At 35.8% G+C, this 72,089-nt stretch overlaps 2 protein-coding genes across 3 annotated transcripts in view; both read left to right on the top strand.

Moving 5' to 3' along the window:
* Positions 1–13,912, top strand: part of LOC122045564 (zinc finger protein VAR3, chloroplastic-like) — a 23,865-nt gene extending 9,953 nt beyond the window's left edge. Inside the window, exons 4-8 of one of the 2 annotated variants that reach the window (XM_042605841.1) lie at positions 7,374–7,493; positions 7,583–7,681; positions 12,993–13,112; positions 13,202–13,300; positions 13,392–13,912. In XM_042605841.1, the coding sequence (XP_042461775.1) occupies positions 7,374–7,493; positions 7,583–7,681; positions 12,993–13,112; positions 13,202–13,300; positions 13,392–13,629 (676 nt within the window). In that variant the 3' untranslated portion in view covers positions 13,630–13,912. The remainder of the gene's footprint in view (positions 1–7,373; positions 7,494–7,582; positions 7,682–12,992; positions 13,113–13,201; positions 13,301–13,391) is intronic. The other variant, XM_042605843.1, reaches the window with a different exon arrangement.
* A 21,509-nt stretch (positions 13,913–35,421) lies between these two features.
* Positions 35,422–67,128, top strand: LOC122045563 (zinc finger protein VAR3, chloroplastic-like). The gene is made up of 6 exons (XM_042605840.1): positions 35,422–35,966; positions 59,090–59,207; positions 59,419–59,765; positions 66,303–66,422; positions 66,509–66,607; positions 66,703–67,128. The coding sequence occupies exons 1-6, from the start codon at positions 35,530–35,532 to the stop codon at positions 66,848–66,850; spliced, it is 1,269 nt and encodes a 422-aa protein (XP_042461774.1). The 5' UTR covers positions 35,422–35,529; the 3' UTR covers positions 66,851–67,128.
* Positions 67,129–72,089: the final 4,961 nt, after the last annotated feature.

Here is a 72,089-nt window from a genome sequence, read left to right as displayed (position 1 = left end):
AAATTAATATGTACAACCAATGTTGTATTAGTGATCAAATGGTTGGGTTGTTAGGAAGCAATATAGTTTGAACCGTGGATATGAGGATAATGTGTGAGATTACTAAAAAATATGAACTAAAATTTATTAGTATTTAGGATCAAACAAGTAAAATCAGAGCAATTTGATTTGACGTGTATTAAGAAGACAATCTATAAGTCTGTACTTAGTTAAATTTAGTAAATTATAATTCAGGCATAGGAAAAGAAAAGCAATGAAGTCTGGGATAACATTATTAAATCTTATTTAAAAAATCTAAACATATCAGTGATACAACTTAGAGTTCTGTGATAATCTATGCTGCTGTTCCTACTCAATGATGTAATAAGATCCATGTATTCAATCCTGAATAATCAAGAATAACTTATTCCTAGTGTTGGCCTAACTTCCATAAATTTTTAGGTGCTTTACCTTTTCTTTTAATTCTACACGTACTTTCATAATGACCAAATGCACTAATGTTATATTAAGATGCCTAAGTGCTTGCTTATCTCCTCAGGCATGCTGAGGCGTGGTAATCCTTGATTACCTAATGAGGCTAGGTAGTCACTTTTAAGAAGGCACAACTTAAATGAGCACCTTCTAATGCTTTGTGTGGCTGAATGAGTTTCTTTATAATCCTTTGGAAACTGCACTGCAAGTAATTTTTCATCTTATATAGTAAATGTAATCTAGGGAAAATACAAATTTTTGTTTAGACTAATATATATATGCTTCGACTTTTAGGCAAATTCTATTTAGTGTTTGCAAATTTATCACCCATGAATTTACAAGTTTATTGGTAGTTATTGCATTTGATTGGATTAAACAATCAAAGAAATTGCAATTTATGTTAGATTTAAGAAAATTGCTAGCTTTACATTTTTTAGATATTTGACTATGCATTTTATCTTGAATGTCTAATGTGTTAGCAATGAATGAACTTATGTTCATTAGTAAGATCAGATAGTTAAAGAATAGTAATGATTGTATTGGATTAGTAGGATCTATAAATCACAATCAATAAGAAAAATAAGCAATAGGGAAATGATGAAATAAAATTATTAAAAATGTTTTAACAAATATTTAATAAGGCATATTCATCATCGCCATCATTAATGAATTGTTATATGAATATTATTTCTCCATTAAGGTCTAATAATATTATATCGTTAGTAATAATTAAATTGATTAATTTTTTTTTTTTTGTTATATTGCCTATTTTTTTTCCTTGATCCCACTCTTATGGAGGATCATGATGGGGTAGGGTAATTTTTAACTTACCACCCCCACCTCATATAGGAAGTGGGGCGGGGCAGGTTATCGTGGGAAGATGAGGTTTTCTTCCCTTTTCCCATCTCGACCCATTTCTCATGCACGCTTTAGGTTTGGTGGGGCATTAAAATGTACTTGATACTCTATAGCATATATATTATAGACTAAATTCTACATGGAGCAAAAAAATCTTATCCCATCTTTATTTACATATTGAAGTGAGGAGGGGTGACCTTAGTTAGGCTAGCTCGAGTTGGGTTGTAATTGAGGTGGATCAAATTATCATCCCTACTCTTTGTCTACCCCTTCAATCTAATATATTTAAGTCTTCTAAGTATAACATCTACTAGTATGTTTATTATCATCAACCATCTTTGAATATGTCTATATCATATGAATCAACTCTCTCATTTAAGCATCCGCTAGTTACACCTAATTGTTCTCAGATAATAGCATGAACTGTTTGAATACTATGGTACTAAAGCCCATAGATTATGATTAGCATCTTTTTAATCACTATCAAAGCGTCCTTTTGTTTATGCATAACTTTAATCCTAATACACAATTCTCTACTCCCTCCCTTTGACACTATGTAGATCATCATCCATAACTCTATTAATTTGTCTATAATAGATTATCAAACATTACGTCGTTTTGTTTCTATTTGGTAGCTACACAAAACTAAAACACTCTTGTATTCTCTCCTTGCTAGGATAAAATCCTCTTTCTGTCTCTCTTTAGTTTAAAGAACGAACTCAAGCATGAAACCTCCATTAGTATGTCTCTTAGGATTCACTATTGTAATATAGCAACAATAATAATTCAACTCGCCAAAAGGGGAAAATAACTAAAAGATATGATTCAATACAAGGGATCCTAACCCTTTTAAAGACTGACAATGAGACTCGTTCTTTATAAGAATGACTTGTTAACCAAAAAACTCTAACAAGCTCCTAAATAAGTCTAACCAACTTTATTTTTTTTTAAAAAATAGCAGTATCTACTTTATTGTTTCTTGCCAAAAACAGCTCAAACTCACTTTGTTGAGTATGAGAGTAAAATTATTAGAATATAACTTTGAAGTTTCCTGTCCAAATTTAGCAATTAAGTTGTACCCATGTATTCTAGTTCAGTGATTCATACATCTTCTATATTTAATAGTTCATTCTATTACATTAAGTATCTCTTAGTGCTTCGATGAGGAGTTAGCATTGGTTGAATCTCAATGATCCTCTCAATCATATATACTAGTTATAATGAGGGAGGAAGAGCTAGTGTCAAAGTGGTTGAAGTACAACCTATGGGCAAGTCAACAAGCAAAGAAGGAGCTTGAATGCCACTTAATACCCTCTATAGTGATTGACTAATGTTAATAAGTCAGCTATTTTTCTCATAATGTGAAAAGGTCTAGTGGAGCGAATATGAAATTTTTTGTGGGAGTTTTTAGAAAATTGCTCAAGGCAGATGCAAATAAGAACATGGCTTCCAAAATTATATTTCTTTTGCCTACAATTTGTATCTATATGAACTTTGTTATTCAGTGGTTTTCTCTTTACATTAATATGTATCTCCCGAATATGCTAGGCAAAGCTCTCCGTTAGAAAGGTAGAAGCTAGTAGGTAAGAAAATGGTCTTGAGTGACAAGCTCTAACCCACAGATGATCTCAAATGAACTTTTAACCGCAAAACGATTTATTGAATTAACATAAGCAAACTCAACAATGGATGACCAAATCCTAAATCCTCGATTTTTCCCTATAGGTCTTGTAAGAACATTTCCTAATATATTATCGACTATCTCAATTTAACCATTTGTTTGTGGGTGAAATGCAAATAAAATGTGAATTGTGTCCCACATTATTTCCATATTGGCTTCTTAAATAGCTAATGAATGTAACATCCTTATGTGCAATTAGTGTTGGTAACCCATGCAATTTAACAATTTTCTTATAAAATAAGTTATATAAGATGCATCAATTGTCTTATTGCAGAAAATGAAATGTGCCATTTAGAAAATCAGTTTCAACTTCAATTGGTCCAAGGTGGCCCTAAAACAAAATTCATACTTTCCATGACTTATAAAGAATTCGTATTATATATAAAGGCCTATGTTTTGTTTATTTGCATTAGCTATCTGTAACATATGATACTATAATACAACCCTATGCTTTCTCAAGTATGATTAATAAAACTTATCTAAAGGAAGGTCTGATCTTGTGTTTTCCAAAATGTCCTATCGAGTACTTTACGTAATTCCAATATTAAAAAAAATCTCTTAGTGGTGTTTGGAGACATGTGCTCTTAATTAGGTAATCATCTTAGTCACAAAATTGACCAAATTATGACAATCCTCTCTTGGATGTCTTAGAAAACCACCCTAAATTAGAGCATATCACGTACTCATCCTTAAGGCATAAATTCTTATTACAATGGTTTCCATCCTACATAGGGTAGCTACGATTCAACTCAATATGTTTACAAGTTTGTTATTACCTCCTAGGCTGGTATTATTTAACAATATTATACTTTGGGAGGAATTTAACTCAATGAGAGTGTTTAGTTTATGACTTCAATTGTATTTAGATGTACATAAGTGTCTCATGGTCAAAGTACAAAATGAATTTATTTGGTAATAGCATTACGAATGCCTTAGAGATTTGACGATAATGTAAAACTTATTAAAGTAACACTGCTGAGTTACATTGAGTTTCTTGCTAAAGAATGCAATAGGGTGCCCTTCTTATCTTAGGGTACCCCTAGTTCCTACATTTACCTCAAATGGTAGAATGCCCAAGAAGGTTGTCCAAGGATATGGGCCTTAGTTATCTTTTATTTAGTTTTTTGAAAGGCTAAGACACTGAACTTAGTCAAGCTCCCTATTTTTAAGGCATTTGTGAAGATAGCCATAATGATACTAAAGTTCCTAATAAAACATCTATAAAAACTCACAAAATCATGAAAGCTTTGAACTTTCTTAAAGGTACGGGGTTTAGGCTAATCCTTGATTGCCCGAATTTTGTCAAGTTTGCCAAATTTTTTCTAATATGAGAACAAACCCACCTATGAAGTGAATCTACGATTGTAAAGAATATTATTTCTTTAGGTTGATAATTAACTTTCCAATCTAAAGGGTTTCATGGAATACGAATATATTCAAGGTGGTTGTCATGCTCGATGTTGTACATTAGGATGCCATTAACATAAACCATTATAAACTTTCCTATATAAGCTTTTGGGATTTGAGTCATTACGGTTATGAATGTGCTTAGGGTATTTGAAAGATTAAAGCGCATAATTGACTATTATAGTACATCTTGGCGTTAAAGTGATTTTCCATGTTCCTCATTTACTCGAATCCGAATGATACCACTATGTTGGGTCATTTTAGAGAAGTATTAGTCTCTTGCCATTAAGTCGAGAATGTTGTTAGGTGTATGTATGGGAAACCTATATTTGATAATGATTTTATTGATTGACACAATTGTGAACGCATATTAAGTCATTTCTTTTGGTGCCAGTAATGTAGGGATGACAATTTGTGCTTTCTCTAATACAGTTTTTCTTTAGAGTTTTTTTTTAATATAATTTCTCTATTTGGTCATGTAATCATATGGAAGGATAGACACTTATGATTTAGGAATAAGGTGTATTATGTGTTAAATTGTGTGCGTGCAAAGGCTACAATTTGTCAATTAACTATTAATTAGCTATGCCCACATATTCATCCAAGATCTTCTTGATCTAAGGGATGATCTCTTGGTGAGGCATTAGAGAGAACCTTAAGGTCTTGGGCTACTAAGGTGCTTGAGTTTTTCCTTTCTTTTCCAAATTGAGTCTATGTAAGCAGGTGGGAATGCCTCAAAGATTGCACCCTGCTTGAGTCTTGGTTTGATTGTGTTAGGTTTAGACAATGCCCAATATGTTGGAAGACACAAGTGTTTTCTGTCTTATAATGAGTTACAAAAAGGTTGTAATGTCCTTATCTACCAAGGATGATATGGACAATGTTCATAGGACATCGTGCTAAATTTTATCATCTTCTCCCTAAGGACCAAATATCTCTATGGAATTGATCGGAAGTTTGATCTATGCATGCTACTTTGTAGAAATTTTGATAGATTCTAGTGTATTTTTTTTTCTTTCTAAAAAGCCATGCAATTGTGCTTCCTTGTTCTGTCATATGCCTCTTGTACTTCCATTCATGATTTTGTGAGAGCTTTCTCCAATTTCGATATTTTATCAAAGTGGATAAAAGATGACCTAGGACTCCCAAACCACATTGAATCGCCTGTGTTGTATGTGCTCACGCTTTTATTTATGTTTTTCCACTACTGTGTTGTAACCTTACTAGGATCGTAGCAAAGAAGAAATTTTACTTGCACACACGCTATCCATCCCCTCCCCCTCTGGCGCTCATGTTCACCTCATTATCACCACGATCCAACAACAACCACAAAAAAAAGGTGCAACATCCAATGGTTGATCTCCTGTTAACCATTGACATTGCATAATCAACATTCATATATGCTTTTAGCCCCAAACCTCTATTTCTTTTAAATAAAATATATTTTCTTGGTGTTCCTTTGAGATACTATAATATTGGTGAGCTGCTTACAAATGAGGTTCTTTTGGGTTATGCATGAATTGGTTAAACACACTTAGTATGCATGCAATATTTTGTTAAATAAGCTTTTCTACTAGACGATACATTTTCTTATCTATTACATCTTTATCTATCATTTAAATTTGAGTATATTAGAGATCTGAAATATATTTATGGTGGGAGAAAAAAATACCTTACTTAGAGTGAGGCACCTCAATCCCAAGAAAGTATTTCAACCTTTCTAATACTTAGATTTCAAACTCTGCTAAATACTGACTTAAAGTTACATCTCTAATTCAGTATCTGATGCCAAATCATCCTATGAGTGTAAATCTGTGTCAAATCCTGTCTTAACTTGTCAATTTGTGCATGAAAATCCCAACACTATCATTAAGAATGTGAGATTTGACACCCCGTACTTGGGGGAAGATGGATGCCCTTGAACTAATGCAAGTCCAAGAATCTAACCCTAATCATGAGAATGACATAACAATTTCTAATTAGTTGATATTGAATCTTATATAAGCGATGAGAACCTAAACCTTCCTAATGCTCTTAGGAAAGGCACTAGAGAGGGGCCAAAATGCCTTAATATCCTCTTGTGAAGTTCCTATCTTTTACACATTTCTACCATCACATAAAACTTACTTGGTTAACCTAAACACCATTGTCGTTCCTATCACTTTATCCGAGGTATTATCTAATGAGATGTGGAAACAAGTAATGAATGTAGAAATGAAAGCATGGGAGAAGAATAAAATGTGGGAATTGGTGAAGTTGCCAATATGAAAGAAAATTGTAGGGTGTAAATGAGTCTATACAATGAAATATAGAGCAGATGTATTAATAGAGATGTATAAGCAAGACGGGTGGCCAAGAGCTATACTTGAACCTATAGGTTTATCTAGAGACTTTTGCTCTAGTAGCAAAAAATAAAAGCTGTTAGAATACTACTGAATGTCAACTAATTATAGTTGGGAGTTAAATGTTTAATGTCAAGAATGCATTTTTGCACGGAGAACTAGAGGAAAAAATTTATATGGAGGTTCCGCAATATCAAAATAATTTGGATGTTCATAATGTATGTAAATTGAAGAAAGTCTTATACGGATTGAAGCAATTACCACAGGTATGGTATAGCAAGTTGCGAGAGTTATGATTGTTATAGGGTATAGACAATTAACAAGATCACACATTATTTATTAAACACTCTTCTTCAAGAGGAGTCACAGTGCTCGTATGAGGAGAGACAACTTCTAGGTCATATTTGGTGAAGAGTTTGAAATCAAAGTATTTGGAAGATTGAAATGGTATTTTGTGATTGAGGTGGTTTGCTTTAAGTAAAATATTTTCTCCCAAAAGATATACGTTACATATCTCTTTAAAGACATAGACCACATGCAAATTGAGTTCTTTCAAGAAATTTGTTGGAAACCAATTTTACACTGAAGATATGCATTTTACCTTTAATATGCAGTTGCAATTTTCTCAATTTTGCTCAAAATCTTCGCTGTTTGGAGTGCAAAGAAGATGGGCCAAAGAGAGTTAACAGGGACTCTGGTAATGAGATGAAGAAGGGAGATTGGACTTGCCCTAAGTAATGTTTCTTAAAACTTTCCTCTCACTTTTAACTGAAATCAACTAACTTTACACTCAAATTAATTAACAACTCTTATGTGGTGGCAGGTGTGACTTTATGAATTTTGCGCGCAATAGGAAGTGCCTTCGTTGTGAGGAACAACGCCCCAAAAGAGAGTTAAATAATGGCGAGTGGGAGTGTCCCTCGTGAGTCTCTTGCATGTTTATCTTTGTTAAGAATTTTTCTTTTAATGCTTGGGAATGATCCTCTGTCACAATGCTGATGCAAATTTCATGTTTAGATGCTATTACCTCAATTTCCATGGAAATGAGCTCTGCAGGAAGTGTAACCACCATTATCCTGAAGATGAAGGAAATCTGTTTATGATAACCTTTGGAGGTCACAAATGAAGACTAAAGGATTAAGTCTCCATTTGGTGGGCTATTACGAGATTAACAACACACAACAATTGCCATTATGGAATTAAATCCCAATTAAGTGATCTAATACTAGATGCAAGAAGTGGAGTTTATGCTATTGGATGTTGATTCAATGTGTAGATTCAATAATATGATATTTTAACATTAATGGGCCATTAATTGGTAATGGGTTTCTTGGTGGATGATCCTTCCAAGATGGGCCATAATATACAAGGAAGACGGTCAAACTTGATTTAGGCATCTTGACTTTGGCTTCTTCTTCCTTTTCTCTTCCACATTGAGAAGGAACTTTGGTTGTTGTCCAATCCTTGCAGAAAGATTTTCGTTGTGCTTGTAGGAATTCGTACGGGGACAAGTAAGGATTAATGACTCTTGCGACGGATTTAGGTCAACCCATTGTTAGCCATTGCTTCGGTTTTTAGTTTTGCCTTATTGCATATCCGTCGAGTGTAATATGGATATGTTAGGATTTAACCTAGATATGGAGTTTTTCACATTATCCGTGAAGAATGTGAATAACAACGCGATTTTAGAGTTTTTTCTAGACAATGGAAAGAACATATTACGGTTTTATTAGGCTGCATGGATTTAGATTTTACATTTAGGCATGATTGTCCTGCACCTTTAATTAGATTCCACGGATCAAAAAGTGATATTTGACAAGTGGGAGCAATCGAATTGCCTGAGTCTTATGATCGTGAAGATGTCTATTCCGGAATCCATTAAGGTTCAATAAATGAGAATGAGTATGCTAAGACCTTCATTAAGGAATTAGTGGACTGATTCGCCTCAAACGAAAATGTAGAGACTACTACACTTCTTACAAAGTTGGTGTCCATGCAGTATAACAGGAAGGATATCATAAGAGAGTACATCTTGAAGATGTCGAACTTGATTACAAATATGAGACACTAAAGTTCAAAATGTTCGAAAGCGTACTTATGAATCTCATCCTAATATATTTGCATACACAGTTCACTTCTTTCAAAATTAGCTATAATACTCAAAATGAGAAATGAATACTAAATAAGCTCATAGCTCAGTGTGTACAGAAAAAAGAGATTGAGGCGACACATCTCTTAGTGCGCACTTTGCAATCTCATCTCAGTATTCGAACAAAAAGAAGAAAAATGATAAGAGTAAGAGTAAAGGTAAATAATTTACAGTGACAGAGCATAAGGTGCAAAAACAACAAGATCGGAATCAAATTTTTTTACTTTTGTAAAAAGAAAGGTAAGAAAGATTGCCCCAAATATGTCAATTATATGTCAAGAAAGGTATATTTTTCACCTCTCAGTTCAGAAATTAACCTAGCTACTATACCCAATAACACTTAGTGGATAGATACATGCTCAATTACTCACATAAGTGTAACTATGTAGGTTGCCTCAGGAGCTGAATACCAATTGATGTTGAAAGATTCATTTATACGGGAACTAACAAGAAGATAAATGTAGAGAGATATGTTTAGGGAACAATGTACTTTTGAATTTGGAAAATACATTTATAGTGCCATCATTTAGACGGAACATAATTTCTTTTTCATATTTGGACAAATTTTGATACATTTGTTCATTTAGAAATGGAAAGTTTAATATTTTCAAAATTCTATATTGTGTGATATTGGTTCCTTGATTAATAAACTATACATGTTAGACATTGAAACTTATACAGATAACATCGTAATGCATAGTATAAGTGTGAAGTGTGGTTTGATGAGTGAGAATTCATCCATGTTATGACATAGGTATTTATGACATATCTCTAAACGCGGGACACTTGACATGTCAGATTTTGGAATATCCATTGAGTGTATCAAGGGAAAAACAACTAACAAAAGTAATAAAAGTTTAAGACGTGTACTAGTGTCTTAGAGCTAATACATACAAATATATGTGGATCGTTCCCTAAAATTTCTTGGAACGGTCAAGTATACTTTATTAGCTTTATAAATGATTATTCTCGATACGGATACTTGTACCTAATTTACACGAAGTTGCAATATCTGAACATGTTCAAAGCCTCGAAGTTGAAAATCAATTTGGTAAGAAGATTAAGACCGTCAGATCATACCATGGTGGTGAATATTATGGTAGATTTGACGGATCAAGTGAACAATGTCCTGGGCCATTTGCGGATTACATTGTAGAGTGCGACATTGTGGCATAATACATCATGCCCGATACCCCTCAACGAATGGTGTGGCAGAGTGATGAAACTAGACCGTAAGACATGATGAGTATGATTGTATTTTCTTCTCTACTAGAGTTTTTATAGGGTAAGACACTCAAAATTACGATTACTTGCTCAATAGAGTTCCTAGTAAGGTGGTAATGAAAATCTTATTCGAGTTGTGGATATATAGAACACCTAACATTAAACATCTATATGTCTGGGGTTGTCTAGAGGCTAGCCCTATAGGCCTAACTAGGGTTGTAAACGAGCTGAGCCGAGTTGAGTTTTAGAGTGTTCAAGATTTTTTGATAAGGTAATTGAGCCAAGTCAAGTCGAACTTAAAATGAAGTAAGCCTTTGAAATGATTGTTCAAGGTTGGCTTAGTTTATTTTTTTAAGCTTGAGCTTGTTTGAAGCTTAGCTTGAGTTTGGTTCGTTTAGATGTTGGCTCGTTTAGATGTTATCGTGCTCTCAATTCAAGCTTGTTTGATTGTTTTAAACTTTTAGTTGTTTGATTGGTTATTGAGCTTGATAATTCAAACTTATTTGTTTATTTTATTTTATTGTTTATTTAGTATATTGATAAGAGTTTTATTAATGAATATGGTTTATGAATATTATTCACGAACGTTGTTCACGAACATTGTTCATGAACGTTAATGAGCTGAACACATATGTGTTTAAGCTTGTTTGTTTAGTTTAACGAGCTGTTCAAGCTTATCTGTTTAATTGATCTTGTGTATATTGAACGAATATAAACAAGCTCTTACCAAGTCGAACGCTTGTTCACGAACGCTTGGTTCATTTACAACCTTAGGCCTAACGAAAAAAAATTGGACTCAAGAACCGTTAACTGTTATTTTGTAGAATACTCTGAAAACTCAAGAAGTTTCAAGTTTTACAACCCCTTGAGTCCTTTTTCGAGATGGGTAATGTCAAATTCATTTAGAATGGTGGGAATGATCAAGTTAGGAAAATATCATTTGAGGAAAACATTGTTGATTCTAATATGGTAACTACTAATGTAGATAGTGAAATGATTATCATTCCACTTATAGTTGAAGTTGTACAACCGAAAGGGGTAGTGGTCCATGATATTTTCGTATCACCTCAAATTCAAATAGAGGGGACTTAGCTCAAATAGAGGTATTTCCTTCTACGATTGTGCATGCTTCCCAACCATCTCAAGATTAAGTGCCACTAAGGAGATTCATTAGGGAAAGGAGATCTACTATGATGTGATTATGTATATCTCCAAGAGCATGAGTTTGACATTGGGTTGGAAGATGATCCCACATCTTTTCAAGAAGTTAAACAATATTCTCATCCGAAAATATAAATAAAGAGATAAAGTCTATGACGGATAATGACATTTAAGAACTTGTCGAATTACTTGAAAGTGTGAGACCTGTTGTTATAAATAGATATTTAAAATAAAAAAGGATTCACATGACAATGTCGAAAAGTATAAGACATGCCTAGTCGCCAAAAGATTTATCAGAAAGAGGACATTGATTATAAAAAGGCTTTTACGTCTGTTTCGATGAAAGACTCTTTTAGGATAATCACGACATTTATAGTTCATTATAACCTAGAGCTACACTAATTGGACATTTAAGACTATTTCTCAATGAAAATATTGAGAAAATTATATACTTGTTGCAACAGGAGAACTTTGAGTCGGGAGATTCCAAGAACCTAATATGTAAACTAAGGAATTCTATTTTGAGTCATAAGTTGAATCATGATTTACCATTGCGATTTAACATAAGGTATTGGTAAATATCATTTTGGGTCATAAGGACTTATTGAGATTACATTTTGTGTCATTCTTCTATTACATATGTATATTTAATCTATGTCATTAATGAACTTAGTATTTGGATTTTATTACAATTATAGTAACTCTAACTTATTTAGTCTGTACTAATTGAATTAATGGATCAGATTGTTTAAAGGGATATTTAACCCATAAAGTTTTGGTATGTTGAGCTCAATTAAAGTGTTGTGGTGTATACGATATCATGTATAATTCAAATGGGAGATTGAAGGATTAAGTCTTCATTTGATGAGCTATACAACAATTGCCATTAAGAAATTTAACTTCAATTAAATGATCTAATGCTTGATGCATGAAGGGGGTTTATTCTATTAGATGTGGATTTAATGTGTAGATCTAATAATCCGGTTTGTTAACATTAATGGGCTGTTAATGGGTAAAGAGCTTCATGGTGGATGGTCTCCTACAGGATAAGCCATGATATACAAGGCAAAAGGTGAAACTTGATTTGTGCATCTTGACTTTGGATTTTTTTTCCCTCTTTTCCCCATTGAGAAGGAACTCCGGTTGACTATCATTGTGCTAGCAGGAATTCGTAGGGCGACAAGGACGGATCAATGGCTCTTACGATGGATTCACGTCAGCCCATTGTTAGCCATTGTTTTAATTTTCAGTTTTGCCTTAATAATGTTATTGCTTTCAATTGGTATTAGGGTTTAGGATTAGCTTATGGTCGTTTTTAAGGCAAATATTTTAGTAAATATGCATCCTTGTTGCATTCAATTCCATTGTAGAGGTTCCATAATATCAAAATAATTTAGATGTTCATAATGTATGTAAATTGAAGAAAGTCACGGATTTAAGCAATTACCACAGGCAAGGTATAGCAAGTTGCAGGAGTTATGATTGTTATAGGGGGTATAGACAACTAACAAGACCACAGGCGGCTTGCTAAAATACTTTCTCCCAAAAGATATATGTAACATATCTCTTTAAAGAAACAGGAAAGACATGTAAATTGAGTTCTTTCAAGAAATTTGTTGGGAACCAATTTCCGTTAGACACTGAAGATATGTATTTTACCTATTTCCGTGAAGATATGTATTTTACCTTTAACATGCAGTTGCAATTTTCTCAATTTTGCTCAAAATCTTCGCTGTTTGGAGTGCAAAGAAGATGGGCCAGAGAGAGTGAACAGGGACTCTAGTAATGAGATGAAGAAGGGAGATTGGAATTGCCCTAAGTAATGTTTCTTAAAACTTTCCCCTCACTTTTAACTGAAATCAGCTAACTTTACACTCAAATTAATTAACAACTCTCATGTGGTGGCAGGTGTGACTTTATGAATTTTGCTCGCAATAAGAAGTGCTTTCGTTGTGAGGAACAACGCCCCAAAAGAGAGTTAAATAATGGCGAGTGGGAGTGCCCCTCGTGAGTCTCTTGCAAACATCTTTGTTAAGAATTTTTCTGTTAATGCTCGGGAACGATCCCGTCACAATGCTGATGCAAATTTTATCTTTAGATGTTATTACCTCAACTTCCGTCGAAATGAGCTCTGCAAGAGGTGTAACCATGATCGTCCTGAAGATGAAGGATATCTGTTTGATGATAACCTCTGGAGGTCACAGATGAAGACAACTGAGGATACCATAAAATTTGGAGACGATGATGATGGTATCCTGCCTCTAGTGGAAGAAAGCAACATTGGAGTGAGAAGGGCAACGACAGCCCAGAGAAGATTGACCTCTTCAAGGAACTAGAGTTACGAATGGATTGTCATTCTAGATGCCAAAGCCATTATATCTTCCTGATATATTTGGTAGTTTAATCTGAAACCCAAACTAAGAGCTTTTATCTGGTAATCGCGTTCTTTTAATAAAATTCATCGATGAAATGATTTATATCAAGTAGAATTAAAAAGGGTAAAAATTAAATTTTAGTCCATTTATGTTTTTGTTAGATGGACATTTCATTTTTGATTAAAGTCAAATGGGCACTTCATTTAAAATGACCTTTATAAAATATTCTTACATTATCTGATAATTTGACCATGTAAAAGTTATTCTTCTATAATTGTAGAAATTAATATTTAGTTTTTACTTGTATAAGTTAATGAATTTCTATAATACATTATCTGATCATTTGGTAGAAGTAGGTATGTAGAAGTTTGTTGCTAGCTTTTAGATGTAGAAGCTAGTTGAACAACAGTGATTTTATATCATTTTGATTTTGTTTATTTGAATGATAATTTAGTTAAAATAATATTTTAACGAGTAAAATAATGGATTGTGTAGAAGTTAGCATGCAATTTTTATAACATGTAGAAGCGAGTTATTAGTTTTTACTTGTTGATTTTATATTATTTTGATTTTATTTTTTATTGATAATTTGATTAAAATGGGCACTCATTATATTTTAAAATGAATATAATTTAATTATGATTGAATATGTTTCTACGACTAGCTTTTATGTAAAAGTTAGTTGGTAGTTACACGTAGAACTTATACACTAGCTTCTATAATGTTGAATAATAGAGGTATTTTATCCTTCTATAATGTTGAATAATAGAGGTATTTTTGGGATAAAATGTTCATTCAAGTTTTTTTTAAAGGATGCTAATATGATATTTCTGATAATTTGGTGCGTCATTTGTTTTTTTGCCCGATTTAAAATATCCTAATACAGATTAGTGTTAGTCGCAAATCAAATTATAGTTTTAGCTCCACTAGTTAAAAAATAAGCATATATCATTTGCTGATGAACAGTTGTCTTTTATAACAATAGCAATGCGCTTCCAACATTGATGATGTTGAAGTCACGAAGGAGATTCTTCCATCATGTGACAATATCAAACTTCACTATCCTTACGATGGTAGTGTTGGTGTTTCTTTTCACTTGAGATCCTCTAAGAAGCGAAGCATAAGGATTAGTGAGCATCAGTCGGGAGCCGGCGTCGCCCATCTAATGATCAAGTTAGTGAAGAGACAGAAGGAGCGGAAGGTGCTCAAATTAGAGAGATTGAAAGAAGTAGCCCTTGCAAGTGTTTAGAAAAATTAAACTTTCACCTATCTTCGTGATGATTTATAAAGCCTCAGTCGAAAAGGATCCATGTCGCTTGCCATGCTAGCCCTGGATGGGCCGCGTGGGCAATCGCACGAGCGAAGTGTCGCCTCTTGATTGATCACATGAGTGAACCCTCATATTGGTAGTGACAACCATTACTATGTACCATCGGTTCTGTGTGGTTGTCAGTTTGATGTCACTTTCTTAAGGGGACCAACTTATGGATATTGATCCTGCATCAAAGGTGGTTAAAGGGTAAACAACTGAAAGAGCAAACTCAGCTAGACTCCTTTATAGCAGGCCTTGATGGGCCATTGGCGAGCTCCCATGGTCGGGAAAGGGAATTTGTTGAGTGTATTTGGTCCTAAAAGGTTGGTGACTTGATTTAGTTTACTAGGGTGACATCATTTGCCCCCTCCAAGTCTGATAAGTTGTAAAGTGAGAGAAGCGATTTGTCTTTAGTATGCTATACGCAATTCAACCTGACCATGCGAACTATCCAAGGGGCACTTGAATTATAAGAAATCTCATCTTGTTAGTAACCAAGCACAATACTATCGGATATCCCACAAATGCCCTTCTGTCAAAATTAGCATGCTGGTCATAATAATCAAGCGAATCCCGAAGAATGTCAAGACTGCCAAGTGCAATAAGAGTTCTGTTATACCCACTATAAATAAACATCCTAACCAATTACACTATATAGATATTAATATTTTAACATGTTAATCAATTGTTTAATAACTAATTTCTTTTGTTATATTTTCCTTTAATAATTTAAAAATAGATATATATTTATTAATTAAGTAATTTATAATTATTTATTATATATTAATTAATTAATTAATAAATGATTAATTAATATTTTTTACTATATAATTATTCTTAATAAGTCTAACCATATCAAATAATTTTATAATTATATATGTATTTTAAAAATAATATAATAATCTTGAACTGTGGTGAATCATGGTGAATCATGCACGAACCGTGAATCGACAGTTCTAAACCATGAACTATAATCATCTTAGATAGTTAAGGTTAAGGGTCGACCCTCAGGAATCGTCGAACTAACAGTTTGGTGGTTCTGAACTGTTGTCAGGTTTAGGGAGAGGAGCTTGATCCTGCAACCAAGAATAGGAATGACCTTTGTATATGGACTAGGAAGAGGAGCTCAATCCTAGTTATGGGATCGAGCTCTTCTCCCCGGTCTAGATGCATAGGTCATTATTATTCCTAGTTGCGGGATTGAGCTCCTCTCTCTTATCAAGATGCAAGGGTCATTCTTATTTCTGGCTATGACATTGAGCTCCTCTCTCCGATTTAGATGCAAAGCTCATTCTTATTCTTGGTTGCGAGATCGAACTCATCTCCTTAGTCCAAATGCATTCTTGGCATTCTTCAGGATTCTTAGCTTGATTATTATGACCAACATGCTAGTCTTGACAGGACGATATTCATGGGATATCGGTAGTGTTGTGCTTGGTTATTAACAGGATGATATTTCTTCTACTTTCAAATGCCCCTTGGACAGTCCGCATAGTCAGGCCAAATTGAGTATGACATACTAAAGATAAATCCCTTCCCTCACTTTACAACTTATCAGACTTTATTCGAACTCACTCTTAACTCCAACTTGGAGGAGGGACATGTGATGTCGTCTAGGTAAACCCAGTCAAGCTACCAACCTTTCAGGATCAAATAAACTCAACCAATCCCCTTTCCTGATCATGTAAGCCTGGTCATTTTTGGGCCGACCATCAGGGGCTTGCTATAGAGGAGCCTAGCTGAGCTTGCTCTTTCGGATGTTTACGCTTTAATGACCTCTGATGCAGGATCAATATCTATCAATTAACGACATCGGGCTAACAACTAGACAAAATTGATGGTACAAAATAATGGTTGTCACTACCGATGCGAGGGTTCACTCATGTGGTTAGTCAAAAGCGGCACTTCACTCGTGCGATCGTCCATGTGGCCCGTTGTGGCAGCCAACGTGAATCCTCTTTGGCCAAGGATTTATAAACCTTCATGAAGGAAGGTAAAAGTATGGTCTTTCTGGATACTTGCAAGGCTGTATTTTTTTTGTCTTTTTCTTTTGAGCCCCTTACACTCCTTTCTATCCCTTCACTGACTTGACCATCATAGGGGTAATGTCGGCCCCCGATTGACTCTCATTGATCCTTAGGCTTTGCTTCTAGAAGGATTATTTGTAACCTCGACTCTAAGAGAAGGAAGGAAGAGAGGAGCCTAAGTGGGTGAAAAGAGACACCATCAAATTGGCACAGTGGAAGAGATACAAAAAGTTACGATAAGAAATATTAGAGGAATCCCGGTGGTGAACACCAAGAAAATCACAATGCAACAACAACCAAAGGAACTAGTGGAATAACATTAGCTTCCACGACCAACCATTGTGGAAACTCCAAGGGGCCTAGTTTTGTAGGAGTTCTCGCGAATGGTAGCCACGAGAGTTAGAAACAACCTTAAGACAAGTCTCGTTCCCCATCTTGAAAGGGAAGCCAACCATAAAGGACAACAGTCGAAGAGGAGTGCCTGAACCTGTCGCTCATAGCTCGTGAGGAGCCACTTCAGTTTACTGCCCTAACAAGTGGCCAGTTAATGATGAACTAAGAGATTGCAACCAACTAGGAGGATGACTATGTGACAAATATCGTTTGTTGAGAGTATTTTGAAGGAAGAGTTACCCTAACACTTCCAACCACTTCACATTCACGAATAAAATGGCATCGCCAATCCAGAGAAGCACCTCTACCATTTTGAGAATGCAGTCTTACTACATCAGTGCTCTGAGGGAGTTAAGTGGCAGATCTTTCTTACTACTTTTGGACCCACCTTACAATGGTTCAACACCTTTAAGATGAGATCCATATAATCCTTCGATGACTTCACCACAGTATTCCTATGTCACTTTTTTAGCTCAAAGAGGTACTCACCTACCCCCCTTAGCCTCTTTAATTTTAAACAAAAATTGCAGGAATCCTCATGGGCTTACATATATAGATTCACCACCCGAGCCACCCTGGACATTCCCTCAGCTGTACCAGAGATTTTGATGGGTGCTTGATAATTAGTATTTTTACACATTATTTTTACTCTTATACTTAACATTTTAATCCTCTCGTATGATTAAATGTTGATCCACACAATGTTTTACGAGCAAAGGGTACAAATAAAGCACGACCGTGTGGTGGGGTGATGATTCATCACTTAAGTAATCAATTTTTCCTTGGAAGATTCATTCACTCAGATTAAGGGAATCCATTGGAGTCATCTTCTTCCTCCTTCATCTCCACCTTCTTTGCCTTCCTCCATTTGAGCCCTCATCCCGGTTGGGAGAGGTGCTACCATCTCCACCTCCGGCGGCCACCTTCATCCACAAGCTCTCATCCTTGTTGGGAGAGGCATGAACACATCACTTGAAGAGGAGAAGAGGTTGTCTAGGTTTTCCACCCTGTTAGCTTTCAAGAGTCCATCTTCGACAAAGAAGTAGGCATGGAGGTCTCTCGCTCTTTCTGTCTGCATCAAGCCCTTGTGCTAGTTGGGAGAGGCGCTTTCGTCTTCATCGTTGAAATCTACCACCGACAAGCACTCATCTTGGTTAGGAGAGGCGCTTCCACTCCATCCATAAGTTTAGAGTCCTGAGTGCGTTCTGTATCCACCATTATCCAATCAGAGGGATAGATCTCCACTTTTCTTAGTCTTAGCTTAGTTAGTGTTTATGCTTGCTATGTGCTTGTTTTTATGCCCCTTATATTTTACATTACTTTTAATTTTGTTAAAGCATTTTATTTTTTTTTAAAAAAATTACAATGCTTTATTTCATTTGAATGTTAGTGTTAGATATGTTAGGTTGTTCATATTAGGTTTCATTGAATACTTTATGCCTCCTTAAATTTAATTACAATTGTAGATTTACTATTTTTAATTACTCGTATTATTCTTCAATTGGTATTCTTAGAATCAAAACCCAAACCCCTTGTTACAATATCAAAAACCCCAAAACTAATAATATCTTAATCCCAAGACTATCATCCTACCGCTGCATTCCTTGTGAGAGACCATCTGAGTCATCCCTATGCTATATTAGTGTAGAGGGTTTCGGTAAGTTTGAATTGTCACTCGTAGTATGACATACGAGTGTTATCAATTTTGTCGTCATTGTTGGGGAATGTAGAAGTGTTTATATGCTTAGGATCACCATTTTTGCTTTATTTTTTTTATTGATGATTTTTTTAGCATCTTCAATTACCCTTAATTTTGTAGGTTTGATGTAAAAAGGTTTGGAAATCAATACCCATAGTGTTGCCATAACTAACAACCTATTTTGGCCAAATTCTATTCTTTAGGCCATCTTTTCAATTTTTCAATCTTTTTTTATTTTATTTTTTAGTTTAGTTTTCACTTTTACATTTGTGGTGGTGCAAAAATTCTGAAAAGTGTTTGGTGCCTTAATTCTATTGTGTGCATTTGTTTTGTCTAGTGTGTTTCTTGTGTCTTCTCATCTTATTTCTCGAATGTTTCAGTATATGATCAGGACCTTTTGTAGTGACTTATTTTCTTAGATCTTGTAAGCAATATGACAAATAATAACAACAACAACAACACTCTCAAAGAACCTTAGCCATCAGATGTGACTTATCAACCCTTTTGTATCTAGTATCTTAAGTTAGATGCAGACTTCGAATTATGGAGAATCATGCAATCATTATTGAAATTTCATGGTCTTGATAGTGAGGATCCTAATAAACATCTGTAGGAATTTCATATAGTGTGCTCAACCATGAAGCTGGATGACATATTAGTGGAAGACATCAAACTCCAAGCATTTCCATTTTCGTTGGGGGATCCAACAAAGGATTGGTTATACAATCTTCTCTTTGGTTCTATCACTAGCTCAATCAAAATGGAAAAATATTTTTAGTGAGATTCTTTCTTGCTTCTAGGACCACAACTATCTAGAAGAGTATTTACTATGTTTAATAGCTTATAGTAGTGACATTACATGAACATTGAGAGAGATTCAAGAAACTTTGTTCTAGTTGCTCTCAACATCATATCAGTAACCAGTTGCTTATCAAGTATTTTTATTAAGGATTGTTGCCAATGGATAGATACATTTGTAGGATCAGAGAAAGTGCTAGAGAGGGAGGGGGTGCATAACACGTATCACTTTTTCCTGCTTTAAAACTATTTTTTTTCCTTTTTCAAAGTAAGCAGTCAAAATAGTAAAACACAAGCAAAAAAGATGTTTTTAATTTTTACTTGGTTCATAGCTTTTAACTACTACTTCAAGTACTGTGATTGTTGCTCACTTTCGATAGACAATCTTCATTATTAGTCTCTTTCTCAACAGAGAAATAGACTTGTTTTTACAAAAATGAGGAACAGTATACACTTATCGTTCCTTTACAAGTTAAACTACAAAAGATGATTAAAAACAAAAGTACGGATATCAAGAAATAAGGATCTAGAGATGTGCAAGTTGTTGGAGCAGCAATTTGTGTAGCGTTGGTGTTTTCAGAGCAAGGCGGGAGTAGAGGAACTTGAGAATTGGTGAAGAAGCCTTGGCTCAAGGTCTTCTTTTATAGACCCCGATCGGTCTATCGATCCACCTGATCGATATACCAATCGCCTTGGAAATCAGATACATATCCGATCATTTGGTCTGTCGATTCGACCTTCATCCAATCCCCTTCCAGCATGTCAACATCGTGGTCCTTATCCTTGACTGCGTCCTCTGCCACATTATCTTATTGAAGTCTATCCTCACGCCACATTAGCCTAGTGGTCCTTATCTTGTGCCATGTTAGTCATCCTAGACTTATCTTGTCCACGTCGGATGCCACATCGGTGATGAGTGAAAATCGCAAGTGCACGACTACCATCAAATAATAAAATATCAATCCCACAAGGATTGTAAAATTGAGTACCAGTCAGAATTGCGAAGTAGACTATTTAGACAATAAAAAATTATAAGAGTTGAGAAAAAGGAAATGAATCGAGAAAACACAAGGAGTCTTAGGAGAAATTCGGTCTTGGAGAGAAATTCTAGGATTTTAATTTCACCACAATGGCTGTTGACATCTTAAATACAATTCAATCTCTTACTTTAATGTTTATATGCATGATGGTGGATATATCGAGGTAATTGGTATAGACTTTTGGAATTATATTGGCGTGTTTACCCAATCACGACACTTACTTTTAAGATAACTTTACTTAACTGACCGCTTTCTCAAGGAGTCCCTTATCATGATGCTCCATGATCCTTTAAGTGTTATCTCCTAATTCATGATGTCGAAATAGGGTAAACCCATTAGGCATTGTGATAGCCAATGGTTCCATCGTGAGATTTTGGACTACTTTTGTGAACAACCCCTTATGTCTCGGTCTTTATGGATTAAAGAGTTGGATTCATATTTTGGTATTCCCCGTTTCTTGTGGGATATGAAGATGTCTAGTCAAAATCATTCATGCACAATAAAGCCGGATCATAGATAAAAACGTCATGTAGTGAAAAAGATGAATAAATTTATAAAATAGTGTTAACAAGTCAATCGAGGAATAAAAGAAAATTAGCAAATGTGTAGAGGAATAAAAGAAAATAAAACATGAGAAAAACTAAAACACGGTTGGTTATTTGATTCGGAACCTTCGGCGACTCCTACTCCAAGACCCATACCTTTTGGACCTATTGATGGGAAATCCACTAAATTCTCTACTAATAAACTCCTGGTAGAATAATCGAGTACAAATAGTAAAGAAGAAAAGTGTAACAACCCTATACTTTCTTTTGCAAGTATAAAAGATGCACAATAAAAGAAATCGTTACCAACACATAGAAGAATGGAATTTGATCGAGCTTGTGTGTTGGTGTCATTTTGCAGACAACAATCGAGCATAGTAGAGTTGCAACAGTTGGAGAATGAAGTGGTAGAATGATCAAAATAGTTTGTTTATGAGTTATATCCAACTAACTCCTGTAAGATATGTTAGTCTAAATAACAACAAATAACTATAAAATAGAGTTAGCACAATAAGATAAATTTATTATTAATTAGATTCTATCTTCCCAAGACCAGGATCTAATCATGATCTTAACTTAGACATCTGAAATAGCCCTAAGCTGGACCGTGCCTATAGACCCACCGGTACTCATCTTTACTAGATCACTCTCCTCTAGTGACTTACCTTCACTTACCATTTGTAGTCACTTGACTTGCCTCTTGACCCACCATATTTTCTTGCCAGTTATCAGGTCTGTAAACCCAACTGAACTTTAACCAGTTGTCAAGTCCCACAAACCCAATTAAATTTTCTGTCATATATCAAGTCACACCTTGACCTATCTGAACTTCATGTCAGTTATCAAGTCCTCAAACTTAACTGGACTTCATCCTAGTGTCAGTTCCTCTAGACCTGTCAATTCTCATACACTCGGTAAAAGTATCAGATCACATATAATCTAACTTTAATCATTTGTCATTCATCAAAACTAAAGTTCAATTATTAGTGTCAATTGCACTAATAGTTCCCTCATCCTAGAATTATGAATATGACTCTATGGAGATGGATTTTCAACTAAAAGACAAAGAAGAAAGCATTCTACAACTCAAATCAAGGAGAAAAGGAAAGAGAAAGCTTAATTGTGGGTTAATCGTCATCTTCGGAAGAACTCCAAGCTCTACAATGGAAGGAAACTCTGACGACTCCTTGGAAACGACTCTCATAGGGTTCCCTGTCACGGGTAACATTTCCTGGCATGTTCAAGAGCCTCTTGAGGCCTTTTATAACCCTCTAAATGTGTCCACATCTGTTAGAATCTTCTAAAAATACTGGGATGCTGCCCATGAAGCTGGAGGCCAGGAGAGAAAGTCAACAAAATGTTGACTTTCCCCCTTCCGGGCACCCGAAACCCAAGTTTTAGCCATTTCGACGTGATCTTTGACCGTTACATCGGGGATAAATTTTTATCCCACTCTAAGCGCTTGGAACCTTTCCAGGCGCCCCGACCAACGCTATAAATACAACCTTGGTCCCAGAAGCTATTAACAATAAGCATTCTTGCAACAAAACTTGTACACATCTCAGTTTTTGTTTAGTTTCTTATTTTCTATGCTTTCACTGCTGTAAAGAGGCTTCTCCGCCCAAAGGAGAAACTAGTGCTACTATATTCCTTGGATTAACAACCTTCCCGGTTGCAATCAAGTAAAACCTCTGAGCCTCTGCTTTTCAGTTTATTTATTATTTAATGCAAGTGTTCTTTAATTAAGTTATTTGTCCAAAAAAGGTATTTTTATTTTTATTTGTGTAGGGGCTATTCACCCCCCCCCTCTAGCTAGCTGCCAAGGGTCCTAACAAGTGGTATCAGAGCCAGGATGCTTTAGGACATTACAAGAATTTTTGGATTTAACCACACCTAATAGACAATAATTTTTCAAGAAATTGTTGTCTTTTTTCCATTTAACAACAGTTTTATTGAAAACTGTTGTTGTTCACCATAATATTTTTTAAATAACAACAGTTTTTCAAAACACTGTTGTCTAATGTGTGTCAAAGACAACAGTTTTAAAAAACTATTGTCTTTTAGTGTTGCTTATATGATAATATACAACAGTTTTATTAAACTGTTGTCTATTGAATGTTGTTGAATCCTAAAAACACAACAATTTTTTTAACTTCATGAAAAAAACCTAAAACCCACTTCTCTGTGACTCTTCAAACGAACAAAAACCTATCTCCGACTCCTCCTTCGCGACTCCTCCGCGAAAGACGCTCCTCGTCGCTCTCGCTGCTTTGCCTTTAAAGTGTTAGCGCGTCGACTTTTCAGCGCTTCCTTGGGAGGTAGAATTTTCTAAAAAATTTTAGAAATTTTTTAAAATATAAACGGAGTCAGTATGACACATTTAATAGGATAAATCGATTAAGCTTAGAGAAAGCCTATTTTGAGTACCAATAAAGTGGGAGTTTATTTATTTAATAACCTACCTATATAAATCTAAACAATCTCATTTTTTTCCCATTCCTACTCTTCTCCTACCAATCTCACCATCACCGTGATCTCCTCTACATTGCTGACCTCCGACGCAGCCGCCGCTGCCCTCACATTCCCGAAGCCACAGCCATCGCCAGCCGTCAAGGGTGTTGCCTGTTACTCCCAATCACCGCTGCCCTTTCCCCTCTCCCATGCCCTAGTTTCCTATTGCAGTCGCACCGCCGCCATCGCAGATCACACTAGCACCACTCGACTACCGCCGCCTCCTCGCGCTAGGGCATCGCCATCTGTTCACGGTGTTGAGCCCAGCCTGGTAGTGTCGCCGCATTCCTCTCCAAGCCAACGCCGAGTTCCTCTCCTGATCTTGCCGACGTCGAGCTCCTCTCTTTCGATCCAGCTGCTGTCCGTGGGAGAGCAAGCTTCACCTCTCCCTAGCTGATCGATCCATGGCCAGCCCCTGTCGATTTTTCTCCCAGAGCCGCCGCCACCAGTAGGTAGATTGTTACGATCGTTGCCATCTAAGAGCTCCCACCTCCCTGCACCAGCCAGTGGGGATGCCACCTAAGACCAAGCAATCAAAGTCAACCCCTGGCCACCGTGCCACTGCTAGTGACCTTTGGACGTCATCACATTGTCAAAGAAGAAGAGTTAGGTAATGAATTTCCTTACTCTTATACTATTGACCTATTCTCTCAGATTTGGAGATGTAATCTATGTGTGATTGATTATGTTAATCAAATGAAATGCATCATTCATCTGTGAGATCAAGTACTAGTATCAGTGACAGGCATTGTGTTCAACAGATTTCATCAGATTACTTGTATACAGATGTACTTCCAAAAAGAGAATGACCTTTGTCTAGACTTGAATGTGGTAATGCATTGATCCCGTAGACCTGTCTACTTTGATGTTCATAACTTGATCTATACCTTACCATCTATAAATCATTGTATATGATGGCTGCATTTCAGTCGGTTGTTAAATATAACTATGTTTTTTCTCTTTAGTTTAGATGTTAATTATCTTGCATTTGATTGAATGAGTTTCTAAAATAAACTCTTAAAGCAAAACTGTTGTTTCTTTCCATAATCTCAGTTTATCATTGCTTACAAACTATAATTTTTGTTGGAACCAATGTAAACTTGGATAAATGATGAATATATGCTAGCATCTTATATCATGGAAGAATGATATAAGATGCTAGTATATATTAATTATGATGAATATGTTTTCCTGTGTTTCTTTCTTTGATTGCTTCTTTTTGATTTAGTCCTCAGTGATCTTGTACTATCAATTATGCTTGGTTTTGTATTTGGTTCTTGTAAAAAACCCTAAATATGAATGCTGATCTATCCACTAGTATCAAACACCAGTACAAATCTAGGTCTTCACCTTGTTTCTATTATGTTTCACACATTAGCAATGGAGGTGTTTGTGTCCAACTTGAGAGTAGCTATTATAGTGTCAGGTGTTTGATTTGTGTTGGTAGTGGTAGATGATGCATCCGAGTGTCAGTCTTTATGCTGCCTATGCTAGAACTGATAACTTCCATTAAAATCAAATGATTTCTCCCTTTTGCAGTAACATCCATTTAGTTCTTCGCTTCTGACTGATTAATATCTTTCTAGTTCCTTTGCTTTTTGAATTTTGGTGTATATGCAAGATCCAATGATTTTAAATCACATTTTCAGATTTGACTTAATGTGTAGTGTCCATCTCCATTCAGTCCCTTAGTAGATCTAGAATGTACCTCTTTTTTATTAGAGAAGATGATTCTGTTTCCATTTTGATATCAGGTTCATAAGAAGGGTGTTGCACTTGGAAGATCTGTTGACTTGACGAAGTTTGATGGTTATGACCAATTGATCAAGGAGTTAGATCAGCTATTTGAATTCAAAGGAGAATTGATGGCTCCAAATAAAAATTGGATGATTGTATTTACTGATAATGAGGATGATATGATGCTTGTTGGAGATGACCCTTGGCAGTAAGCATGCTTCTACATTCCTAATGTTCTTCTCTTATGTATATATATCTTCCATTTTCTATGTATAAAGTGGATATGTTGACAACTGGTGTTGTATAATTTTCTGCGGGGAATTTTGTGCTATGGTCCGTAAGATTTTTATATACACAAAAGAGGAGGTCCAGAAGATGGATTCAAGTACCTTGAACCCAAAAAATGAAGATTGTCCTGATATGAAAGAGAATGTCAAGGAAACAAAAGGCAGTCAATCTGCATCATCATCTAATTCAAAAAACTCATAGGCTTATCCTGCAATGTAAGTAGGAATCTCTTTTTGTTTAATATAAATTGCCGTGATAATCATTTTATCCCATCATTTCCCAGGTTATTGAGATGTTTTATTTGGAAACTATGATAGGTTAGGTCCTTCTCCATTAATTCGACATTTGAAAGATAACTCCAACAGCTAATCCCCGAGTACTTCATACTCATATTACAGCTAGTCAAGTATTTATGCAACATGTTATCTGTCAATGAAAATTAAATTGCATCCTTTGCAAGAAAGACTGACAACTAGAAAAATAGTTCAATATCGCTGCTAGTATTTCATGTTTGGAAATTGATTTAAGCGAGAAGTTTGGAGGCTGACGACATCTTTGCCATGTGCAATTCAATCTTTGTAGGATCTTGAAGCACAAATAAAGTGATTGTTTGTGCTTTATCTAAGTGATTGTTTGAATCGTTTTATAGCATGCATCTTGACAATTAATATAATTTTGAAGATCACTATCAAGGAAGAATGTTCAAAGGAAAGTAAAGGCTAAGGAGAAGAAACCATATACTCCATTCCCTCCTCAACCACCAAGCAAGGTGAAGTTATTGTTGCAATCTGTGAACATTAAATCTCATATTAGACCTTCACACTTATAGATCATTAGTCCTTTTATTTTCCTTTACTAGTTTGAGAAAAAAGAATTTACTTTTTGTTGTATTGCAATATCTGCAGTGCTGCCTCTTCATCGGCATCTAAGTAGAAAATCTCATTCATTTCCTCCATTCATTTCCTTCCTCATTTTCTTAATTAAAAATGGTTATAGTCTACCTTTGATGTAATCACCCACACATATTCTATGCTTGCAGTTAATGTATTTGTTCTTTGGTCTTATTTCTAAAGTCCATTTCTTTCTCTTAGGAACATCATGTGTTGACAAGTAATGACCCTATTAATATTTCAGTTTCTGTACATGGTGATCTAGAAAAGCTTACACTTCTTACTTCTCCAAATCTAGAATTAAATCACAAGTTAGATTAAATTACAGTTACTTTATCATTTCTTAGTTTTTTTTCTTAACTTACATTTGCAATATTTGCATCTCGATTCATTCGATTATGTTCACTTTGTATTCAACATGAAGCTAAAAGGTGTTTTGTACATATTAAAGACTCTTTGGTGGTTTTTTTAGTTTCAATCTACTGCTCTTTTTAGCATCTTTATCCTACTATAATATTATTCTTTAAGATTATGTTGCATTGATTTCTAAAAGTTGCATGACATCTCTCTACTCTGCCTTCAAAACTAACGATTTTTATTGTCTCAGGTAATTACTGCAGCCATTCCTACTATAGTTGGTGAAAACCTTAACGTGTTCATGACTTTAAAATAGTATATTCCAGATTTTCTTAAGGTGAGGACACAAATTTAATGAGGAATATACTTTATAAGATGTTAACATCTAAATTGGTATCCTATGCATCAGCTTGATGATGTACTAGATCTTGAGATTCCAAGAGGAAGAAATAGATTTGTTTCTTTAAATGGTGAAACTTAAATTAAAGATTAGAAAGTCAACTGATGTAACATGCCACTCCACTTCTCTTTTTATAATTTAGCTCATGATCAATGCAAACTTAAAGTATTAATCCAAAGCCTATGGTAACTTTCTGGATTCATTTTTATTTAAGGCATTCTTTTCTTTAATGGTCCATTTTAGAATTTAATGTATGACTTACTCCTTAGCATCATATGGAGTGTGTGGGAATGTTTGCATTAGATTGTACCTTTTAGAATTAATGCTGCTTGATTACTGGGAAAAATAATGTTTGCATGGTTTATAATAGAAGCTTTGTATGCAGTGACATAGAATGGAAATTCTGCTTAATAAGAAATTTAAGAGCCACCATATTGTTTCAAGAGGTTACCATCTATGTTACATAGATAACGCTTTTTGCACTTCTGTTAGATGACTATATCAAATGGTTTTTATGGTTATGTAACATTTATGTAGTGCAATTAGAATCACACGTATAGTTTAGTTTCTAATTTGTAATATATATCTTTATTCGAATAGGTGTCCTCAAGAGTATTGGGAAGAATGCCGACAAGCTAAAAATGGAGAGACTTTAACAAATTAAGGAGCACTAGGAGCTGCAATCCCTCCTCTTCACCGACATCTAAGTAGAAAATCTCGTGTTATATTGTTCTACCTTTGTTTTAATAGTGTTATCATTTTGTTGGTTGCTTATGAAATTTCTTCAGAATGTTATAGATATTATTTTTGAATGTTAGAAAATTGTATATTAAATTTTATTTTGAAATTTAGTATTTTGAATGATTTATAATATTGGAAAATTGTGTATTAATTTTTTTATTTTTTATCTAAAAAAGACAACGATTTTTCACCGTTGTCGTAGATAGTTTAAAACTGTTGTTGACGACCCTATTATTAAAGGTATACGCTCAAAGACAACGATGAAAAACTGTTATCTTTGAAGGAAAAGACAACAGTTTTTCACCGTTGTAAAAATGTTGTCTGTGCCTTTAAAGACAACGGTTAAAAACTGTTGTCTTTGGGCACCCCTTTTAACAACACGACATTTAACAACAGTCCTAAAGGGGCTACGACAACGGTGAAAAATCGTTGTTGTTAGGCTTTTTTCTTGTAGTGGGAGGATTAACCGTCGATCGAAGTACCGAATCGATGGTCGGACCAAGCATATACCCACAGAAGTTCGAGGGAGAGTTCACGAGCTAGAAAAAGAGAATGCGAGTATTCTTTAAAACTGATTTTGAATTGTTTTTAATAATGAAGTTCGGTTTTATAGCATCCGAAAGTAAGGAAGAATACCAGTAGGCGAAGAAGGAGCAGGCTGACTACGTGGCAAACGGTAAAGCAGAGTTTCATCTGCTGAGCGTCCTATCACCACAAGAAGTTAATCAGATCGATGCCTACAACTCAACAAAGGAGCTTTAGGAGAAATTCCTTGAGCTACATGAAGGGACGCCCGAAGCCAAGCTCGCGAGACGGGACTTACTTCGCAATCAACTCACCAACCTTCAATTTGAAGAAGACGAATCCATTGCACACCTTCACTCGAGGATTAAGGAGCTCATCACTAGACTTTCGAATCTCGGAGAAATGGTAAGTAGCCGAGATTCACTAAGGTACGTTCTAAATACTTTCCCTAGAAATACGAAATGAGTATCATTAGTAGATGCCTACTATATCTCTAAGGACTTAGAATCTGTTATCTTAGAAGAGTTATTTTCAACGTTTGAAGTCCATGAATCGAGATGTGCAGATTTAAAGAAGGAACCAAAGCACAATATTTCCCTCAAGGCGAAGATGGATGAAGAAGAGTCAGAATCTTCTTTCGATGACGAGGAAACGACGATGATGGTAGATTAATTTTAAAAGTTATTTAAATCTAAAAAAACTAACCATCTGTAGGGCAGAAAGAGAAGAAAAATCAGATGCTACAACTGCAATGAAGAAGGGTACGTTAAAGACAACTGCCCTAAATTAAAGAACAAAGACAAAGGCAAGAATAAGAAGCCTGTCCAAATGAACAAGCACAAAAACCTAAAGGCGACGTGGGACGAAACGTCGTCCGAATCAGATATTGAGGCTTTCTCCGGATTTGCGTTGATGACAAGCTATCAAGACGATGAAAGCAAAGCAAGCTCGTCCGAAATGAGCATAGAGAGCATCGATGAAAGGGGAGCAATATCGGAAGAAAAGCATCACTCCAGGGGGAGCTACGAATAATGGGATCGACAAGGTAAATGTGGTACGATCTCTTCCTCTTGATAAGTCATTTAAGTTTATAAAATTTTTATCAAAGAATTATTACAAGCTAGAAAAAGAAATTAAAGAGTTAAAATTAATTCTAGCAAAATCTTATCTTTTAGAAGAATTTGATAAAATTAAATTGGAAAATGACAATTTACAAAATCAAATAAAAAAACTTGAAAAATCATGCATGCTTGAATGTTAGAACTCAAAATTATAATAGACTAAACTGACATCTTAGATTTTATAAGGGATAAATTAGAAAATTTTCAAAGAAATATGTTCCTAAAAAATTCTTAATTAATCCAGTTAACTGGAACCTATATTGGGTTCCAAAGTCTTGTCTAACTTGAACTTTAATTAAACTTGGTGCTTTCAGCAAGAAAATTAAACGTTTGAATTTCTTTAAGATGCTTTGTCTAGAAAGTGATTGTTGCTCCAATAACCAAAAAGGCCTAGTGTCTCATCATAGCCTGGAAGCCAATTAATGAAATAAAATATTTAATTGACAAACTGATAAAGTATTTAAATAGTTACACATTTTTTTTTTTATCTTTTTAAACTTAGAAATTTTAACTTAAAGTTTTTTTTAGTATCAACTTTACTTTTTTCAAAATTATTTCTACAAAATTAATTGTTGCAAACTTAGGAAAATATTGATTTTTTTTATGATAACAACAAAAAAATTTATTTAGAAATTTTTTCTAAAATTATTTTAAGTGCTATCAAAATAATTTTCAAAAGTTTCAGAGGTTTTTTAAAAAACTTGATAAATTTTTCAAAATGTTGAAAATCAGTTTGTTTTCTAAAAACTTTCCTTTTTTTTTTGAAAAATTTAACCCTTAGATTTTTTTGATACCCTATTTTTTATGTGATCAAAGGGGTAGAAGAGAAGATTAAGTCTAGGGGGAGATAGTTTAACCTTTTCAAATTTTTGTACTTTAATTGCAAATTTATTATTTTAACTTTATGTTGGTTTACCCTAACTTAACTTAGGTTGCTCACATCAAAAAGGAAGAGATTGTTGGTACCCCAAGGTAGTTTGATATGATTAAACATGTTAAGTTAGGTCCTGTTGTGTTTAACCTTGTGTCTAAGTGTGCATGAATATAGGAGCACAGGGAGTCGGGCAAAAGACGCAGCTAGAGAGAAGGATGACACGGGAGAAAGCCGACGGACTCAGTGCGTTTGAGGGACGAGTTGCTACAGAAGAGTATGTGGGCGGACGAGAAGGAGGCGCGGTGTTTCCGAGGGATGAGAAGCCGGAGCGGAAGGTTGCTCGAGAAGGTCGGAAGTTGGGTGAGCCATATTCCGGATAACATAAATCACCCAAGCGAGCGGAAAAACCCAGACTGAAGCAAGCGGAGCTGAAGCTGGAGGCCCGGAGAGAAAGTCAACAAAATGTTGACTTTCCCCCTTCGGGGTGCCCGGAACAATTCCGGGCGCCCGGAACAATTCCGGGCGCCCGGAGCAGTCCGGGGGGCCCGAAACGATTCTGAGCGCCCGGAGCAGTCTGGGCGCCCGGATCCCTTTCGGGCACACTGAATCCAAGTTTTAGCCATTTCGACGTGGCCTTTGACCGTTGCGTCGGGGATAAGTTTTTATCCCACTCCAAGCATCTAGAACCCTTCCAAGTGCCCTGACCAAGGCTATAAATACAGCCTTAGTCCCAGAAGCTATTAACGACAAGTATTCTTGCAACAACACTTGTACACATCTTAGTTTTGTTTAGCTTCTTATTTTCTGTGCTTTCACTGTTGTAAATAGGCTTCTCCACCTAAAGGAGAAACTAGTGCTACTCTATTCTTTGGATTAACAACAAGTAAAACCTCTAAGCCTCTGCTTTTCAGTTTATTTATTATTTAATGCAAGTGTTTTTTAATTAAGTTATTTGTTCGAGAAAGATATTTTTATTTTTATTTATGCAGGGGCTATTCACCCCCCTTTTGTCGGCCGCCAAGGATCCTAACAGATACCTCGTTCGGACCTTCGGAAAGGAGTGTAGACTCGTGACTTGATTCGTCTTTGGATTCATCTTCTTGTTCCATCTCGCTTTCTGATTCCAGTTTCGTTGCTATCAGTGCAAGGTAGTTGTGATGCTTCCAATCTTCGTCATCCCAAGTCATATTTTCTTCTTCCTGCATTTCAGTGTTAACTAATTTATTCATAGGTGAGTTTAGTTCAGTTACTTTAACATCATTTGTTTCTTCGTGTAGTTCTATGAGTTTGTCCCATAGCTCCTTTACATTTTCGTGTGGGTCAATGTAGTTCAGTTCTTCCTTCATTAGCCCGCACTGAATTGTGTTGAGTGCCTTAAAGTCAATCTGATTCTTTTTCTTCATCTCTAGATTCTAATTTTCTAGGTCAATTGGAATTCCGGTGTTGTGGTCAACTAGAGTCTTGTATCTTTTAGTGACACTGAACCATTGGTTGAATTCGATCTTCAGGTATACCTTCATCCGATTTTTCCAATATGGGAAATTGCCACCATTAAAGAGGGGAGGACGAATTGTACTGTATCCCTCATTTTGGGCCATGCACCTTGTACACAAAAGAGGAAAAAGAAAAGAAGTCCCAAGACTAGGTCTTGGATTAGCAGTGTGGGAGAAAAATAAAGGTATTAAGGCTCGATTGGTGTTGCACCAAATCAGAATAGTTTGCAACGAAAAATTTATCCAAAGAGGTAATTGTACCAATTTAGATTTTATCGAAAAGCTAAAAAAACGAAAGACAAGTATTAAAAGCAAGACAAATCACCCCCCTTGCCTTATTAGTGGTTGCACCAAATCAGAGCAGTATCTATTCTGATATTACTTGTTGGATCGGAAAGACGCTAGGGGGGGTGAATAACGATCGTCAAAAATTGAGAGCGAATTAAAAACAAGTACGCAGTGAAAAAAAAATAATGCTAACAAACCAAGTTTTACTTGGTTCGGAGCCTTCGACGACTCTTATTCCAAAATCTGCATTCATCGAGTGCTTTCGTTGAGCAATCATTATCAGTTCACAAAAAGTGTTACAAGAGTTGAGTACAAGAACTAGAAATAAAAGTTATCGATAAACAGAAAGGAAACAAAATGCAATCTCTCGTTCCATGAACTTCGGAGCAGCCTTTCGGTGTTGTCTGAGCCTTTTCGGAGCAACACGTAAGAGAGAAACTTGTAGTGGTTGTTGTATTGAAGCTCCTAGTTGAAAACCTTTAAATAGGCCCATTCCGGGCACTTGGAACCCCTCCGGGTGCCTGGACCACGGGGTTCGGCCAGTCAACGCGCTCCACATCAGTTTGTGGATGAATTTTGTGTCCCCAAGGCGTAGCACAGTTGGGGGCGCATGGTCTTGTGACCGAGAGGTCCAGGGTTCGATCTTCCGGGTGTCACGACCTGGGGTTAACGTCTTTGCCATGCACTTTCAACTGTGTACTTGCATTTACCTCCCTTCATATCCATGGGACCGACACTAGGGGGCTGCTGATGTGACGATTCCACATTTTTTGTAGATCAATTTTGTGGTCCAGGCGCCTGGACCGACTCTTGGTGCCTGGATCGCCAGGGCGCCCCAGGCACCCGCCCAGGCGAGATTGGTCCAAGCACTCGGATCAGCTCCGGATGCCCAGACTCTAGGCGTCCGGACCCCCTTTTTCAGCTCCTTCTTTTCCTTAAAAAAAGGGTTAGTCTTGGGCAACAAAAATAGGTTTATCCTGCAAAACAAAGTTAGTATAACTCAACAGATAAGAGTAGTAATTAGATCCTATCTTCTCGAGACCAGGATTTAGTCAAGATCTCAACTTAGGTTTCTCAAATAGACCTAAGTTGGATCGACTCCTACAATTCCCTCAACAGGGAATGTGTCCTCACTGGATCTCTCCTCCAGTTGCTTACCTTCACTTACCAACTGCAGTCACTTGACTTACCTTGACCCACCAGGTCTTTCCACTAGTTGTTTAGTTCGCAAACCCAGTTGGATTTTGTTAGGTCCCTCGGACCCAACCGGACTTCTCGTTAGATATCGGGTCCCACGGACCTATCTGGACTTTTCACCAACTATCAGATCCTGCGGATCTAGTTGAATTTCAACCTAGTGTCAGGTCTATCAGACCAGTCAAGTCCTACACACTTGGTAGAAAGGTTAGACAAACAACATATCTAACTTTAACCTATTTGTCATACATCAAAACCAGATTATTAGTGCAATATGCATCGACATAATATACCTTGCACATTCCATGATCATCTAATTTTTTTTTAGATTTGATTTTTTTTTTGCTTAATGCTATAACCCAACCCTTAAATTCTAAAGACAAAAGTTTATTGGCATAATCAGGAACTTAAATAAATAAATAAAAAAATTGACGTTTCATGCACCGTGAGAGATGCCAATGGTGGTCGCTCACCGTGGATGCCCAGGATAAGATTCTTGTGTATATATACACAAACCATATCTATATATGCTAAAGATCTTCATCACACACCCAATGCAGGCTTAAATCTTTTTTATTTTTCAATTTGAAAATTTATTTGTGCTTATTATTATAACTCAACTCTAAACCTTAAACCTTAAAGGCAAACCCCTAAATAATTTAATCCTAAATAAAAAATAATTATTCTTTTTTAAAAAACATCTACTACCCCACACACACACGTATATATATATACCACATACCCTCGTGAACACCTAATTTTTTTTATTTTATTTTATTTTATTTTGCTTAATATTATAACCCAACTTGTAAACCGTAAAGGTAAAATTTGATTGGCGTAATCGTAAGTTCAAAAAAAATAAATTTGATATATTGTGGACATGTACCTATGAAGTCGTTCGAACTAGACACGGGACACTTGGAATTGATCTAGACGCCTGTTGGTGACATGGTCCAGGCGTTTGGAATGAATCCAGACTCTTAGACTCATTTAGTATTTTATTTTATTTTATGGTATATTATATGTATTTAGGGTTTAAAATTTTAGGATTTAGGAGTTAGGCTATAATGGATTTGTCAATAAGATTTTTTCTCTAGATTTCAGGTTTCCTTCTTAGTTTATATTAGTCCAAATTAAAAATTTTAGATGTTTACAGGGTATATTATATGTATTTAGAATTTAAGATTTTAAAATTTAAGGGTTGAATTATAATGAGTTTAAAATAATAAAATTTTCTTCTAGGGTTAAGATTTCTTTCCTAATTTATAGTGTTCAATATAAATAATTTTATATGTTGGGTAAAATATATGTATTGTAGATGTTTTAAAGAATTATTAATTTTTAAAAATTTAAAAAAAAATTAAAAAATAAAGTCGAGGAGCTCCAGACACTCTGATCAAGATTAAAAAAAAAAAAAAAAAAAAATCAACATGCCTAACTTAATTTTAGACAACTTGATATATATATAAAACTTCCGTGCCCGCTAGTCTGGATACAGATGGAGGGTTATTTGTTATTTCTCCACCCGTAAACATTCCACAAAATAAATAGATAACTATCGTCGTCCGCTTAAAACCCTACCGCCCTCGAGTCCCTCTGGTCCTCAAAGTCATATCCCCGCCATCATGACTGCCGCCTCGAAGCTTCTTTGTCTGACCTCATCGTTTTCCTCTGGGCTCGTCTGTCGGCTCATTGCACCATCTCTGCTCCTCCCGTCTCCTCTGCACCGCCGCGCCAACCTCTTTCTCCCCGTCCCGCATCCCCTTCCCCCACGAGCTCAACTCCCCATTCTTCGTACCTTCACCACCAGCTCCATTGCGGAGTTCGGTCCAGACGCGCCTCCTTTGAACACCAAGGAACCTCCCTCATCTTCCCATCCGTGGCCTGAGTGGGAGAGATTCATCGACAAGTTGAGTGCAAATGGTTACTTTGAGCCTTCCACCTCTGTGGTTCCAAGTGGAGACGTGGATGGTTCCGCCGCCTATGGGCCTGCGGAAATGGAGGTCAACCGTGTTAAGAATGCCTGCCTCAAGTTTGCTCGAGAACGATTTGACATTTTCAGGTGTTTTTCTTTTCTTCTATTTTCTTCTAGTGTTTTTCTTTTTTTTTAATCTTAATTAGTTGCTTTGATATTGATGGTAAAGTTAAAGAAGGAACACTGGTTGGCTATAAGCACCTGAGTGCATAACCATTGTGAATTATGTGGTCTAGACTTAGATGGGCGAGGCCGATATTTTGTTGCCCGAGATGGGTTCTAAAAGGGGATTGGAGTACTACTACTGTTTTGAAAAGGATTACAACCACAATAACACTCTTTACCTTTTACCAAAATTCTTACAAAGCCGACATTTTGTTTCATGCTCCTTTGAATGATTGATGGAAGCTAATTTGAGTACACCAAACCCTGATGTCTCAGGAGAAATCAATTTGAACGAGCACTAAAATATTGCAACGTTGATGGAAAGTATGCTATTTAGTAATATTGTTTCATATTAGTCACACCATTTCAGGGATTCTTAATTTCAATTTGCTGACAATGACTTTGATTGGAAAATAAAGACACTGAATGAATTTGTCTGTGATATGAGGTGTCTCTTCCCAATTGGATATGGAGAAAAACTTGTTTCAAGAGGGGTAAGTTTTCAAAGGGAGCCAATTACCCCAAAGGAATTGATCAACTTGTCCCCATTTCTGCGAGTAAGGAACCAGCCGACATCCAACAATCTTGAGAACTACGACATCTCGTTCTACTCAGCGACCGACACCGGCACACCTCGGCACTAGATCCGCGACAGGTGCGACGTGTTGTGCGACCCCGTGCTCACAGCGGAGGGGTTGCTCGACCCTGCAACAACAGCGGAGAGGTCACATAACCCTTCTGCTACCGCCGCGGAGGCATCATGCGATCCTGCGGTAACGCGGTCGCGCCGAAGGAGTCAGGTAATCCCCGTGGCCATGACTGGTCGTGCAACCTCGCGACAGCGCCGAAGTCTTGCGGGTTCGCGAGTGGTGTCAGATTTTAGATTTTTTTTAAATTAAACTTAGGTTAATTATTTTAATCAATTCCTAACTATGATGGAGATAATCTCAAGAGACTTTATTAAACTCTAATAAAATTATCTAATTAATTTTATATTTTATTTATTTTAATTTAAAATTATAATAAAATTTTTATTTATTTGTTTATCTATTTTCATATCTTTTTCTTTTTTTAAAGATTATTTTTTATATTATTTATTTTTTTAAATATTTATGTTAAATATTTTAGTTTTTAATTAATATATTTTTTATTTAAAAAATATCGAAACTATATCGGCACGACACGATATGGTACGGAAATTGTATCGTTCCAGTCCAAGACCAAATCCTCGGTACGGTTCGAAATTTTAAACCTTGCTTAATTGATATTGTAAATTAAGCATCGAGAAAAATAACATTCTTCTTCTTACTATATTTCTCCCTCTCCATCTCCCTCTCAGTGACTCCACCAGCATTCTTCTTCACATCTGCAATAGCAATACTCACCATTGCGCAACATCTCCTATGCTTCTATGTTCACTTATCCATCCTTAGTTCATCTACAACTACCTCAGTCGTGGACTAGATCCTAAGCACATATGCATAACTGTTGGAATCTTAATATTGTGATTTCATTGGCAATTTTTGTATTGGAAATTAAAATTGTATTAACTCACAAAAATCATATTGTACAACCCTACTAAGTTTAAATTTCCAAAGTTCTCCCTTGGTCAGCCTTAGTGAGGATGTCTATTGTCTGTAGACTATTTGGCAAATGTAGTAACTTTGAATATTCCCTCTTCTATCTTTTCCTTTATGAGGTGGTGATCAATCTCCATGTGCTTCATATCATGATGATTTGGGTTCTTTGCAATACTAATAGCAGACTCGTTATCACAGAACATCTTTTTATATTTTTCAACAATGATCTTTAACCCTTTTAAGAGTCTTCGTATCCACATCCCTTCACATATATCGCGTGTCATTACTCTAAATTCGACTTTTGCATTGCTTCTTGACATAATAGATTGACTTTTACTATGCCATGTAACTAAGTTTCCTCGTACATATGTGCAATAGCTGAAAGTTTATCTTCAATCCATTATTGATCCCACTCATATCTTAATGCTTTTACCTTTTGATTTCTTGAAATATAAGTCATGTTAGTTTTACATATCTCAAGATCCTATAGACTGCCTCTATATGCTTTTCATTTGTATTGTTCATGAATTGACAAATCATATTGACAGTATAGTCAATGTTGTGTGTGCAAAATATATAAGTTTGTCCATTAGCCTCAAATATCTACCTTGATTAATGGGTGCACAATCCCTTTTTGTTCCTAATTTGATTTTGCATCCATAGGAGCATCTGCTGACTTGCATCTAAGCATTCTTGCTTCTTTTAGAAGGTCCAGAATATATATATTTTTGAGAGATTGATATTTTTGCATTTGACTGCGTTATTTCCAATTTAAGAAAATACCTAAGGCTTCCTAAATCTTTAATTTTGAAATGTTTAGTTAATAGACTGTATGTGTGATTGATAAAGACAGTTTTGTGTCGCACTACAGTATCAAACAAATTACCGAACCCCATTACACTAATATAATATAGGAAATGACCCGAATCGTCTCTCACAAGGAATATGGCGATAGGGTGATAGTCTTAGGATTAAGTCATTATTGGTTTGGGGTTTGAGTCTTTGAAATTAAAATGGAGGGTTTGTGTTGGATTTGATTCTAAAACTAACAATTGAAAAGCAATGCGAGTAATTAAAACTAACCTAGTTAACAACGATTGCAAAGAATTAAAGGCAACATAAAGTGAAACATTTAACGAAACTAAGCATTCAACGAAACCTAGGGTAATCTAACCTACTTGCATCCAAATGAATAACCAAACATAAACATTCAAACGAAACAAGCATTGCAAGAATTAAAGGAATTAAAATGCATTAACAAATGTAAGCAGGGTAAGGGGCATTAAAAGAAACACATGACAAACATAAAAACTAAACTATGCTAAATTAAAAATAAGTGTGGAGATCTATCCCTTCAATGGATGAATGGTTGCGGAATGAACAAAGCTTCGATACCATGAAGTTTGCGGACGAAGGTGGAAGTGCCTCTCCTAATTCAGATGAGTGCTTGTCCGTGACGGATTCTAGCGATGAAGATGAGAGGGCCTCTCCTAACCTAGATGAGTGCTTGATGCAGAATGGACTAAACTTCAATACCACAGAACTTGTGAATGAAGAGGAGCTTCTCCCTAATCCGGTCGATCTCCTCAACTAAGGCGGATGTAGAATGGATGATAGTGACTCTTAATTTGAACAAGTGTTTGTGGATGATGGTCGCCACAAGAGATGGAGGTGGAAGCACCTCTCCTAAACCAGATGAAGGCTTGGATGGAGGTGGAGAAGGAGGAGGAAGAACCCTTTCCCAAATCTAGATTTGGTGGCTGAAAATTAGGGGATTCCTCCTTCAATGAATCAACGTTTGCTTTTATATTTCGTGCGACATGACCATGCCAAAAAGCACGGCCTGGTCGTGTCGTAGCTATGTTTTGCCCCGCAACACGAGGAGCAATGAAAACACGACCGTGTTTGATGATGGAAGTTGGCATTCGACTATGGATTGTGGGGAACAACAAGGGGCACAGCTAGGTCATGTCAAGGGACACGACCAATCTGTGCTGGCTTTTGTTTTGTGCGTTCGAGCCCTCCTCTAATGCCTACAAAACAAGGTTCATTCACATTTCAATAAAAGGCTATCAATTAGGATGGATTTGAAATAAAGCTCAAAATGAACCCTTACTCATGGTATAGGATATAAACACAGAATTAAACACACGAGAAGATTAAAAATGCAAGCATATAAGCAAAACAATGTGTCAAAGTGGTTGTTATCACACACCCACACTTTATTCTTTGCATGTCTCGAGCAAGTAAACAAAACTCAAAAGAAAACTAAAACTCATCTCTCTAGTTGATCCCTTAATAATACTTTGAAGATCGTAAAAGATAATTAATTAGGACCATACGTTTCACAAGGATCAAAACATTCATGAACTCAATTCTTACACAAGTCAAAAAGCATGGTGATTTTAATCAACTTGAATAAATTGCACATGATCACAAGGCAAGTGGTTTCGCTCTCGCTTACATAAACATTTACAAGGTGGAGTTTCCGCTCAATGCTACTCACAACATTACACTACCATATGCTTGCTTATTCTCCACTCTCCACTATTGTAAGCACATGCACATATAAATTAGGACTTGTTAGAGTTGTAATGGTGTACAAAAGAAGTCAAAAGAAGCAAGAAGCATGGCTAAAAGTCTCGCCCAAACATTTTAATGTTCAACTTCCTACTTCATACTTCTTTTCACCCAAATGCCATAGGTGTTTGTCTCTTGGACTAGTTGCATGGTCTAATTGAGCTATTGAGATTCGTTCATGATATACTATCTAAGAAGAAAACTTATCTCATCCAAATGACTCTTCATACTTTGTTGTTTAGTACTACCATCATAAGCCTCATTAAAGCCTCCAAACTATTGAGAATAAGAATCCATGTTTGCTGACAGAAGAAATTTCTTGGTCTTGCACTGAAATACGACACCTGAAACATAGAAGATAAAATGCATAGATTCAAGAGAATAAAGCCATAAATATTTTGTTTTTTAATTTTTGTGACCACCAAAGGAGTAAAAGCAAGTTGAAATAAAATTGAAAAATGAAATAAAAAATATTTAAAATTTTAAGAGGTGGTCTAACCAATGGAATTTGGCCAAAATAGGCCATTATTCATGGCAAAGTATTGAATATTGATCCCCACACCATTTTCCATCAACCTGCAAAATTTGAGGGTAATTGGAGATACTAAAAATTCACTGACTAGAAGAAAAACAACAAAAGTCAAAAGACAATCCTAAGCTTATCAACACCGCTATATTTCTCGATAATGACGCCATTTTGATAAAAATATGTTTTTATCAAACAAATTACCAAACCCCACTACACTAATATAGCATAGGGAATGATCCGAATCGTCTCTTAGAAGGAATGTGATGATAAGGTGATAGTCTTACGATTAAGTCATTATTGGTTTGATGTTTGGGTTTTTGATATTGAAATGGAGGGTTTGTGTTGGATTTGATTCTAAGATTAACAATTGAAAAGCAATGCGAGTAATTAAAACTAACTTAGCTAACTACAATATCGAGGAATTAAAGGCAACATAAAGTGAAACATTAAACAAAACTAAACATTCAACACGAAACCTAGTCTAATCTAACCTACTCATAGTTGTCAATTGCGCGTAGTGCCCCGTAGCGCAAAGGGCGCACTTGGCAATAACGCATAGTGAATAGCGTAGCGAGGGTTATTTGAAAGTATAGCCACAAGTATATAAATATATAGTATATAGTATATTGTAACATCAATTCAATAGTTCATACTTAAATAACAAATATAAAACCTCAATTCTAAAAATAAAAAACATAATCTAAAATTCATCTTCATCTTCTTCATCAAGATCGAGACCATCTTCTTCATTTGGAATTGCATGACGCTTGGCATGATTCTTCTCTTCACTTTCTTCATCAAAATCGAATTCATCCTCTTCATCTACAAGATTAAGTGTAGTAGATGTTCCTATTAGCCTTTTCCCTCTAGACTTAGATGTGGATGCCTTCGAACTTCTTGTAGGTGTAGATGTGGTCATCTTTGAGGCTCGCGTAGATGTAGGTGTTGCTTTCATGGCTTCTTTGGATTTTCTCAATGTATAAGGAGCTTCATTTACTCCAACAGCATCTGCAACATCTAGGCAAGTCAAATCATCACCATCATGAACAAAGTCAGGCTCTTCATCCTCCAGTCTCCCTACCAACCATTCATTTCCATCATCTCCTTCACTCAATATGATAGGATCGATGGTATCACGACTATCGTATCTACGCCTCAGAGCTTTGTTGTACTTAATGAACACCAAATCATTCAGGCGCTTTTGCTCCAATCTATTCCTTTTCTTGGAATGAAGCTGCGCATGAGACATGAGAACGATTTCTTAAAATTTCACAGTAATAAAAAATAAAAAGTAATATTATAAAGGCTTACATGTTCAAACATACTCCAATTGCACTCACAACTAGAAGAGCTACAAGTGAGACTAAGTATCTTCTGGGCAAGTCTTTGCAACTTTGGTGTCGAAGCTCCATACGAGTTCCACTATGCAGCTAGTTAATAACAATAGTTATATTAATATTTCTCATTGAATTTATTTCAAAAAAAAAAATGAGTAAACATATTTTCATACCTGGTGATACAACCTTTCTCATTTGGATTGCAATTTGGTTCCCAAAAGACCTTTGGCTTGTTTGTATTTTAACAACTCTGTATGTATGTTTCCCTCTGACTCAGGATCATCAGTCAACCTACTGATTGTAAATACTTATTCATCTTGTTCTATCTCAGAATTTGAGTAAAAGAACTCGGGGTTCAAGAAATTACCCACTGCATGCAAGTCTTGATGGAGCTATAACTGCCACCTATGGTCAATTATCTCAAAAATATCTTTGTACCTAACCTCATTATTACCAAAGGCTTTTGCTATTTTCTCCTTAGCCATATCCATTGCCTCATATATATAACCCATGGCAGGCTTCTTCTCCCCATTCACCAATCGAAGTACCTCCAATAATGGGCCACCAACTTTCATAGCATAAATGATGGAATTCCAAAATGAAGGCTTCAATATAATTTTCTATGCTTGCTTACCGGTCTATTCCTTCGCGAATTTGCTTTTACTCCAATTTTCTGAAGTAAACATCTTTCTCAAATTTTGCTTATGCTGTTGAAAGTTTCTCATAGTCAAGAAAGCAGTGGCAAAATGACTTTTAGCTATTATAAGGTCTCTTTCGCCGGTGAACTCTCTCATCATGTTCAACAACATACTTCGGTTGTAAATATATCCGTTAACAATGATTGCCCACTCAAGCGCCCTCTTCAAATCCGGCATTTTGAATATGTCCTCAAACATCAAAATCCAAACAATGTGCCGCACACGGGGTCCAATACAGGTTTAGATATTTTTCCTGTAAAGAACAAGAGCATAATAGGTTAGTTAATCAAACTAATTTATGAAATTTAAAAGATGATGTAAGTTAGTATATTAGATTTTCTCACCGGTAAAAACATTATTCGATGCACTGTTGGTGACCACTTGAACAATATTATGCACCCCAACTTTTTGCACAAACTTGTCAAGCAACTCAAACATCTTCTCACCAGTATGGGAGTAGCTAGATGCATCAACTGATTCAATAAACATGCTGCCTTTTGGGATATTCACTAGAAATTGATAAGTGATTTCCCCTTTCTATCTCTCCACCCATCAGCCATTAAAGTGCAATCATTCTTCGCCATCTCTTCTTCATTTTGTTTCAAAATCAACATTGTATGGTTGATCTCTTCTTTCAAAAGAGGTTCTCTCACCTCATGATAACTAGGTGGTTTCATCCCAGAATCATATTGTCCGATTGCTTCGATCATTGGCTTGAAATTGTCATATTTGACCGCATTGAATGCGATTCCAGCATCGTACATCCACCTTGCGAATTTTTGAGCTGCATCAGACCTCAGTTTTTTTTTAACTTCATTAAATTGGGGTCCTTTATCACCTTGATTATTGGCTTCCAGCTTAAAGAAAGCATTTATAGGTCCCAACTGCCGAGGTTTTTTGGGCTGTAATATTGACGAGTTGGCCGAGGAAGACATAGATGTTGACCTCTTTTTACGAGAGGGATCCCTGTGTGAGTCAATATCATCTCCTTGCTCTTCTTCTATGTCAAAAACATCATCAAAGTGAGGTATGGAATCCATGACAGTTTTTTGGGCTAATTTTTCTTCAAAGTGATCTTTCATTTCTTGCTTAACCATTGCTGGGACTTTGGACAAAGTTTTGTATTTTTAAATCCTCCAACAAGATGTTGTTTGAGCCTTGTTATCCCACCCTTTGTAACTTTTTGGCAAAAGTTGCATATTATTCCATCAACAATCTTGTCTGGGTTGATCATCCTCCCATAATTCCATCCAATATCTTTTTTTTTTTATATCTTCTTGTAAGTTTTCTATCTTTTAAACTCTAAAAAATAAGGAAAAAACAAAACTTTAATCGATGTGGAATGGGGTGTGTTTATTACCAAGGTAATATATTTCTGGTTCTTGTAATATATTTCTGGATAGATTAAAAAGAAGATATAAAAACAAGGTAATATATTTCTGGATTAAATGCTAGAAACATTTATATTTCTTTGTTATTAACAAGGTGTCTATTTTGAACAAGGTATCTTCTTTGCTCATAACTTTTCCTTATTTTTATATCTTCTTTGTAAGATTAAATGTTCCAGAATCCAGAAACATTTATTTCAAGATGTGCACACTCATTCATCAAACAGGTGCAAATAGAGAGGAATTGGGTGTGTTTATTTATTACCTTGTAATATATTGTATTAGCTGCCAATTAAATATTCCAAAATCCAGAAACAAAGTAATCAAGCTTCTACCAGTGGATAAAGATACGAAGTGCACAACCAGTAGGAGGAGAAGGTTGCGCAGAGTGGAAGAAGTAGGAGAGCAAGGTGGGGCGAGGCAGAGACTAGAGGAGAAGCAGTCGTCCCTTGCGCAGGTTTTTGAGGAGAGCAGCGAAATCAGCGATCTAGTTTTTTTTAAAAAAATGGGTAGGGTTTCTTAGGAGGGTTTGAGAGCAGCGATCCAGTTTTTTTAAAAAAAATGGGCCAAAAAAGTTGTGTAATGGGACTTTAAAAAATGAGCCTAAAAAATTATACAAATGGGCTAAAAAAATAAATTTGTGCTACACTTTGCAATCCCTGCTACGGGCGCTATTGCCGTCCTCGCTATAGAGAGGATAGCGCCGATAGCGATCGCTATCGTCAAGATCGTTGCGCGTAGTCCCTCATCGCCCCAGGCCGTCACCTTGCCTTGCTATTTGCTATAGCGAGGGCTATTGACAACGCTGAACCTACTTGCATCCAAATGAATAACCAAACATAAACATTCAAATGAAATAGGCATTGCAAGAATTAAAGGATTAAAATGTATTAACAAATGTAAGTAGTGTAAGGGGTATCAAAACAAACACATAGTTGACATAAAAACTAAATTAGGCTAACCTAAAGATAGGTGTGGAGATCTCTCCCTTCGATGGATGGATGGTTGCGTAATGAACTAAGCTTCAATACCACGAAGCTTGCCGACGAAGGTGGAAGTGCCTCTCCTAATCTAGATAAGTGCTTGTTGGTGGCAGGTTTCGATGACGAAGATGGGAACGTCTCTCCTAACAAGAATGAGTGCTTGATGCAGAATGGACCAGACTTAGATACCACGAAGTTTATGGATGAAGAGGAGCTTCTCCCAAACCTGGTCAAGCTTGTCAACTAAGGTGGATGCAGAATGCATGATAGCGACTCTCCTAATCTGGATGAGTGTGCTTGTGGAAGATGGTGGCCACTGGAGATGGAGGTGGACGAAGATGGAAGCACCTCTCCTAAACCGGATGAGGGCTTGGATAGAGGTGGAGGAAGAACCCTCTTCTAAATCTGGATTTGGTGGCTCAAAATTAGGGGATTCCTCCTTTAATGAACTGATGTTTGTTTTTATATTTCGCGCAACACGATCATGCCAAAAAACACGACACGGTAATGTGTAGCTATGTTATGCTCGGTGACTCGAGGAGCAATGAAAAGCACGACCATGTTTGATGATGGAAGTTGGCCTTCAACTGTGGATTGTGGGGAATAAGGGACACGACTAGGCCATGTCAGGGGACACGGTCAGACCGTGTTGGCTTCTATTTTGTGCGTTTGATCCTCCTCTGATGGCTATAAAACAAGATACATTTATATTTTAGTAAAAAAGCTATCAATTAGGATGAATTTGAAATAAAGCTCAAAATAACCTTTTATTCATGAAATATGATATAAACACAAAATTAAACATAGGTAATAGGGATGACAATGGGACAGGTTTGCCATCCCAGCCCTCGAATTATATCCCCTCCCCCATATTCGACTCTGTCTAATTGGGGAATCCCCATCCTCGAGCTCGCGGGGATTAAATTCCCATCCCCGTCTCCATCCCCACTTTAAATGTTTTAATTTTCAACACCTTTCATAAAAGTATTAATACAGAATCTAATAACATATAAATACTAATATTAATTAAACAATACATATATAATAATATTAATAATCCACGGTTTAACAAATAGAAAAGATACAACTCCATCACCATCATCAAATTACTTTCTTCTCTATTATGTCACATCACATCACTCTATGGAGTTACTTATATAGAGTTACTTTTAGTGTGTGAGCGTGACTCTAGCTCCTACAAAATAATAAGGCATATAGAAAAAAAAAGATTAATTAAATTTAAAATATTTTAATACAATAATAAAAATAACTTACCTTTATATTAGAATCATTGTCAAACTTTTTCTCATTTGAAATGGTAGAATCTAATAAGACAAAATAAATAACAAATATTATAATGAAAAACAATAAAGAAAGTATTAGAAACAATTTCATTTGAAAATTATTTATATCTTGAATTTCACTCCATAACCAATCTCGAGCACACATCAAAGCCTCCACAGTTTTAGGATGAAGTCTACTATGGTGAGCACTTAAAACTCTTCCACTAGTATTGAATGTTGATTTGAAAGCAACGGTTGTCACAGGAATGGCTAACACATCCTTAGCAATATCAAGCAAAATGGGATATTTGATCCCCTTTGTCTTCCAACATAAGATATCAGACTTACTTTTTCTTGGCAAAAGAGACTCTTCTAAATAATAATCCAAACCCAACTTCTGATGTTCAGTACTAGTATTAGAATCCATAAATGTCTCAAATTTATTAGCATAACTACCATGCTTAGAAAGTGGAGGCCTTAGAAAAGAAGATTGTGAATCTTTCACAGTCATCCCGGGAGAAAGCTTAACTACCAAACATAGGGTAGTAGTGTTGGATATACGCCTCAAATATAGTATCAATAGAAAGAAAATATATACAATTCCTAGAATTAAGTGGTGGAAGTTAAAGGATGGGAAGCAACATATATTTAAGGAGAAGGTAGAACTACAAGCATTAGGTGAAATATACGATGACTCTAATACAACATGAGATAAGATGGTATCAAAGTTGAAAATAGTAGCTAAGAGTGTACTCGGTGAGTCAAAGGGACATGCACCACTAAGTAAAGAATTTTGGTGGTGGAATGAGAAAGTACAAGAGAAAGTGAAGGAAAAACGAATAGCTTATAAGGAATTATATATTTGTAAGAACGAGGAAAAACTAAAAAAAATATACAATAGCCAAGAAAGAAGCTAAGAAAGTAGTGAGTGAAGTAAAAAATGGAACTTTTGAACGGTTATATCAAAAATTGGATACAAAAGAAGAGGAAAGAGATATTTATAGAATAGCTAAAGTGAGAGAAAGAAAAACAAGAGATCTTAGCCAAATAAAATGTATTAAAGATGAATATAATAGGGTATTAGTAAACGATGGAGAAATAAAAGAGCGGTGGAAGAAGTATTTTCATCAACTTTTTAATGAAAATTTAGGTGACCAACTTAACTTAGGTAATTTAATTAGGTCAAATGGGCATAGAAATTTTAATTTTTATCGTAGAATTCAAATTTTAGAAGTAAAACAAACTTTAAATGAGATGCACAATGGAAAAGCTGTTAGACTAGATGATATTCCGATAGAGGTATGGAAGTGCTTAGGGAAACAAGGTATTGAATGACTTACAAAATTATTTAGCATGATATTGAAAACGAAAAAAATACCTGATCAATGGAGGATAAGTACTCTAGTTCCTTTATATAAGAATAAGGGAGACATAAAATTGTGCAAACTATAGGGATATTAAATTAATGAGTCATACTATGAAACTTTGGGAAAAAGTAATAGAAAAAAGATTAAGGAAGAAGATCACAGTGACAGAAAATTAATTTGGGTTCATGTCTGGAAGGTCGACAATAGAAGCTATACATCTTCTTAGACAATTAATTGAAAAATATAGGGAGCAAAAACAAGATCTACACATAGTATTCATTGATTTAGAAAAAGCTTATGATAGAGTCCCAAGAGAAATTATATGGAGAATTTTAGAAAAAAGAGGTGTTAGTATAACATGTATTGTACTAATTAAAGATATGTATGAGAATGTAACGACTAGAGTAAAGACTTCAGGTGGAGTAACTGAAACATTTCCAATAAAGATAGGGTTACATCAAAGATCAACTCTAAATTATTATCTTTTTACACTAATTATGGACGACACACATTCAAGACACAGTACCGTGGTGCATGTTGTTTGCAGTGATATTATTTTGGTAGATGAGACACGTGAAGGAGTAAATGCTAAGCTAGAATCTTGGAGGGAAACACTAGAAGGGAAATGTTTTAGGCTTAGTAGATTGAAGATATATGGAATTTAAGTTTAGCAATATTAGAAGTAATGAAATAATTGTTAAGATAGGAGAGGACTCGGAACCGAGAGATTTAAATATTTAGGATCATTTTTACAAAATGATGGAGGAATTGAGAGAGATGTCTTACATAGAATACAAGCAGGATGGGTGAATTGGAGGGGAGCGTCGAGTGTTTTATGTGATCGAAAGTACCTCTTAAACGTAAAGGTAAGTTTTATAAAACCGCAGTTAGACTTGCTATGTTATATGAAGCTGAATGTTGGGCTATGACTCGAGCACGTGAGCAGAAGATGAGAGTTGCAGAGATGAGGATGTTAAGGTGGATGTGTGGACATATGAAGATGGACAAAATAAGAAATGAGAGCATTAGAGAGAAAGTCGGAGTTGCATCTATTGAGGAAAAACTCCGAGAGATACGTTTAAGATGGTACGGACTTGTATAGACGATCAATAAATGCTCCAGTTAGGCGACGTGAAATTATGATAAACATGCATATCAAACGAGTAAGAGGAAAACTAAAAAAGACTTGGTTAGCAACAATTAAACAAGATAAAATTTATTTAAATATAGATGATGATATAATAAGAGATAGAGCTCAATGACATAAAAGGATTCATACAGCCGATCCCATCTAGTGGGAAAAGGCTTGGTTGTTGTTGTTGTGAATCTTTCACTTTCTATTGTTTGGATTTTCTGAACTCTTCAACCCCATCACATAACTTTTTCTTTAATTTTTTCAATCTCATACGAAGACATATCACTATAAACAAGAAGATAATAGAATTGAACTATCTTCATCTTGTACCTCATATCTAAAATACTCCCAATTGCTAATAAACAATTCATCACATCCTAATATTTGTCAAACTTTACTGTTCCATTTTGCCGTGGGCCGGGTCGTTAACGGTTACGGTCCATAAAAATTGCCAAACAAGCGATTAGCCACAGGTCTGACTTGTCTTTTTTTATTGATTTTTATATATGTATAAAAATTTGTTTAAAACAATATTGTCGAGACTTGAACCTCAGTCTCTTGGAAGAGATAATAGTATCCTAACCAACTAGACTATAACAGAATGACTTTTTTATCTGTTAGTAAATTATTTAATAACTAATAATTAATTTTCTTTTGCTATATTATTATTCTTAATAGTTGAAAGAAAAGTAAGAGTAAAAAAATAATTTCTTATCCAGAGGGAAGGAGTAAAAGCAATTCTGACCGTTAGATTGATGGTTTTGATCGTTGCGGGAGAGGAGAGTGTCGGGGTTGTAAGGTTGCAAATAAAGTCCTACATTGAAAACACATGGGAAAGATCATGTGTTTATAAGGTAAAGAAATCTCCATTGGTATGAAACCTTTTGGGTAAAGTCAAAAAAATAAAACCATGAGGGCTTAGTCCCACAGTGGATAATATCAAAGCATTGTAGAAATATCTAAATTCCTTTGGTCCTAACAATTGGTATTAGAGCAAGGACTATTAGAAGGTCTAAGCTATGGTTTAATCGAGCTATGAGTAGGATATTGACCTCGAACAAATGAAGTGGGGCTCCCATGTCCGGATCAAGAAAACTAGACACCAGGCTAACTGTGCATAAGAGCTATGGTCTAATCTAGTCATGTGAGTAGAATATTGATCTCGAACAAAGGAAGCGGGGGCTCTCGTGTCCGGATCAAAAGAACCAGACACTAGGTAGGAAGTCCTGGTGGAGAGAAGCCCTAGTTGCGGGTAGGCAAGGAAGACCTAGTAAGTCAGTTGGACTGAGGAGCAAGGAAGTCATAGTAGATCGGTTGGACCGAGGGACGGAATGACTTGGTGAGTCGAGGATTAGAGTCAAATGGATAAACTTTTCATTTGAGGGGTCCCTGTGGTCCTTCGTGTGAGAGGGGGATTGTTGGGGTTGCAAGGTTGCAAACAAAGTCTCACATTGAAAATACATGGGAAAGATCATGAGCTCATAAGGGAAAGATATCTCCATTGGTATAAGGTATTTTGGGTAAAATCCAAAAATAAAACCATGAGGGCTTAGGCCCAAAGTGGATAATGACATATCATTATGGAGATATTTAAATTCCTTCGGTCATAATAGAGTTTTTTTTTTTTTTTCAAATATCATATCATTGTGTATATTTAACTGTCTTGGACGGTTAAGGTTAAGGGTCAATCTGCCAAGAACCATCGAACCGGCGGTTTCAAACCGTCGAATCGTCGGTTCCGAATCGTAGGTCGCGTCTACTTTACCGTTTCTGAGTTGAGGAATATCTATAAATATACATTTTAATGCCCTTAGGTCTAGTTTCCTTAATTTAACTATGCACATGGACAAATGAACACTCAAATATCCATTATTTATAATATTTATGTTTGGATAGAATGATGAGAATGCCTGATTAAACTCTTGAACCCTAAGATTTTGAATGAATCAATTTATAAGATGAATGATTATTAGAACTATCTCATCAAAAGTACATTATTCTAGAATAATAGCGTCATGGATGACTCTAGGAGATGATAATTTTTCCTTTCTGCAACTCCAGTTTATTGTGGTGTATTGACACAAGATGACTTATGTACTATCCTCTTTTTTTTTTTTTTTTTTTTTTTGAAAATAAGAGTTAGGACTTGGTTGAAATATTCCCTAGCATTATTTATTCTAAAACTTTTGATATTAACCCCAAGTTTTTTTTTTTCAATCATAGGACAAAAAAATTGGGAGGACGATGGAACATGAGATAAAAAGGAATCAAGTAACATGAGTACAATCATTAATGAATGACACAAATTAATTTTCCCAGAGACATTAAGAGGAATAGAAGTACCTTAAATATCACTGTGAATGAGATAAAAAGGAATAGAGCTTTGATAATTATTGGAAGATATGCATGTTTGTGTTCAGCAAGTTCACACACTTCACAATGAAAACTCTGTATCTATACTTTGGAAGGACGATGGAAACAAAATTTTAATAGTTCCAAATGCCGGATGTCCATGTTGCTGGTGATGAAGTCAATCTTATCATTATTAGATAATAAACTTTTGAAACTAAAGAGGAAAAGAGGAATGTTATTGAGCCCATCACATTCAATGTGACAAAAATTTAGTGTCGCAGTGGATGCTGAAGTGGATGCCTTAGTGAGGGACAAAGGCTATTCTTTGATACTTAAATCACTTTGGTACTGTGGAAGCAATAAAACAATAATAGAGAAAGAAATGTTCACTAGAGAGAGAGAGATTAGGGTTTCATCTTCGTATCACCAACTCTAATATTTATAGACGATCATCATCCAAAACCCTAAACCTTAGGTTTGTTGGGATTATGAGTTGTAGATCATTTGGGGGTCATGCCCAATTATAGCCCGCAAGTAACTAGACGAAGAATGAGAAATTCGAGAGATTGGGCTTGGAGGGGAGAGCTCGGGGAGCTATGGTGCTCAGACTAGAGAGCTCAAGGAGCTCTGGGTGCTCAAAGGGGAGAGTTGGCTAGAAGACTGGGATATCAAGTCACGCGAGGTATTTTAGAGGCCAAACTACATGGAGAACTCATGAAGCCAAGTCACATGAGGAGCCAAGGAAATCGAGTTATATGAAGAACTCGGGATGATAACTCAGAACTCAAGGTGCCGAGTTATACGAGGAATGTGGGATATCAAGTTGCACAAGGCACTCGGGAGCCTAATTTGACCTAGAGTAGGGTTGATATTGGTGGTATCAATGCTCTTTAGCAAGTCTAATCACCTCTCTTGAATCTGACTTGAAATAATCACATTGCAATATAAATCTCGAGCAAGATTTTGGATAGAGATAAATTTTGTGGATAATTTATAGATACGACGAACATTTTTAAGGTTAATGGACTTATTTTAACATGTCCTATTAGTCAAAGAACCATTAGCTGTGGTTCTTATCTTATTGCTTATGGAGTATGTGAAACAATACTTTGTGAGTGGGTTCATGATCCAAGAGTTGGAAAAAGTTATATACATTTAATCCAATAGAGGATGAAAACATACCTGAGTACACTAATGAATCGGTACTTGAAGACTTATCATGGTTACTAAGAAATATTAACCTCTCAATTGCTTCATTTTATTGTGTATTTGCCATATATAGTTGATCATTAATCCTTATTTGTTCTTCGTACATTCTCTTCGTTGGGTGGTTTGCCATGAAGCTTCTAAATTGCTCACAAGTAGGTGTGCCTTTTTACAATAGGTGCACCATAGACTATCATGTTTAGAAGTCTTTGTCTGAGTTTTTTTACTTTCCACTAGGTACCATAGCCGAGCTTTATGTGTTTTGTGATTCGAGCATAAGTCCTCTTCTGCTTTCTTCCCCTCGAACTAGTGCTACCACTTAATCTAAGCACGAAATTTCCTACATACTAAGAATCTAGATCCTTGATCAAATTCCAAATTAAGTCCTATAAGAAAATCATAAACTCTATCTTGCTCAATGAGTCCTTTAGAATAGCAACATCTTTATACACTTGGTTTTGATTACCCTATAATGATAAAGTTCTTGCAATCAAGGTTTAAAATTTCGATCCGTGCCGAGGTTTCGGTCCCAGACCGGAACGATACGATTTCGATATTGTATTGTGCCGTGCCGATACAATTTCGATATTTTTTATTTATATATATATATATATATAGTAATTATTAGATAAATATATTTATTGTGTATAATTTAAAAATAAGTTATATATTGATTTTATATAAGTTCTCCATTATTAAACAACTTAATATTGTTATGAAAAATAATTAAATATAGTTTTGTAAAAAAAAAAATCATTGATGTATAAATAACTCTAATTAAAATTGATACATCATAATATAATATGTTAAATGGAAGCAATGATTCTTATAATATTTTACTTAGATAACCTTTATAGTTCTCCAATATCCAGATTAAATAATCATAAATCATAATTATATAAATTAATACAAAATATTATTTTATATATAATAATCATTTGTTTATTTAATTAATTAATAGTTTAAATAATATATATTTAAAATAGTAAAAAAATAGAATATCAATTAAATATTAAAACAGTAAAAAAATATAAAATAATTAAAAAATATATAAGAATAAAAATTTTATTTATTAGAATTTTTATAAATTTTTTTAGAATTTTTAAAATAGTAAAAACAATTTCAGAATATTATTTAATAAAATTTATTATTATTTTTTAAAAAAATTAAATATATATTTTTATATTTTATTAGGATAATTTAATTAAGTTTATAAAAGCCTCTTTAAAATATCACAATTAAGTGGGAATGAGAATTGTTTGATTTATTTAAATTACAAAATTAATTTTGCACAGTAATCCCGAAACCGCAACTCACCTGCGACCCGTGACGCCGCGACCCATCCGACGCCGCGACCCATTCGACGCCCCACGGACGCCTCCGACGGCGCCGGAGGCATCCGGCGACACCTCCGGCGGCACCGGAGGCGCCCGGCGACGCTTCCGGCAGCGCTGGAAGCGTCCCGTGACGCTTTCGACGCCGCCAGAAACGTAGCGTTGCGATGCCTCCGTCGCCCCCTACGCGTTTGGCGCCCCGCGATGCTTTCGGCGGCACGGGAAGATTCTGGCAACACTGTCCATGCTGCCGCGCGACGACGAGCGACTCACAACGCGACGAAATCTTCCCTGGTTCGGTGCCGGTTTCGGTGCGCGGGCGGAACGGTAAATTTCGCATGTTCCGCCCGGCACGGAACGAAATTCTAAACTGTGCTTGCAATGTTTTTCGATTGATTGACATGTTTATAATTGTTTTATTGCATTTCTTAATAGCCATTATTTTCACTTTCACCTCATATACTTGTGCAACATCTCTTGCTTTTAAATATGTTCATTGCATTGCATCCCAAATATTGTTTGTAGTAGTTAAGAGCATACATGTGTCACTAATCTCAGAAACCATGAATTCTGTAGTCACACTATAATCATTCAATCTTCTTCATCCCATGCTTTAAACCAAGGATCTCCAATTTTTGGCTCTGTAAGATGACTTAGCTTTCCCTTCCTTTAAACACAGTGCGAACAAGCTGAGGCCACTTGAGATAGTTTTTCACATTCAAGTTATAGGCAACATGGATATTTTGTAGTTCTCAAGATTGTTGAGATGAACAATCCCCTCTGATTGTGCTGTTGCAATTGTTTCTACTACCTGAAATTTTTATAATTAAAAAAAACAAAAAAAAATGGTAAGAAACTCAAAAAAAGAAATCCAACTATAGGTAAAAGAAATTAAGGAAATCCAACTTAGTAATGAAGGCCGAGTAACAGAGAAGGAATCTAGTGAATCTAGGCTTCACTATTAAAAAGAATTAGAAAAAATTGGCATTGAAGGCTAAGCATTAGAGAAAAATTTAGCTATGAAGGTTGATAAATAAGGGGAAAACAATCAATTGGTAAAAAGAATCAAAGAAATATTCTATTTTGTCTTAAAAACAGAGCATAACAAAAAAACAAAACCCTAGGACGTTTGAAGGGTGGAAGAAGGAAACCTGAAGTTCAAGCTTAAAGCTCTTGTACCATATTGGAAATTATATTAATTCTAAACTTAGGAAATACATGAGATCCTAATCTTTTTTATAGATTGATAACACACCACCTTTTTAATAAAAATCGTTTATTAAAATTTTTACAATATATCTCACTCTACCCTCAAACTGAATATGTATTTGTCATTATCAGCTTCAATATAATACTTTGAAACACTAATTTATTTAACCTTTAGTAAGTATATCTGCAACTTGCCCATATGTAGATGTTATAGATCAACCTGTTCTTTAGTTTCTCTTTCATGAAATATGTGTCAATTTCAATACATATGTAGATGTTATAGGTCAACCTGTTCTCTAGTCTCTCTTCCATGAAATATGTGTCAATTTCAATATGCTTCATTTGATCTTGTACCTGATTGTGGGTTATACTAACCGCAGACTTATTATCATATTTATAATATTCTGGTGTAATGTTTTCTCCTTATTTTTTATGTGTGTGTGGCTTGACTTTAGTTTTGAATATGAATAAATAATTATGTTTAATTTTGATATACTTTAGATTAGGGAAATTAATTTTAATATATGAGAAATCATTTAAAAAAATGGTAAGTAAAAGTGTTGGATCATATTAAAGTTTTGGAAGATATAAATGAGTAGTATTTGATTAAATAAGTTAAAAGGATAATTTGGTTATGTATCAAAATTTTAATAATTAATTTGATGTTTCACAATCAATAGAAAAGTATTTCAGCATTAATTTATGGAAATGAAGTTGAGTTACAATGCCATTTTAATTATACAATGATCAAGGAAATAACTTACACCATGAAACCATTAGTTTTTTAGAGGAATATAGGATATGAAATTTCAGTTCAGTTTCATGCCTAGAAAGAGAATATCTAATAAGTTTTGTTGATGTGATGAAGACATGCATGATAATATATTACTAATAATATAGTCATTGTGAGTGTCTAAAATGTTTTTTATACAACTGTAGGTTGACATTAACGACAACTCTAGTTGTTATTTTTTTTACTAAGTTGGTAGGTACTACATGAACTCATCAGTCATATCAATGATAAATTTCCGTAATATATGTTATTGGCAAATAATATTATGCCAATTATTGAGAGTGGAAATATATTAAATTTGAAGCTTGAATTATGGTAGCAGACTTTAAAATTAATGGTTTTAAGATCAACTAAAACTGTTGATATGCGAAATATAGCTATAGAAAAAGAATGGAAAGAACATTTAATATAGCTGGATATGCATCAATCCTACAAGTTTGTAAGTCGGAGTTATCAAGTTTATGGATCCATTATTCAACAAAAAGGAAATATTGATGAAGAAAATATTTTTAGGGTAAAGAGTGCTTTAACTTGGAATGAGCTTGTACAAGAATTTACAACTAATTATTTTCTTATTACACAACTAATTTGTTGACATCTATTCCTTACACCTAACTTGTCTAACTAAACCATTTACTAACTGCATTTAAACTTCTTATGCTATTTCAATTTATTTTCTCTCATTTTTTGTTCTATTATGTTTTGAACCATTATTCTTCATTAATAGTATTTTTATTTTATATGTTCTTATAACTCCATGCATCCTATTGTTTTGGTCTTTGTTTCATTAGCTTTTGATGTGCTATCTCGTAATCACGCAACACTTTGTTTCATTCACATGTCTTTGCATGAAATAAAAATTGAAAGGGAACCTAATAAACAGCACCACAGGGCTTAAATACAAAATTGGTCTAACCAAATATTCAATATTTTTTTTTTTGAGAAATCTTTGCTCCTAGCTAGTGGTATATTGCAGTCTGTTGATGGGTCTACGTCGCCCTATGAGTGCATAGGGCTAATATTGGAATGTGTGCACATGATTATTGGTTGGTTGCCTACCTGACAAGTTTTTGAGGTCTAGTATTATGCCTTGGGCTTTCTTCTTTGGCATATGTCATCCTCGGCTGGTGAATTAGCATTTGCTTGGTTTAGCATTTTAACATGCTTAGGTAATGCCAATAAGCACTCAGTGGGATTTTCTTCCATTGCTACAAAGTCAGTGCTTGGTTCATTAGGAGCTTGGATACATCCACTTGGGTAGGTGGATTGCTGTTTTGTGTATAGATCTGACAATATAAATCACATAATGTACTTCTCTTGATATTTAAAATTGAAATATATGCAATTGAAGCATAGGGGTTTTGCTTGTTTTCATAAAATATTTGCCTATGCAAAATATTTTCTGAAGAAACCTTTAGAATAAAAATAAGTTATTCTCCCTTGTTTGGCATGATAGAAAGAGATTATTTTCTATTTCTACCCTCTTCCTCCTTGAGCTTCACTCATATTTGGGTGATTGATTTGCCAAATTGCAACCAACAACTTTGTTGGTGGGGCAACCTTGTCACTCTCAGCTACTCTGATATCCCACCATCTAATACCCCTGGTTTCACAAACTTGAAACGACTAAGAACTCCAGATAACAAGAGACCGGTAATAGTCTTGGTGAGTGATGTAGTGACGAGTGATGTCAACAGGTGATATGTGCAGGCAGGCAATGGACGTATGCAGGAGAAATGTAGATGGTGGAGGTAAACAACTTTCACTCATTTTCATTTTCAGTGGAAGTGGTTTCTCCTGAAATGCTTAAAATTTAGTTAATCTTGATTTTTCAATGAAGTCAAAGACAAGAAAACCCCAAAGTATTATTTGAGATATTTTCCATGTGAGAATTTGTATTCATAATTTCAAAAATAATTTGTGTCGATTGGCACACACAAGGCATATGGTTGAGAGTTGAGGTGCGTTCTATGATGAAGTGAAAATGAGATTTTGGTGAGTTGTCAAGGGATATGTGAGCTGGGTTTTAGAATAGGTGGTGAGGGTTAGCTATTTGCTAACGAGATCTAGCTTACGTGATGAGGTGAGAATGAGGTTTCTACGACAGGTGTGAAACATGTGACTCTAAGGCGAGGATTTTATAAGCCATGAGGATTTTTCTCTAATGGGTTTTGACGATGTATGTTGCTACCTTCTTTTCTTATTCCGTCCTTGCTCCTAAATGGTGCAGTTGGCACCATATATTGGCACACTAATACAGTTCTGGTATCGGTTTGTTCATGAATAATGAAACATCAGCTTCATAGAACAATCTCATGCAATGCTATGATAAAGTTGAGATGAATGATATGTTTTGTCTCTTCAATGTGACAGATGTATTTCTGTTAGATCATATGAAACATGTGACTTTTTATTCTTGAGTTTCGTGACATATACTATTTTTTTTTTATCATCAGCATCTCTTAGACCTCAGAAAAGAAATGGAATCCTGGGTATATTCTTTTTAGTCTCTATTCAAAAGCCTTAAACTGAAGAGAACAATCCCTTGTCATGAATGAGATAAAACTTACTCAAAAGAGAGAGGGATTCAAGCATCCATAGTACTTAAGTGAGTCCAATAAAGTCTCCGAGGCTCATGGAACAAGCTATTACATAATTCAAATTAAATTTGATGGGCTCATTATGTGACTGCACACGGAACGAAATCCTATTTATATTTATGCCGCCAAGGCCCAACATATTTTGTCATTGATGATTGACTGTTAGCCTTAAAGTAAAAATGCTGATGAATTGAAAATTTTTATGACTATTCCTTCAGTAGGGGCAGTGTGCATACTAAATAATTTTAATAGGGGTTTGGATGCATCTAGTCAGCATGATATATAGTAATATGCAATATAAATCTGCAACGTCTGTATCCCAAAATTGATCTTTTAGATATTTTCAAATCTAGTTTATTAAGAGTAATCATGCCTAGTTTTCAGCATGATTGTAGTCTTGTATTTCAAAGATGAAGCATTTTATTTGATCAATCTGCTAGTTTACTAAATCTATTGCTTGCTTTTTAGTCAATATCGAGACCTGCTGTGTATTATTTTTCTTGATATCTTTAAAATTATCTAAGCTAACTTTGGTTATGTATTTTTTCATTGTTCATTGGATTTTGTGCTTGTTGAATGTGATATCAACTTAAACAGTGCAGTTGTTTTCCATTAAAATCATGTTTCCCATGATTTTAGAAGTTAGATTTGTTGATCACCTCATTCTGCAGCTCTCTTCCTAGAGAAGACATTCAGGCTATTGTTGAGCATGGTTGCCCTAATGTATTTCGCAAAGCAGTCAATTCAGCAAAAAGGTTGAGGGCATATCTGCATCTTGATGAAGGGGCTGTAAGTTCTACTTTTAGTCTAGATTACTGTAAAATTTAGAACTTCCAATGAAATGCTTGATGGAAATGGCAAAAGTCATTATTGTGGATTAGGTTTTGCTATCGTATTAGATGTTCAACAATATAGGAATAATGATGAATTGAACTGCCAATGTTCTGCAACCATTCACTCCAAGTTGCATATTGTTTTTGATTATCACCTACAACTCCAGGTATGTAGTGTTTGTGATCTAAGAGGATCATGTGACAAAGCATATATAATACCAGTTGATGGTGAAGGACCACGCACTGTGGATGTCGTACGGATTTTATTTAGTTATGCAATGAATCCAAAGCAATTTTGTGTGTCTGAAAGCTCGCCTGTCAAAGAGCACATCCAAAAGTCTGCAAGAAGTCTACTCTTTGAGCTTATTAAGCTCAGTGATACACCCATTGATTCATCTATTCTAAAACAAGTTGTGAAGCTTCCTACTCCAAAGGAAACATTTCCAAAGATCAACAGCAACCGAAACAGAGCATCCAACATTGAAATGAAGCAAGGTGACTGGTTATGTCCAAAGTAAGTTATGATACATAGTCTTCTATATGTTACAGGATGTTTAATTGTGTACCTTTGATTTATTTAAATTCTTGTTCCTTAGGTGCATAGCTAGTAATTATTGAAATTAATGATGTACAACCAACCTTGTATTAGTGATCAAATTGTTGGGTCGTTAGGAAGCAATATAGTTTGTACAATGAATATGAGGATAATTTGTGAGATTACTAGAAAATATGAACTAAAATTTATTAGTATTTAGGATCAAATAGGTAAAATCAGAGAAATCTGATTTGACGTGTGTTAGAAGTCAATCTATAAGTCTGGACTTAGGTAAATTTAGTCAATTATAATTTCAGGCATGGGAAAAGAAAAGCAATAAAAACAGAGATAACATTATTAAATCTTATTTAAAAAATCTAAACATTCTTAGTGATACAACTTAGAGTTCAGTGATAGTAAGATCTATGATGTTGATCCTACTCAATGATGTAATAAGGTCCATGTATTCAATCCTGAATAATCAAGAATAATGTATTCCTAGTGGTGGCCTAACTTCCATAAATTCTTAGGTGCTTTACCTTGACTTTTAATACTACACGTGGTACTTTCATGATGACCAAATGTATTAATGTTATATTAAGATGCCTAAGTGAGGCGTGGTAATTCTTGAGTACCTAATGAGGCTAGGTAGTCACTTTTAAGAAGGCACAACTTAAATGAACACTTTCTAATGCTTTGTGTGATTGGATGAGTTTCTTTTTAATCCTTTGGAAAACCACATTGCAAGTAATTTTTTTCTTACATTGTAAATGTAATCTAGGGAAAATACAAATTTTTGTTTAGACTGATATACATGCTTCGACTTTTAGGCTAATTCTATTCGGTGTTTACAAATTTATTACCCATGAATTTAGAAGTTTTATTGGTAGTTATTGCATTTGATTGGATTAAACAATCAAAGAAATTGCAATTTTTGTTAGATTTATGAGTTGCTAGCTTTACATTTTTTAGAAATTTGACTATGCATTTTATCTTGAATGTCTAATGTGTTAGCAAAACAATGAACTTATGTTCATTATTAAGATCGGATTGTTAAAGAATAATAATGATTGTATTGGATTAGTAGGATCTATAAATCACAATTAATAAGGAAAAATAAGCACTAGGGAAAAGATGAAATAAAATTATTAAAATGTTTAAAAAAATCTTTAGCATATTCATCATGGTCATCATTATTGAATTGTGTTTGTCATAATTATTCGGGATTAGCTATATGAATATTATTTCTCCAATAAGGTCTAATAATATTATATCATTAGTAATACTTAAATTGATTAAATCGTTTTTTGTTATATTACCTTTTTTTTTCCCCTCGATCTCACTCCTAGGGAGGATGATGATGGGGTAGGATAATTTTTAACTTATCCCCACCTCATATAGGAAGTGGGGCAGGGCGGGTTATGGTGGGAAGATGAGATTTTTCTTCCCTTTTCCCATCTCACCCCATTTCTCATGCACGCTTTAGGTTTAGGTGGGGCATTAAAATATACTTGGTACTCTATAACATATATATTATAAACTAAATTCTATATGGAGCAAAAAATACTAATCCCATATGCACCTTGCATATGTCAGTTGTGTTTTTTTATCCCATCTTTGTTTACATATTGAGGTGAGGAGGGGTGACCTTAATTTGGTTAGCTTGTATTGGGTTGTAATTCAGGTGGATCAAATTATCATCCCTACTCTTTGTCTACCCCTTCAATCAAATATATTTAAGTCTTTTGACTATACCATTTACTAGTATGTTTATTATCATCAACTATCTTTGATATGTCCATATCATATGAATCAACTCTCATTTAAACATTCATTAGAGTTACACCTAATTGCTCATGTTTGAATACTATGGTACTAAATCCCATGGATTATGATTAGCATTTTTTAATCACTATCAAAGTGTCCTTTTGTTTATGCTTAACTTTAATCCTACTCGCCCCCAGGCTGGTGTAGATGGTTGCAGTGGTGTTGCCACATATAGGCCCCAGGGGGTGCTAAAGTCCCGTGGGTTACCTCACCCCCTTGCACGTGCTAGTGTTGCCGGACGAAGCCCTCGTGATTTACCTTCCTGTATTCGGGGGGCCGACGATACTGGGCCACCTAGGATAAGTGTTATCATCTTTTGTCACTGATAACTTTAATCCTACTATATAATTCTCTACTTCCTCCCTTTGACACTATGTAGATCATCATCCATAACTCTATTAATTTGTCTATAATAGATTATCAGGCATTACCTCATTTTGTATCTATTTGGTAGCTACACAAAACTAGAACACTCCTCTTTATTCTTGCCTTGCTAGGATAAAATCCTCTTTCCATCTCTCTTTAGTTTAAAGGACGAACTCAAGCATGAAACCTCTATTAGTATATCTCTTAGGATTCACTATTGTAATATAACACCAATAATAATTCAACTCGCGGAAAGGGGAAATATTTATTAACTAAAAGATATGATTCAATACACGGGATCCTAACCCTTTTAAAGACCGGCAATGAGACTTGTTCTTTATAAGAATGACTTGTTAACCAAAAAAACTCTAACAAGCTCCTAAATAAGTCTAACCAACTTCTTTTTTTTAAAAAATTAGCAGTATCTACTTTATTGTTTCTTGCCAAAAATAACTCAAACTCACTTTGTTGAGTATGAGAGCAAAATTATTTGAATATAATTTTGATGCCTCCAGTTGGAATTTAGCAGATAAGTTGTGCCCATGTATTCTAGTTCAGTGATTCATACATTTTCTATATTTAATAGTTCTCTGTTAGCTTAAGCATCTCTTATTGTTTCGATGAGGAGTTAGCACTGATTGAATCTCAATGATCCTCTCAATCATATAGCTTAGTTATAATGAGGGAGGAAGAGCTAGTGTCAAAGTGGTAGAAGTACGACCTATGGGCAAGTCAACAGCAAAGAAGGAGCTTGAATGTCACTGGATACCCTCTGTAGTGATTGACTAATGTTTAATGTCACCTATTTTTCTCATAATGTGAAAAGGTCTAGTGGAGCGAATATGGAATTTTTTATGGGAGTTTTTAGAAAATTGCTCAAGGAAGATGCAAATAAGAACATGGTTTCCAACATTATATTTCTTTTGCCTTCAATTTGTATCTCTATGAACTTTGTTATTCAGTGGTTTTCTCTTAACATTAATATATATCTCCCAAATATGCTAAGAAAAGCTCTCAATTAGAAAGGTAGAACTGTAGAAGCTAGTAGGTAAGAAAATAGTCTTGAGTGACAAGCTCTAAACCCATAGATGATCTCAAATGAACTTTTAACCACAAAACGATTTATTGAATTATCATAAGCAGACTCAACAATGGATGACCAAATCCTAAATACTTGATTTTTCCCTATAGGTCTTGTAAGCAAATTTCCTAATATATTATCAACTATCTCAATTTAACCATTTGTTTGTGGGTGAAATGCAAATAAAATGTGAATCGTGTCCCAAAATATTTCCATATCGGCTTCTCAACTAGCTAATGAAGGTAACATCCTTATGTGCAATTAGTGTTGGTAACGCATGCAATGCAACAATTTTCTTATAAAACAACTCAGTTATATGAGATGCATCTATTGTCTTATTGCAGAAAATGAAATGTGCCATTTTAGAAAATCAGCCACAGCTTCAATAGGTCCAAGGTAGCCCTAAAACAAAATGCATACTTTCCATGACTTATAAAGAATTGGTACTGTGTCTAAAGGCCTATGTTTTGTTTAGTTACATTAACTATCTATAACATATGATACTGTAATACAACCCTATCTATGTTTTCCTCAAGTATGATTAATAAAACTTATCTAAAGCAAGGTCTGATTTTGCATTTTCCAAAATGCCCTATTGAGTTCTTTATGTAACTCCATTGAATATTTGTTTTTAACACTCGCTAACAACCTAACACAACCCTCCTTTTTTATCCGGACTTAGGACCGACCATGACTAGTTCGTCATGGGCGGAATTTTTATATAACTCCAATATTAAAAAAAATCTCTTAGTGATGTTTGGAGATGCATTAGATGTGTGCTCTTAATTAGGTAATCACCTCTAGTCCTATAGTCACAAACTCAACCAAATTATGACAATCCCCTTTTGGATGTCTTAGAAAACCACCCTAAGTTAGAGCATATCATGTACTCATCCTTGAGGCATAAATTCTTATTACAATGTTTTTTATCCTACATAGGGTAGCTACAATTCAACTCAATATGTTTACTGGTATTGTTAACAATATTAGACTTTGGGAGGAACTTAATGAGAGTGTTTAGTTTTTGACTTCAATTGTAATTAGATGTACATAAGTGTCTTATGGTCAAAGTAATATGTATTTATTTGGTAATAGCATTATGAATGCCTTAAAGACGGGACGATAATGTAAAACTTATTAGAGTGACACTGCTGAGTTGCATTGAGTTTCTTGCTAAAGAATGCAATAGGGTGCCCTTCTTATCTTAGGGTACCCCTAGTTCCTACATTTACCTCAAATGGTAGAATGTCCAAGAAGGTTGTCTAAGGATATGGGCCTTAGTTATCTTTTATTTAGTTTTTTGAAAGGCTAATACGTTGAACTTAGTCAAGCTCCCTATTTTTAAGGCATGTTGTGAAGATAGCCATAATGATACTAAAGTTCCTAATAAAATATCTATAAAAATTCACAAAATTGTGAAAGCTTTGAACTTCCTTAAAGGTATGGGGTTTAGGCTAATCCTTGATTGCCCTAATTTTGCCAAGTTTGCTAAAAAATTTTCTAATATGAGAATAAACCCACCAATGAAGTGAATCTACGATTCTAAAGAATACTATTTTTTTGGGTTGATAATCAACTTTCCAATCTAAAGGGTTTCATGCAATAAAAATATATTCAAGGTGGTTGTCATGCTCCTTGTTGTACATTAGGATGCCATTAAAATAAACCATTATAAACTTTCCAATATAAGCTTTTGGGATTTGACACATTACCGTTATGAATATGCTTAGGGCATTTGAAAGACTAAAGAGCTTAATTGACTATTATAGTACATCTCGGTGTTAAAGTGATATTCCACATTCCTCATTTACTTGAATCCAAATGATACCACTATGTTGGGTCATTTTAGAGAAGCATTAGTCTCTTGCCATTAAGTTGAGAATGCTGTTAGGTGTATGTATGGGAAACCTATATTTGATAATGATTTTATTGATTGACAAGATTGTCAACGCATATTCTCTGAGTCATTTCTTTTGGTGTCAGTAATGTAGGGATGACACAACAACTTGTGCTTTCTCTAAATTTTTTTCTTTAAGAGTTTTTTTTTTTAATTTGTCTATTTAGTTTAGTATGTTCCATAGTATTCATGTAATCATATGGAAGGATAGACAATTATGATCTAGGAATAAGGTGTATTATGTGTTAAATTGTGTGCGTGCAAAGGTTACAATTGTCAGCTAACTATTAATTAGCTATGCCCTCATACTCATCCAAAATTTTCTTGATCTAAGGGATGATCTCTTGGTGAGGCGTTAGGGAGAACCTTAAGGCCTTGGGCTACTAAGGCTCTTGAGTTTTTCCTTTCTTTTCCAAATTGAGTCTATGTAAGGAGATGGGAATGCCTCAAAGTATATTCTGTTTAAGGGAATTTCATGCACAAATTGGCAAGTTAAGACATAGGATTTGAGACAGATTTAGACTCAAACATAGGATTTGGCATCAAATACCTAGAAGAAAAGCTTATTTAACAAGATATAGCATGCATAGTAAGTGTGCTTAGTCAATTCATGCATAACCCCAAAAGAACCTATGTATAAATTGAAAATATTCCATAAATTATGATGTATGATAGCGTAACTAGTTTTAATAAACTATGCGTTGGTTTTTTAATAAGTATGTAAAAAAAGTCTATTAGAGATTTTTAAGATTTTTTTGAAGATAAGGTTGCGTTATCAATTTATACAAGGGGTTAAAATCTCATATATTTGACAAGTTTTGAGTTAATATATTTTTCAATATTTTAGACAGATAAATTTGATAATTAGGGTTTCAGTGTATTAGTGTTTTATAGAAATTTTCCTTATATAGGGCTTGCTATCGGAAAAGATCAAGAAAAAACAATATATTGAGAATTTGTGGTCATTGCTTTAATTCCTTTGTAGTTTGTGTTTCATTTCCTGTTGACATGATTGTTTGGCCACCTTTAGAACCAACCTTATAATGCATAATGAGAGTGTAAAATGACCAATTACCTATTAAAGGATCTTCCTTGAAATTAAAGCATGTGTCAAAGATTCATCAGTCTTTGTACCAATTGACCTATTTAAGTGGTTGTTCCATGAAATTAAAAAATGTGGCACTGATTCATGTTTCTTGCAGAAATTGGATATAGTAATTATTTTTCATTAGATGCTCGTTTGTTGAAGAAAGTTATTCTGATGGCAAATTTAGTTCTTTCAAGAAATTTGTTGGAAACCAATTTTGTTGACACTGAAGATATGTATTTTACCTTTAATATGCAGTTGCAATTTTCTCAATTTTGCTCGAAATCTTCGTTGTTTGGAGTGCAAAGAAGATGGGCCAAAGAGAGTGAAGATGGACTCTGGTAATGAGATGAAGAAGGGAGATTGGAATTGCCCTAAGTAATGTTTCTTAAAACTTTCCCCTCACTTTTAACTGAAATCAGCTAACTTTACACTCAAATTAATTAACTCTTATGTGGTGGCAGGTGTGAATTTATGAATTTCGCTCGCAATAGGAAGTGCTTTCGTTGTCAGGAACAACGCCCCAAAAGAGAGTTAAATAAGGGCGAGTGGGAGTGCCCCTCGTGAGTCTCTTGCATGTTTATCTTTGTTAAGAATTTTTCTTTTGATGTTTGGGAACGATCCTCTGTCACAATGCTGATGCAAATTTTATGGTTAGATGTTATTACATCAACTTCCGTGGAAATGAGCTCTGCAAGAAGTGTAACCATGATCGTCCTGAAGATGAAGGAAATCTGTTTGATGATAACCTCTGGAGGTCGCAGATGAAGACAACTAAGGATACCATAAAATTTGGAGACAGATGATGATGATATCCTGTCTCTAGTGGAAGAAAGCAACATTGGAGCGAGAAGGGCAACGACAGCCCAGAGAAGATTGACCTCTTCAAGGAACTGGAGTCGCGAATAGATTGTCATTCTCGATGCCAAACGCATTATATCTTCCTGATATATTTCGTAGCTTGATATGAAACCCAAACTGAGAGCGTTTGTGTGGTAACCGTGTTCTTTTTTGTAAAATAAAAACTCATCGATGAAATGATTTTTATCAAGTAGAATGAAAAAAATATTCTAATACAGATTAATTAATGTTAGTCGCGAATCAAATTTTAGTTTTTAACTACACTGTTAGTTAAAAAATAAGCATATAGCATTTGCTGATGAACAGTTTGTCCTTTATAACAATAGCAATGAGCTTCCAACATTGATATTTGAAATCACAGAGGAGATTCTTTCTTCGTGTGGCAATGTCAAAACTTTACAGTCCATATGAATGGTAGCATCCAGCTTTATAACTTGCTGCAGTTACTTGAAGATTTTTGTTGTTTTGCACTTCAAAACACTTGGATAAAGAATAAATAGTGACACCGTATGCCTTACATAAGGTTAGGCGTGGGATGTGAGTGCTTACTGATGTTCTCACATTATTAAATAGTGATACTCTAAATTAGTAGTATTCTTATTAGTGGTACTCTTTGACGCTACTGAATACTCCATACTAGTGAAATTTTCTTTTGTGATTAAAATCACCGAAAGTCGCATGCACAATTATTTGTATCTCTACGTTTGTTATATACATCTGTAACATTATTATGATTTATGATCCAATTCTCATGATGTAGCAATTAATTGAACTTGAACACAATCTGTTGGACCATGAGGTGTTATATACACCGGATTAGTCTAGTGGTTAGCGCATAAAGTGTTGCTATCATAAGATCTGAGGTTCGAATCTCGGTAAAGTCGAGGTAAATATCTCTTTTATGTACTAGTCACTATTCCAAAGGCTAGTAGTCGTCTATGATTTACCTCCTTCGTGTTGAGCATGGGACGGGTTGACGGGGGCCTTGGGGGCGAGCGTATTCGTCTTTGCCATCATGTACGACAATTATCAATGTTGGCTCTGTGATGGGTTGACGGGGTGCTAGGGACGAGCGTATTCATTTGCCACCATGTTCGACAATTATCAGTATGAAAGTGGTTAAGATATGAGGTATTTTCATATGACGTCTTGGGATCGAATCTCGACATATTTAAGTATGTCTTCTCTCATATTTTGATCATCTATTAGTAGCTATTCGTGATTTATTTTTTTCGTATTGGTCCAGAGATGTTGGGATAAGCGAATTACTTTGCCATATGTACGACAATTATCAATTTTAAAAGTAAAGATTTAAGCTTCCGCATGGTTGCATAAATGACGTTCCATTATATGAAGAAATTATCTTTTAGCAAACGAAGTTAATTTATGGTCTCTCTGCAGCTGCCATAGTATGTAAATAACATAAGGGCACATAAAGAGGCCAGTAAGTAGAGATTCAACAAAAGCAGAGAAGAATTGAAAAGTAAAGTTACATTAGGGTTGATCTTAATTACTTAGGTTTCAGTGATTATATTTCAGGCTTATAGTCGATGCTTCAGTCTACTAAAGGCTGAATTAGCTATGAACAGAATTTTTCTATCTTCTTGGGGCTCAATTGATTGGGTAGTTGGGTCGATTGGTCAATTGACTGAGTTATTGTTCAAAGTTGAAAAAGAAAATCATTTGAAGATAGTTTAGAGGTCTACTGATGTGACTTTGAGTTTATTAGGTTAGATTTGAGTCGATTGTATGGATGGGAAGTTGATTGGTGGCTTAGATGAGTTGAGTGACATTAATGCATATTGACTATTGAAGCTTTTCTATGACAATTTGGAGGGTTATAAAAGGAAGGCTGGAAGGGTAAGGGGACCTCAATTTAACAAGAGAAGATTCATTATTAGGCATTTCATAGTTCTAATTTATCATGTTTTATTTATTTTATAGTTTTTCATATTTAGAACTTAACGTCTATTATCTTTGACTACGATTGTTGTTTTTTTATTTTTGTAATTGGTTATTGTATAAGATTTCTTCGCTTCCAAAAAAATTTCACAGAATTGGAGAAAGGGAAAATATAGTAGATTTTAAAAGGGATTGATGCAATAATGATGAGGAATCCACCCCATGGTCATAGTAGAGATTAAAATTAAAGCAATCAACATGCAGATAGCATCAGTCAGTCGGACGAACCTTATCCCGACCGGAGGGAGGAGGTCCTGATCTGATCCCGCCTTCAACTCAAGAAGTTATCAAACGACTGATGCTCAATGTGCGAAAGCTCGGTCGAGCGACTACCTCGCTTAGCCAGACAGCAGGACTTATCACAAGTGGAGTGGAACTTTGGCCGACCGACTACCCCGCTCGGTCTGGTAGCAGGCATGGCACAAGTAGAGTGGAACTTCGGCCGAGCGGCTACCCCACTCGGCCAGACGGTAGGGCTCAACTTTGGCACATTGGATCTCCGATCGAGCGGATGTGATGTCGCCACAGTGGAACTCCGATCGAGTGGACGGGACACAAGGAACAGCGAGGTGACCGACCGAGCAGCTAACCCGCTCGGCCTAGCATCATACTCTCTTTGGTATCCATCGACATCCCTTTGGGAGTTAGTGCCGCTGACACCAGACATGGACAACCAGAAGATCGTACGGCGGAAGCTTCCACTGTCACTTTAGAGATATGCTCGGTCCGTTAAGGTACCGTGTCAGGGACACTTTACTGACAAGTCTTTTCAGGGAAAACTTTGAGAAGCGTGCACGCGCGCTACTAAAGCTCTATATAAAGGGGGGGCCAAGCATCGACGGAGGTATGCGATATTCACTGTTTGTGCTACAGTCTTCTTATTGATCCACCTCATATTTCATCGCTGGTGACTGATTTGAGCGTCGGAGGACCAACATCGGGGACTCCTTCCCTGGCTCGACATTGTCGTAGTTTGTGTTGCAGGTCCGAACGGAATCTACAGGCGGTCAGCGGGAGCGCCACATCCTCGACTTTCTATCTCTTCGACTTTCAGACAAGATTATATTTGGCGCTATCTGTGGGAACGAGCCTGCATTCGAGCCGAGAAGATGGAGGGCGTTGGACGACTCATCACTGTGACGCTCACCCAGGAAGTGCTCGACATGCTCGTGCAAGTCCGAGCGGCAAAAATGATCGAGCAGCAGCAAGAACAGGCATTAGACGATCGGTAAGCGCCGCAGCTTGCAACACTGGCGGTCGGGAGATGAGCGGGGCAGGAAGACCGAGCGGAGCAAATCTCCGTATGGCGACAGAATAGAAGGCCAACCAGCACATAGGGGGAAGCGCCACGCACACCGATCCCCTTTCATCGTGCCTTGTTCCAAACCCCCTCAGAAATAGCCCATGCGAATCAAGAGGGGGGATCGTCTTCGGATGATGCTCCCATTCGGGACGCACGAAAAGGCAAGGCGTCCCGAAGCAACGCGTCGCCCAAATGGATCAATCGACAGTTCTCCGAGTAGATCTTACAAAACCCTCTGTCCAGATACTATACCCCGTTGGCATTGGGACATACAACGGATCGACTGATCCAAATGATCATCTAGATAGGTTCGATAATGAAGCCACGCTGCATCAGTACATCGACGAGGTAAAGTGTCGAGTCTTTCTTACTACCCTCTCCGAATCGGCGCAGTGTTAGTTCAGACGATTACCGCATGTTCTGCTCCTTTCACTAATCGCCGACGCACAACATGCGTGATTGCTACGATCTGACACCGATCGATAGCCGACCGCTTAGAGGATACCACCTCCAGTCTCCAACGCTCGATCGGCTACAGAGACAACGATCTGTCGGGCGACGAGAGGACGAAAGAAAAGTGCCCGAGCGGTACAATCGACGCTAGGGGAAGGATAATGCCGATCCTTCCCGAGTCCCGACCAAGCGAAATAGACTCTCCACTCGAGAAAAAGAAAACATAAGCAACGCCGCCGGAGGAGAAATAGGCATGATCGTCGGTGGGGCGACCGACGGAGACTCCAACAGAGCCAAGAAGTCGTACGCTCGACGACTAGAGATCCACACGGTGGGATGCAGCAAGGAAAAGGCGGAAGGGCCCGAGATCAGCTTCGGCCCCAGTGATTTGGAGGGAGTGGAGATCCCTTATGATGATGCGCTGATCATCCGAGCGGTATTCGGTGAACATCATCTTCAGGAAGACATTTGATCAATTACAAATCGATCGGAATGAGTTGCCGCCCATGACGACCCCTCTTTATGGTTTCATGGGCAATGATGTGCTGCCACTCGGACAGGCCCGACTGGCCATCTCACTCGGTGAAGAGCCACTAAGGAGAACCATGACCACAAACTTCATCGTAGTGGACGCACAGTCAGCCTACAATGTCATCCTGGGCCGACTGACCCTCAACGAATTCCGGGCGGTGATGTCTACCTATTGCCAAAAGATCAAGTTTCTGGTGGACGACTGTGTGGGTGAAGTCAGAGGCGATCAGCTAGCCGCTCGGCGATGCTACGTCGAGATGGTCAAGCCCGAAGCAAGAAGCGCTCGGAAGAATCCGCGCTTGGAGGTGAACGCCGTCACCAAGAATCTCCATGGGTTGGTATACGAAGAAAAGGGAAGTCAAAGCCGGACGGAGGCCAACATATTAATCACGGTCGAGCGGGAACCTAAGAAGAAGACAGAGCGACCGTAGAGCGCGAATCATCTCCAACCCTACAGGACCTGATGAGAGGTACGTGAGTGAATTTATGTATTTTTGCATGTTTCCTGAACGTTGGGCAGAATATGAATAAAAGCGAAGAATGACTCAAGAGATGTGTCTACAACAACGGTCGAGCAACGACCTTAAACTCTTATCGTCAATCAAAGGTCGAGCGACGACCTTAAACTCTTGTCTCCATCAACGATCGAGCGGTGACCTTAAACTCTTGTTTCCTTCAATGGTCGAGCGGCGACCTTAAACCCTTGTCTTCACCAACGGTTTGTTAGAGTGTATACTAAAAACCTAACTTTTGTAAACATTTATTTATGAAATAAAAAAATCAAATTGGTCAAATGTCTGTATTTTATTTGTTAAGTGTAGTTGTTCAATTAATTTATATTGTAGATAACATGGTGTGTGGTGTCACACACAGAAGATCATGTTATCAGATCTTTATAAATTATAAACAATTGCTCACGACTAAGATGGAAATGA

The sequence above is a fragment of the Zingiber officinale genome, chromosome 2B (genome assembly GCF_018446385.1).
Source record: "Zingiber officinale cultivar Zhangliang chromosome 2B, Zo_v1.1, whole genome shotgun sequence".
In the NCBI taxonomy this organism is placed as follows: Eukaryota; Viridiplantae; Streptophyta; class Magnoliopsida; order Zingiberales; family Zingiberaceae; genus Zingiber; species Zingiber officinale.
Note: the sequence above shows the minus strand (reverse complement) of the source record. Positions and strands in the feature narration are given on the sequence as shown.

What these genes read in the sequence shown, in the direction of transcription:
- LOC122045563 (XM_042605840.1), top strand. Translation starts at nt 35,530, where the DNA reads ATGACTGCCGCCTCGAAGCTTCTTTGTCTGACCTCATCGTTTTCCTCT. An exon ending in GGAGATTGGAATTGCCCTAA is followed by an intron (nt 66,423 to 66,508) that starts GTAATGTTTCTT and finishes ATGTGGTGGCAG; the next exon opens with GTGTGAATTTATGAATTTCG. An exon ending in GGCGAGTGGGAGTGCCCCTC is followed by an intron (nt 66,608 to 66,702) that starts GTGAGTCTCTTG and finishes TTTTATGGTTAG; the next exon opens with ATGTTATTACATCAACTTCC.